Source organism: Panthera uncia (assembly GCF_023721935.1).
Source record: "Panthera uncia isolate 11264 chromosome B3 unlocalized genomic scaffold, Puncia_PCG_1.0 HiC_scaffold_1, whole genome shotgun sequence".
In the NCBI taxonomy this organism is placed as follows: domain Eukaryota; kingdom Metazoa; phylum Chordata; class Mammalia; order Carnivora; family Felidae; genus Panthera; species Panthera uncia.
The window spans coordinates 5,874,085-5,946,173 of NW_026057582.1; positions in this window are offsets into that span (position 1 = coordinate 5,874,085).

Here is a 72,089-nt window from a genome sequence, read left to right on the forward strand (position 1 = left end):
AGAGATTGTGAAGAGAAGAGTTTCTTGAGGCAGCCAGGATGTCTAAAATGGAGGTGGGATTTCTAAACCTTTTCACTGGATCACGATCTGGATTAGCCCGGAAGGGAATATGGCGGCATGATGGCTGGGGTGGAGGTCTGTAGAGTAAACCTTCCAAAGCTCATGTTAGCTGCAGAAGGCTGTCTGCCAGAACTTTCTCAGGGTAGAAAGCATTTCCTGTCCTTCTGCTGTCCTTCCTCCCCCACCTTCTCCCTCCCAAGCTGCCCCACTAAGGCCCAGGGATTGAGTCCATTCAGTCTTCATAAATACCAGTTTCATCATTTTAATCTCCAAGAGATTATGTTTTTTTGAGCAAAATCACTGAAGCAGAAATCTTGAAAACCTTAATTATGATGGACTCACACGGTTTGCAATGTTTAAGATGAGATCCCCAAGGCAGAGAATCTCTGTGACAATTTTCGAGGGTGTAGGCGGTGGGTGCTACCTCTTTTGTTGTCTCCTGGGTTCTCCGTGTCTACACTGGCCACAGCAAGCCCAAGGGCTCCATGGCAGTGGAGGCTGCCGCCCTGTCTGGCTATGCTATGGGAGTTGTTTAGGGGAGAATTGGCGGCTCACAAAGAGGCAGGATTCTGACACAGGTGGGGCTCAGAAACTGGCCAGCACCCCACCCACACCCCGGAATCTTTTGGAGTGATAGTTGACAAGTGCACTCAGTTATATGATACCATCCCACTAAAACTGACTTAGAGATGGTCTGCAAAGATTCTGTTGAGAAAGAGATCTCTTATATGAGGACCCCCAGGATAAATTTAGAGCCAGACAATCCTCTCCCAAAACACTTCCCTGTGTTCTCTCGCATAGTGATTCTCAATATAACCCTGACGTTGGCTCCTGGCAGCTGAGCACTCAGCCCCAGACCACTTTGGTAACCATTTCATCTAAGAGCCTCCATGGACTTAGCTTTCCCCTTTTCCAAATGACCCTTAGCATTCTTCTTTCAAGCATTATTTTAACAAATTAATTTGATGTGTGTCTAAAAGTCGTCAGCTGTTGCATGTAGGTTTAGAAATAACAAGATCAACTCTCAGGAAGCCAGGCTCCTCAGAGGCTCTTGAGAAAGCCTTCACTCCCTATCCTTATGTTTTTATCAATTCTTAAACCCCAGATACGGTGTTGTCCACATACACACCCCCTGGCACTGACCAATTCCTTGCAAGTGACCTCCAACCCCGGGTCTGTCATGGTATCTCTGTCCGTGACTGTGGCCTGAACCTTGGCTGACCACAGATTGTGGTTCTCTGGCCTGTCCTCCAATGGATTGTCCTTTTGTCAGCTCCAACGCTAGGTTCTGCCCAGAAATGCCTGCCTTGTCATGCCCACATCTGCCTCTTCTGCTGGACTTGGCCACACCTTGGACAGAAGCCTCACGACTCCTGGCTCTCGGTCCCTACAGTGAGGTTACTTGCATTTCACCTGCCACTCCATTGTTTTTCTGGGGATCACACAGATTACTGAGAATTGATATGAGCTATTCCTCAAACACGCCCGGCCCCTTTCACTAGAGGACTTTTTTTTTTTTTTCTGGAATTCTCTTTCCTTACATCTGTGCACAATGCCCCCTCACCTCATTCTGCACCTGCTCAATTATTACCTCTTCAGAGAAGTGCTCACTGACCCTGGGTCCCTGATGTCCCGAATTACCACTCCTGCCCTACCTCCTTATTGTGCTTCATTGTTCTCTAGAACTCTTATCACTATCTGAAGTCAGGCTATTTATTGATTTGTGTTCCTGCTTATTGTCTGTCTCCCTCTCCTCTGTTTGCTCATCGGTATATTTCCAGCCTCCTCAGATCTCTGTCCAGGACCAAGAAAGTGCTCGATACACATCTGTTAAGTGCATGGTCGAATGGATTAAGGGACATTGTAGACCAGAAGGGTCCAAAGTCAGCATGGAAAGTGAAGATTGCACAAGGCCAAACTCTTCTGAAATCCCTTTGGAGGTTGTCATGTGAATCATCCCCTCACCCCCAATTCTTCCTTTATTATGGAACATGCTGCTTCAGTAGAACATCAGAGGTGGGACCAGACCCAAGTTTTAGATCCATGTTGCATGAGAAATACCCATGTTAAAACACTCACACCCTCCATGGTGAGATATTCACACATTTGGAACTGGGACCTATTTAGTATAAGAATCCAGAAGTCACACTTCCCAAGTCATGCTCACATTGGGCCATATTTTCTTTGGGTAGCATAATAGAATTCTCCAGACTATTTAAGTGATTCATTTTCTCCTCTCTCTCCCCCCACTTACAACCCTGGGTGCTTAGAATGATTTTGCATATGATGTCACTCCACCATATGGGCTCTTTGCAATTCACCTCCATCCGGTCCCTTAGTTTTGGTGGATGGTACAATCTGGTGATGATGCTCTTGGAAGATGGCCCTGGCTCCTCCAATGACTCACCTCTATACCTCTGAAAACTCTCATCTGCGAGATGGGGAAGGGCATCCTTCATCAGCACAGGAGTCTCATGCTTGGGTTTTCACTACACATCCAAAGTGAGTCATCCATCGTCACTGACTTATTTAGAGCTATTTTTCTGTATTTTTTTTCCTCCTTCAAATTGCGACCTCTGCTGAAAAGACCCCCAGGCACACAGACAATAACATCATTCATTAAAATATTTAAATCAGCCGCAGAAGCAGTAATGACCAAGATGAAATCTTGGAGCACAAATTGCCTGTAGCAGAGGCACCTATTTTGCCAAAGGGGCTTGGAACGATCTGGATTTGGGGTGCTAGTAATGGCTAAACTCTTGTCAATAGAAAGCAACTTAGATTAGCACGAAGTCCTACATTTGCAATCTGGGGTCATCAAACTTAAATGTGTCCCAAAGACCACCAATCCTGAGATCTCATAAGACCTCTGCTTCTGGTGCTAGAAACATAATTCTCATAGTAAAGATAACATCTATTACTTGAAATAGAAACTATTTTCACTCAATTATCTGACTCGCGGTATCACAAATAATAATTGTTATTAATTTTTTGCAAAAAGGATACGATTTTTCCATACTTCTGGAAGCAAGTAGTTGCCAATAGATAGATTCTGGGATTTAGAACAAAGACCCTGGAAAGCTTGCTAGAAATAAACCCAATTTGGAAAACGGGACTATGTGGAAGCACTTTGAAAATTGAATAATGAGCAACATGTTCATTGAGGGCTCAGCTTTGCAAGGCAGTTTGGTTATTAATGGTTAAGGGTAAAGTCTCTGGGGAAAGAGAGACCCTGCTCACATCTTGCCTGCTACTTTACCCGGGGCAAGCAGCTGAGGGCTCTGAGTATAAGTGTCTACATCTCATGGAGGGGGCAGTGCTAGAAGCTGCCTCCCAGGCTCTTATGAGGAATGGATTCACTCAGGGTTTGAGTTTCCCTAACCCAGTTGTACTCCAGCTTCTGGGTTCTTATAGCACCAATTCCTTTCTCTGTGGTGGTGGTGGCTGTCAGCTGTTACCAAACCTTTGGTTCTCATTATTACCTCCCTTTAAAAAAATATTTATTTATTTTGAGAAGGGGGTGCAGAGAAAGAGACAGAGAGGGAAAGAGAGAATCCCAAGTAGGCTCCATGATCAGTGCTGAGCCCGATGCAGGGTTCCATCTCACCAAATGTGAGATCATGACCTGAGCCTCAACCGAATGAGCTACCAAGGAGCCCCTCACTATTCTCTCCTTTGATCCTCAGTTCTTGTAACGAGCCATACGATCAGTTCCCACTGTTGGACTCCATCTAGTTGAAGTACATGGTGCAAGTTTTATTTCCCCTATTGGATCCTTTCTCCCAACCCTCTTCCTTTTCGTGTCCCGATTTTAATTCATTTTGGACCCTAATCAGTACGTGGACCTTTTAGTTATATTTCAAGACCCAGGTAGAATCTTATTTCCTAACTGGAACTTTCTTTGACATCTCCAGCAGAAACCATTCCCTCCATCATTTTCTGCCCTGTCCTCTAGTCAATATATCTCTGTTTTCTTATAAACCACATGGATCACAATGCTTCTGTTTTGTTTTTCTTCGTCTTCCAACTTCTTCTCCAGACTGTGTGTTGTTCATCTTTGCATCCTTAACTCCTAAAGCAGAGTAGAAATTAGCTTATTTTCATTGAATTAATTCAACGAACGTTACACAAATGATCACAGCAGGCATTGCATTAAGCACTGAGCATGCCAGGATGTTTCTGGTCTCATGACAACCCCTGCAGCACCTTGAGTGTTCAGATTCTCGGTCAGAGAGCTCTGGCGAAGCTGTCTCAGACATCTCTCCATGCCACACAAGCTATGCCTCTATCTGCTGGTTTGGATTCTCTTGTTTTCTATGTGGAACAGGATCAGGAGTCAGAGAGGCTCCATCCCAGGGCGTATCTGGCTGGGTCGCAGACTTGCTATCTAACCTGCTCCTTCCTGGTCCAGCTTCATTGTCACATCCCCAAAATCAGGCATTGCCTAGGACTCCTCTCCGGATACTACCAGCAGGACCCATTATCTGGGTCCAAGGACCTTTAGGTGTTCTCAGAGGCTTTCGTAGCCTGTGCACATTGGAAATGAGAACCATGGGTGTGGACACACATGCTCCATTTCCTGAGGACCCATAGATGTCTTTACATTCTTAAAACATCCCATTTCAAATCTGCTACTTGACCAGTCCAGGAGTTTCTGACTGCTTCTGTGGAAGCTGAGGGTGGCCACGTGTGGCCCATGAAGTGGCTGGAGGGGCTCCTCCTTGATAGAAATTCCTTATTCGGTTCTAATGAAACCAACAGAAGCAGTTCAGGATGCTATGGTTTCCGCCCCCCACCCCATCTTAAAAAGCACTGTATAATTCATAAACTATCTGCCTAAATAAATGTTTATCTGAACGCTGGGCAAGGAGCCTGCAGTGTCTCCATGGAAAACGAATCATTTTCTAACCTTTGATGAATTATTATTTATGGGAGTCAAACAAACTGATAAATCTATCCTCCTTTCCCATCCCCCTCTCACCCCTTTCCCCTGGAGAAAAAATTAAAAAAAAACAAACCCATATCTCCCACTGTCCATCCAAGCCAGATTCTAAGAAACACGTGTTTAGGTTGTGGCAGCTTCAGCATCAATACATAAATCCCCGTGGAGATAGGGACTCAGGCCAAACTGAAGAAAACCGGTAAGGTCTGTGCCTTTTCCTCTCACACTCCTTGTTGTCAGTGTACCTCACAGTGTCCAGCCTGTGGGGTGTTTTGGAAGGGAGCTGTCTGTACCCATCATTCAGTTTGTCCCTAACACTAGTCAAATAGCAAATGCCTTGATTTCTTTTTACCCCAACCTTTTCTTATTTGGAGGAAATAATTAACGTCCAAAAATGTTTCTGATCACTAAGCATAAATAACTCAGATGCTTGAGAAGAGAGGAAGGAGTGGTATAATGTAAAATGCCAGAGAACTCTTCAGTTTGAGTTTCCTAAGGTGTAGACACGAAGTCTCCAGGTCACTGTGATGTGGAGATCCTTAGGGAACCGTGTTTCCCATACAGGTTTAAGCAGGCCTGGAACAGCTGGTCTGGTTGTTGTATCATGGCATCAGACCCGGTGGAGAGGCGGGTAGAGTTGTGACAGCAAGACTTGGCTTGAGCAGTGGTCTGGAGGAAGCCCACAGAGAGATGCATTTTTCAGGGGTGGGTGTAGATGGTGGCCCTGGGAGCCCAAGATCTGTGCAGGCAGGAAGCGTTGGGTTTCTCATCAGCCTCAGGAAGAAGTGGGAGAAGACTATCAAGCCATTGGTCAGGTAAGAGGTGAAGAGGGACATACGGCAGGTGGGAAGGCAGATTGCAACAGGTTGTATGTTGGCCTTGCTGAAGGCTGTTCCACTTTGGGGATGGAGGCCTGGTTGAGGAACATTGTCAATTCCAGGCAGTGGGTCACTGTGACTCTGACCTTTGTGACAGCACACGCTTCCATGTGTGGAATGATGTGGATGAATATTATCCTCTTTATATATCCATTTTATCCTCTTCTGTCTACACACACACACACACACACACACACACTACTGCTGTAATGAGATATGAGCAAGAACAGCCACTGAAGTCTCAAGGAGATTATCTGGATCCAGAGAAGTATCCTCTATGATCTTTGCAATCAGAGAACCAGGAAGGACGGGACCTCTCCTCAAATGCTGTAGGCGGCGACCCCTGAACTTTGGCCGGGTGGGGCGGGGCCGGGGGGCGGGGCAGGAGAGGCACCAGGTCCGTTTGCATCACATGATTTTCCAACAAAAGCCCATCTCTCCAGTTCTTGAGGCCTCTTCTCCTTCTCCACTTCCTCTTGAGTCAAATTGTTATGGGAACCACCCTACCCATATGGTAAAAAAAATGTTTGCTGGGTTTTTAATTGGAGAGTATTATCACAATTTCACTGCTAGCAAACTAATTCCTTTTTTTTTTTTTTAAAGAAGATAATATTTTATGGAGCATAGTTATGGAGTGTAGTGAGTCAACAATGTCTCCCTTCAGTGTAAACTTGCTCTGTCTGATTCATCTCATGCTTCTGGCTGCATTCAAGTATTCACCTTAACATTGGCTTTGCGGAGACCTCATTCTTTTTGCCCTGGCGAGGAAAGGCAATTATATTCTGTAAACATTGCGTTTGCTATCAGTGCATAGAATATATCCCAGTTAACCCTGCATCCTTAAAAGCACCTTAATTTGAAGTAGTTCATAGATGAGAGGATTGTATTGGGGTCCACTCTCTCGGGGTTCATGCTGACGGCTGTCAGAGCTGATTCATTCCTGCTCTCTGCTTTCCCACACGTTTCCTCATAAGCAGTAATTAAGGGGTCAGGGAAGGATTCCTGGGAGTAGCAGTGACTTGTTTTAGTTCTTGTGGATGGAAGGGATGTGGACAGGTGCTCGGAAAGGAGTACACCATTTAAGTGCACATCCCTAGTGTAGACACAACTGGTAATCCACAGTCACCTCTGTTAGCAAACAAGTGGCTTAACTAGATCTAGCACTGTCTTGTCCTCTCTCCCCTGCCCCCTAGAGTAATCGCTTCAGGTAATCCAGGCTGATGTTGGCCAGAATCTGTAGGTGATCGTCAGGACCACACCAGAAGAGCGGCAAGAGGGTCGATTAGTGTGGCAGTTGCTACTCTGTCCAGGACCCTGGGAAGATGGTGATGGGTGGGGTGTGACCAAGCACAGAGTCTTAGATTGGGAGGCAGGATATCTGGGTTTTGGTGCTGGTTCTCCTGCCAACTTGTCGTGTGGGGGATCGTGGCTGGACACTTGGCCTCAGTTCTTCTCCTTGGTAGAAGTGACTACCAACTTGGGGATCCCGTGCTAAATAGTGTGACCAGTCGTCTGGCTACGGCAGTTTTGTCCCACCGACCCCTAGCTCAGTCTCAACCCCCTTATGGCACAGGGCTCCAACATGCTGATTGAATCAAAGTTGAGTCCAGTGGGATTGAGTGCTGACTCACTTGCCTATCACTGGAGGGAGGCATCCTGGCCCGACCCCTTCTGAGTCCAGAAACCTCTGGGAAGCTGGCACGTACCACTGGGTGAGTGGGGGTGGGCGTGAGGGGGTGATCCTAAAATCTCAGAGTGGAAACCCCACCCCTGCTTCCTGCTCTCCCTGACACCATTGCCAGCCTCACCCTTGCTGTCCTGAATCCCAAGACCCAGACTGTCATGCAAACGAATAAAATCTTCCTCTTGACCTGATTCCTCCCTCTAGAACACTGCGGAAATGCAAATTCACCAGCATCCTTCCCCATATGTGATGCAAACAATGGTTTTTTTTTTTTTTTTTCCCCATCTGGAAATTATTCCTTTCTGATTGAGAGGTTCCGGTCCCTTCTGCTTGTAATAATATTATTATTTATAATTTATGTTCTTAATTTTTATAAATAGTGCTCAGTCACCATGGCAACTGAATCTTCACAAATCATTAAATTAAATAATGAGTAGTCATGATGCTTTGCACTTATGTTCATTTTCTTATTAAAAAAACAGATCTCTAAGTTCTTTATAAAATACTAATTAATTGGGTCTTTCGCTCCACCAGTATTTTTAAAGGTGGGTGATGAGGTGAATGCTTTTTATCTTTCTGCTGCCTCTCTCTGGAGGTCAGGAAGGTGATGGGGCAGAAGGACCTCAAGGGTCATGTGGTGTGATGTTTTGCAGAATGGGGGCCGCAAATTCTTACTTAGGATTACCAGGGATGTGTAACAAGCCCACCCCAGGCCCCCTGAAATAACATTGCTGGGACCCAAGGGCGTGTACTTTTAACCAGTTTACCTGATGATTCTTGGACATGGAAAACTCTACTGCCTTGTCTTTAATCCCAAGGCATTGTCTGGCCTGGAGGTAAATACCCCTGAGGTCCTTTTTTCATCCCTTTACTATTGAAGTTTTGGGCCAGAGGATTCTGTGATGTGGGACTGCTCTGTGCACAGTGGGCATCTGCTCACCATCCTGGCTTCTCCCCACTAGATGCCAGTAGCAACCCCTCCCTGCCCCCCCGGGGGAAGTTGCCTCACATCCCTTGGGTGGCAAAATCACTCCTGGCTGCCAACCATTGCCCTAGACTGGGAGAAATCATTCTAGACCGGGGAAGCACAGCCTTCTTGTTTTATTTTATTACTTTATCAATTTCATTTATTTTTTGACAGTTCCGAGAGGAAGTGTCAGTCCCCCCCCCCCCCCCCCCCATGTTGAACTAAAACCTGATTCCCCATAGCTCCTGTGGATAAGTCCTATTGTCATCCCTGGAACACAGGGTCACATCCACTCCCTTTGTCCTACTGATCTGAAACCAGTGATCTTGGGCCCTTTGAATCACTTCTTCCTTAGGCAAAACTCTGGTGGTTCTTTGAACTGTCCCTCCTCTGTCTTGAGTAGGAATTCTCTTTCTTATGGTCTTGATAACACAGGTTTGGATTTCCATCAGATTTGGACCAGAGTTTAGATCACCGATTTAGACCAGATCCATTTTTTTAAAAAACTCTTAATAGTCAGTGCCCAGATAGGGACACAACAATTCTCTGACGACATCTTTTTAGCACTTTCTGTTTCCAAGACCTCCTATGCCCGCTGCTGGGAGGGTGGAGGTGGACCCCTGCCAGAAAGAACTCAGAGCTCTAAGTCGAAATCTATGACACCTTTCGGATGGAAGCAGGGACACGAGGCAGATGATTTCAATGCCATATGTGGAGAGAGTGATGCGAAGTAACATTTTCGCAAAGACGAAAACTGAAGGGAGTGTGAGCTCTGCCTGCGGGTGCAGGGGGCGGGCACCACTAAGGAGGGGAAGGTGGCATTTAGCTGGCTCTGGAAGGTGAGCTCAGACGAGTTCCCAAGTGAGTACGCACCTGTGGGAGACGGCTTGGGTTCCGGGCATGTAGCTGGTCCCTGGACTTCGGAGTCCTGACAGAAACAGGAGTTGTTGAAGTGATACCAGCCTCTTTGCCAGTCAGAAAACATGACTGATGCCGTCCCCAAACAGCGCCTCTGACTTTCACAGGGGCTACCTGCAGCCAGAACAGCGACCCTCAGTCACGTGAGACTCTGAAGTCTCTTCATCTCCAGAATGAGGTCTACCTTGCCTCTCTTGTTTCTTGAGAAGTCTCTTGTGGAAAAGGATCCTGATCCCTGGAACAGTTAGAGATGCTTGGTTTAGAACGGCTGTCTTGGAAACTAGCCCTGCCACCTGCCACATGGCTTCTCTGAGGCTCCTTTCTTACCTGAGGAACAGAAGAAATAATGTCCACTGTTGTGGGTCAGATTAATGTACCCCCAAATCCGTATGTTGAAGCCTAACCTCCAGTCCCTCAGTAGGCGACCTTATTTGGAAATTGGGTCCCGGCAGATGTAATTAGTTAAGACGTGGTCATGCTGGGCTAGAGCGGGTTTCTAATCCAATATGACAAAGGGGACATTTGGGCACAGACATGCGCACAGGGAGAACTCCATGCGAAGAGAAAGGCAGAGATCGGGGTGATGCTTCTATAGCCAAGGATGCCAGAGGTGGCCAGCAGACCCTCAGCAGCTTGGGGAGGAAGCCTGGAGCGGGTTCTCCCTCCCAGCCTCTGAAGGAAGTGGTCTACTGCTGACACCTTGATCTTGGATTTCCAGCCGCCATGACGGTGGGACCATACATTTCTGTTGTTGAAGTCACTCAGTTTGTGGTTGGTTATTACAGCGGTCCCAGGAAATGAACACGACCACTCTCTAGAACTGTGTGGGAATAAGAAGGAGCCGTATGAAGGCTGGGAGATAAATCACGCAGCACAGGGCCTGCCATAAGAGACTGAGTTATCAGACGCACAGACGGAGGTTCTGGGAGCCCGACAGTCACGGCAGCCCCGAGGGAAGGGGGGAGAGGTTGTGGGCTGTGGTGAACAAGGCATCCTGAGTCCGAGCAAGAAGCTGACCCCAAAATGCAAAAGACCCTGATCAAAGGCAGTCTCTGCAACGGAGTGGAGCTTTTGCCCGTGTCTCCATGAAGTGAGCACCAGACCCGGAGTCAGATCAAGGACAGCTCCCATCCTTAAGCACCTACTAGGTGCGGGGGCCAGGGGGGCACTGTGTTTCATGCTAACGGGTGCCATCTCTCAATCTGATCCGTCTTTCAAGGTTGCTAGTGCATCCACCATCACACAGAGAGGTTGCAAAAGTCCTCTGAGATGTCAGGTGTGCAAGCCCGTCCGAGGCAGCGAGGGAGTCTGTGTGTTCGTCTTGCTTGGGTCATCAGCACCTGGCACGGCGCCTGGGACTAGACAGACATTTGTTGAATGTTGGGTGAGATTTAAAAAGTGGAGGAATTTGGTTGCAAACCTAGGGTCGTCCACTGTGGAGCCCACCGTTTTATTTATTCCCTCTCTACCACCCCATGGAACAGACGGCTTATGTAGTGGGACAGTCAGGGCTATGAGCCAGCCGCCGACTGTCTAGACCCTCAGCTGCCCCGTTTGTAAATTAGGAGTAATAAAATGCATTCCAATGACTCTTTCGTTAGGACTAAATGAGTTATTTTCAGTGAATGGGCTCTGCAAACTGTAAATTGCCGAATAAACACGAGGAAATGAAATGACAAGGAAAACTGTCCACCAAGACTTTGGCTGTACCCAAGCACTCTTCTGTTGAACACAACCTTCCGCGGCTAATGCATCAATTTACTCCCGGAAAATCCATGCTGCGTCCCTGAGCAGCCTCACCCAGAGCCACTCAATTAATAAGTCCCCATTACCCTGCAAAAAAACCCCAAACAAACAAAAAAGCCATTTTCTAGTACCTAAACAACAGGATTTTAGACTTAAAACACAATGCCAGCCTAATTAACTAATTAGACAACAAAATAAATAATTATCCAGTGTATCAGCAAGAGAAAGAGAGATGCGTTAAAAGGTTACTCAGATGCATTGTTTCCTCCGGAATGGATCGAGCCGGCTTGACTAGGAACTGGAGAGTTTTATTTGTGGGTTTCAGTCAGAGACCTCTCCTGAGCTGTGTGATAATTACACACATCTATGTGCAATGGCAGAGCCTGTGCGTGTGCACTTCCTGAGTGATGAACAGCCTGGTCGCTCTCCCTGCACTCCCAGCCCTTTGCATTAAGCAACCCTTCTTTTCTAGTTCTCCTCCTGAGCAAACTTATCAGAGCCATGACCTCTATAGAGTGGAACAGGATAATGCTCTTAAAAAAATTTTTTTTTACATTTATTTATTTTTGAGAGACAGAGAGAGACAAAGCACAAGTTGGGGAGAGACAGAGAGAGAGGGAGACACAGAATCTGAAGCAGGCTCCAGGCTCTGGGCTGTCAGCACAGAGCCCAACATGGGGCTCGAACTCACAGACTGTGAGATCATGACCTGAGCCGAAGTCGGACCCTAACTGAGCCACCCGGGTGCCCCGAGGATGATGCTCTTTATCATAGGAGCCACAAACGTGGGAACTGTGTTTTGGCCCCTCCTCTGTGATCCTCAAGCAAATTGCTTTTACATCAACACAACTCTGAGTTCCCAGGACTCAGAGATTGGGATTTGGAATAAAGGTTGAGAAGCCTTTGATTCCCTATTTCTTTTTTGTAAGTTTATTTATTTATTTGGGGGGGGGGGAGAGAGAGAGAAGAGAGAGTTTGAGAATCCCAAGTAGGATCTAAGCTGTCAGTGTGGAGCCCGACTCGGGGTTTGAGCTCACAAACCATGAGATCATGACCTGAGCCGAAATCAAGAGTGGGACGCTTAACCCACTGAGCCACCCAGATGCCCTGATTCCATATTTCTGTAAGACTAAACTCTTCTTGTATAAACTATCTGAATTAGTTAATTAATTTTAAGAAGGTGTGGCAATAAGGAGCATGCACCAGTCTGCAAGGGGAGGTGATACCCCATAGCTGCCTAGTGGTTCTTTCTGACACCCCTGAGGGATGTGCACTGGGCAGAGTGGACGTGTTGCACCGGACAGACTCTTCATCTTCAGGAGTGAGTAGATTTCATGATGCCAGCAAAACACACACACACACATACACACACACACACACACAATCCAAAAAAACAAAACCAGAATCCTCAGATGAAGGAACCAGTATTACCTTCCAAAGATGAAGATTCCAAATCTCAAAAGGTTTGAGACTGGCCAAAAGGAAAATGATCCTGGAGGGGGCTGCAGGTATGATGAGGACGTAATACTCAGAAGAGCAAGATTGACCTTGGGTGAATCAATGAATTTCAAGCAAAGCAATTCGCTTGGCCATCAATGGACTTGATGTCTTTCTGGTTCTCTGAGAAAGGAATCCTTCCTTCTTTACCCTCTCTCTTTCTTCTCTTTGCACGAAGAGCTACGGAGTGGTTGCACTAGGCAGATGCTGCATCGTCGCTATGGGTCCAAGAGTAACAGCTCTGTCCTCTTTCTTGTGAAACTTACATTTTTGCCGGGGAGGCAGACATTATCTCAGTTATGCAATCAGTTATTTAGGAAAAATGGTTACAGACGCTATGAAGAACAAACCAAGGAACTTTTGTAGTATGTAAGAAACGGGTCCTGGCTAGTGAGGGTGGAGGAGGTGCCCATTGAACTGGAATCTTAGTGAGTCAGGAGAGGCAGGCAAGGGTCAGCTCATGCAAATAATAGGAAGCTGAGAGTTTTATATGAAGGCCAGGAGGGGTCTGTTGAAGTACTTCAAGCAGAGCAGTGTTGTGACCAAACTTCAGGGATCACACTGGCTGCAGGAAGAAAAACATGTTGGAAGGAGTCAAGATCTGATGAGCAGAGACAAGACTCTGAGCTTCCAGGTGAGAGAGATGTGAGCTTGGGCTGTAGGGTGGACGAGGCAATGGAGACAAGCAGGTGGATCTTGGAGATGTTTGGGCATAAACCCAAAGGTTTGGTGATTGATTAGATCGGGGGTAAGGGGGTGGGGAGGGACAGAGTGTTGTGCAAATGTGACTCCCAGGGTTTAGCTTTGGCCGCTGGATGAACAATGGTTAATTCACCAAGACAGGTGGTGCAGAAATTCATACAACTGCTTAGACAGCCGACCTCAGTCTGCTCATCTCTGAAAGGCAATTCAAGGACTCTGCCATTTGTCCCCCCAGTGGAGACATAGCACATAGGCATAGGGGACCCTCATGCCACCAAGAGCAGGGCTAACGCAAGTCATCAATGCTGGGACAGAAAGTTCAAGGCTGAGAACAATGACAGGCCTTGAAGTTGGAGACCAGAAGTGCACACAGCCCAGGTGGGCTTCAGGAGAACGTGGAGCCCAGGCAGGTGCAGTGGGAGCTGGTTGCAAGCAGCACCACTATGTGTGGAGACAGGCAGTGTGGCCAGGTACAGGCATGCACTCTGAAGAGAGATAAGGCTGCATTTGAATCCTGGATCTACCTTGACCAGGTAAGTGGCCCTGGGCATGCCTGTGAGTCTTCTGAGCCTCTAGTCTATAGAATGAAGGTAATGATAGCATCTATCTCAAGAGTGAAGGCTGAATGAGACCACGGGGTAGACAACTGGACACGACAACTCACACATGACAGGTGTTTCCACCAGGAGAGCAAATATTAAACTCAATACCCAAGTGGGGCAAAAGGCCTGGGGAGCATTCAGGGGATGGGGCAATGTCAAATGGTAACAGGAGGAAGAACAAGCAAGTGGGTGGTGGCAGGAGGCTGGGGCTTAGTTCAGATTTCTGAGCTGGATGGTAAAAACCCAATCTGCAGAGTTATGGAAAGTCAAGGAGCAGCTATGGCTACACTGTCTCCTGGTTCTGAATCTCAAGTAATAGTATAACCTTGGCCACAGCCACAGCCAGTAGTCCTTGTCATGTCTGGCTTGCAGATGTGTTTTGTTTGACCTCCACACAGTTTCTTCCTTCCCCTCTTCCTTCCTTCCTTCGTTCCTTCCTTCCTTCCTTCCTTCTTTTCTCTTTCTTTCTCTTTCTTTCTTTCTTTCTTTCTTTCTTTCTTTCTTTCTTTCCAATGAGCAATAAACATTTAAAACTTGAATTTGCCACACTTAAATCGGAATTTCCATGTTCTACTGAGAGAGCTGAAGATCTAATAAAGCTTGGGTTCCAACCAGTAGCCAGGATCCAAGAATGGACATTTCCTTTAAGAAAAACACCTGTTGTCCAGAATCCTGGGGTGACTCTTCCTGCTTCTCTGACCCATTGAGCCTTGTAGACTTTAGAATCTTTGGGCTCCTTATCTGAAACAGTGGTTTACTATGTTCTAACTGGGAATGCTGTTTTTCTTTAAACTGGAAAGGTGGTTCGCCATTAATATTGGTCGTTGACAGTATTTTCCAAATTCCCACAGCTGTGTACGAGGGCGCACATGTCCTTGCACTGAACAGAGCTAATGGTTGGAAGCTTTCTTGACTTTTTCTCCAAAATTGTTCTCAAAAGTCTTAAGCTTGTCTATACTAGAATCTGGCATCAGTGTCAGATGTAGCTTGCATTTCTATCTTTGGTTTTTAACATCGAAGGCATCTTGTAGGTCACAGATCTCTTCCAGGTGTTTTGCCACCTGAACACTTCTGAGACATGCTTGGCCAAAAGTTCTTGTTCAAAAGAATAAAAGCTCTTCTAGACCCTGAGGGAAATGTCTTTCGATAATCCCTCCTTCCAGTCTCTCCTTGGTGAACCCATAAGACACGTACGGAGAACCTGCTTCTCCGATTAAAACAGAACAAAACAAAAGGACATGAAATAGGAGAGAAAGAAGGTATTTGCCCCCAGTAGCAAGATCAACTACTTGCAGATTTCATTTACCTGAGGACAGCGTGTTTTCTCAAATATTCCGTAGTGATTATCTGGCAAAATCTCAAAACATTTTTTAACACAAGTTGTCTTTGGTCAATAAATACCAGAACTGAAATGTCCTGGGGGGTGGAGATTTATGATCCTAGCACAACAAACACACCCATAAATCAGGCCGAGAAAGCTCTCAGGTAGCCGACGCGGCATTTTGCAGCCCTCAGCAGAGGCCACGAGTGAGTGTGTGGGGTCCTGGCAGGCTGAGCTCTACTCACTGTGTGGGGAGAAGGACTGGCTTTCAAAGACCCCTTTATTCGGCCACAAAGGAATGAACACTTTTGACTTTGCATAGCTGAATTTTTCTTGCTCCATTCTATATTCACTGGGAGTTTACTTTTTTCCTTTGCTTTTAAGTCTTTCCAGAGACAGGCATCATGGTGAGGAAGCTGAGAGCCAGATTTGAATCCCTGCTTGACTGCTTGGCTGTGTGAGCTTCGACATCTCTCTTTCTTTCTTTCTTTCTTTCTCTCTTTCTTTTTTGGTCAAAATGTTTTAATGTTTATTTATTTTGAGAGAGAGAGAGAGAGAGAGAGAGAGGGAGGGAGAATTCCAAGCATGTTCCAGGCTCTGAGATGTCAGCACGGAGCCAGACACAGGGCTCAAACCCATGAACTGTGAGATCATGACCTGAGCCGAAGTCGGATGCTCAGCTGCCTGAGCCACTCAAGTGTCCCAAGCTTGGATATCTCTTAAATGCTCTGACATTTCACATCCTTGTCTGAAAATTGCACATACTATTTCCTACCCTCTAGGGCTGCTGTTTGGACTAAATGAGATGACCTATGTGCAATTAGCTTGGTGCCTTGCCAATGGAAAGCACTTGATACAGTTTTATTTTTATGGTTAGTAAGTAGAAGGTTCATGGCACCACATAGGTCGTCTATGAATTACTCTTCGTGCTTTCAAAGGTGCTGATTTAAGAGACCACGTAGGTGATGCTCCAAAATAAATACTAGCTTCCTCCAGATGCAAGGCCTGACTGAACAGTGTGTGCCGTGTATTTTGATATGCGTTCCAATTCTGATAATTGGGTTTCTCTTGGCCCTAGGATCCAGCGTCACCTTAACTTCCATTTGTTTTTTTTTATCTGTTCCCATCCACCACTCGGCACCAGCCTCTCTCAAGTCTGCCCCTCCAACTCAGACCACATTTTCGGTGCTGGAATTTCTCTACCTTGATCCTCTGCCCTCTTCTCCCCTCCCTGTCCCCTTCCGCTCCCCTTCCCTTCCCCTCCCTCTTCTCTTTGCATTTCCTCCCTTCCTGACTTTCTGTCAGTCTACACTCCCTCATGATCTTAAACCCCCTGGTTTTGGTTACTAGGTACATGTGACTATGGTGCCAAATGGTGTGGCTGTCTCAGCTCTCTCTTCTGGATTGTAGGTACCCATATCTAGAGAGATTCTCCACCTGACGTTTCCACTGAAGTGTCTCAGACTCAACATTTCGCAAACACGTATCTTCATCCTTCTTCACTGTTTAAGTGATTCCTTCCAGCTTCTAACACGTATCGGGTCGTGTGAGGAGGCAGCAGGGGGAGTCGGACAAAATCCCAAGCTTGTGGAGCTCACACCTGGCTGGCCTTCAGACTCCCTCATTCTGGTAAGTGTCACCAACAATGTACTGGTCACCCTGGTCCAGTATCCGCTAGTCCACTTGGATACCTTCCTCCCCTGCAGGCAAACCTCCATCTGGCCCTGTGGATTCACTTCCTAACCTTTCTTACCTGCTGCCCTCTCTTTTGACAGCCTCTACCCTCTTTAAAAGCATTCTCATCTGTCACCCAGATGCCACGGCTGACAATGCTTCACTGGAACCCTGTGTTTCCCCCCACCATCTCCCACAGGGCAGCAGGAGTGGCTGTAAGTACACAAATTCTGTCATGTGATTGTCCCACTTCAAACAGTTCCACGCCTCCCCTGCGTTTTAGCACACAGCCCAGCGTCTCTTTTTAAAATTTATTTATTTAAATTTAAGTTAGTTCACACACAGTGTAGTATTGATTTCAGGAGTAGAAGCCAGTGATTCATCACTTACCGATAACACCAGTGCTCATCCCAACAAGTGCCCACCCATTTAGCTCATTCCCCCACCCACCTTCCCTCTAGCACCTGCCCACCAGTTTGTTCTCTGAATTTAAGAGCCTTGGGGTGCCTGGGTGGCTCAGTTAAGCATCTGACTTTGGCTCAGGTCATGAACTCCCGGTTCGTGGGTTTGAGCCCCGCCTCAGGCATTGTGCTGACAGTGCAGAGCCTACTTCGGATTCTCTCTCTCTCTCTCTCTCTCTCTCTTTGTGTCTCCCCCCCCACCTCTCAAAATAAATAAACTTTTTTTTTAAAGAGTCTCTTATGGTTTGCCTCCTTCTCTGTTTTTATCTTATTTATCCTTCCATCATCTTTTGTGGCTTGAAAGGTCCTACTTGCTCAGTCTCTTGCCTACACTCCCACTACGTTTCCAGCTTCTCTCTTCCTCCCTTTCTGGGCTGGATATCTTGACATTCCTTGCTGTTCTCCACTGTGCTGTGATCTTGCTGGATGCCCAGCCATTCACTCTGACCTGGTCCCTATTCCCCTGCTCAGGCTCAGGTCTCAGCTGAAACATGACCTTGACCACCTACCCTTGGTCTACACTCCAGCACCATCCTGGGTTCTTCTTTATAAGCTCGCGTGCACTTGTGATGATTTAATCAGTTCCAGAATGCAGTGGAGCCCTGGGCCAATGCTTCCTCGTGCATGGCTTGGATCACCTGGGGAGGAAGCATGCAAAAAATGCAAATTTTCTGGTGTCCTCACAATCAGAATTCTGGGAAGTAGGTTCTATAAATTTATATTTTCAAGGAGCTTCACCAGTGATTCATAAGCACAGCAGAGATGGAGTGCTGTTGCCCACAGAATAGAGAATCCTCACTCTTGACCCAGCCTGTGCAGAGAGATGGGACTGCCAGATGAGGCAATGTATAAATGAGGCATGGGCGCTCTGGATGCCCGAGGGAGCTTCTTCCTCCTCAGGCTCTCATGGCATGCTCAGATTTCCAGCTGTCTCATGATCACTTGACAAGCATATATTTCACAAAAAGTAGAGAATTTTCTAGAACTGTCAGCACGAGCAGACTTCCTATTTCCTATCCCGGGGGGGCTGCCACATAGATTACTCTGCTCAGGCAGTCGTCTGACACATGCATGAGCCTCGCTGACAATAAAAACCCCGTTATCCAAAGTTATGGGGTCGGAAGAGGCAAACGGAGAAGGCCAGCATTTGTCTCTGAAATCTGACTTCCTTTCAAGGATATTTCCTTCCACGATGTCCCATCTACTACCCTTTTGAACAGCTGCTTAAATCTTTGGTGTGGTACAAAGATCTGGGATCGCCCAACCGGGCATTGTTTGCCCATTCCATGACCCTGGATACATCTCTTCACTCCTCTGAGAGGTCGGATTTCTCTTCTGTAGAAGAACAACAACGAAAACAAAATACGTAGGATGATCACCTGGAGGGCAAGTGAAACGTGTGAAAGTCTGGACACAGGGCGGCCTCCTCAAGATGTTAGTGGCCCTCTGCAAAGTGCACATCATTCTCGGACATCCAGAGGGCCAGCTCTGCTCTGATGTGATATCACTCCTGCTGTTACATTCTAAATTCATGTCATTGTCGCTGTTGAACCAGGCGGTAGCACTCCTTGCTTTGGTGAAGAACTCTAACAGATTTTTATCTTGTGTCGTGCTTTTCCCAAAATTGACATGACACATAACTTCATTTTCCATGGAAGGAAATTTAGAGACTGAGAATTGTCAGGTTCTTTCCTATAATCAGCTGGTGATCTGTCTGGATTCAGATCTTGACTCTTCCACTTACTGGCTGTGTGATGTGGGAAAACACTCACACCACCGCTGAAGACACTGCTCACTCACCACCAGGCCCTAGTCCAAAGGTGTGGTCACCCCTTCCCTTCCTGTCACATTATGATCATGATCTTTATGTCACAGGTGAGGAGACTGAGGCAGAATGAACTAAGCCTGATGTCCCAGAGCCCACTGCTGAGAAATGGCCTGGGGATAGTAGAGTCAGGCCTGGACTCTCATCATGACCACCATGGTTGAGTTTGCTAAGCCACAGTTACTTATGTTGGCAGAAATAGGGGATAAAGTGGGACATCAAGCAAGGGGGTGCAGACAAATACCTTGTACAGCACCTGGCCTTGGAAATGTCGGGATGTGTTACATCTCGTGTTAAGGCAGTATTTGGGGCTTTGCTGGATGTCTCTCTTTGCCATCATAGCTGAATATAACTAGTGGCTTTGCCCCTGTTGTGTGGCCTGGCAGACACCTCTCTTATGTTCGAGCCTGGCCATTGGATCTGTCAGAAACACAGTCCTACTGGCGGTGATTCTGCTCCCGTTCCCACTGGTGACCATGGGCCTTGGCTATTGCTTCCATGCCTTGGTGAGAAAGGTGTGGAGGGCGGAAGCTTGGTGAGAGACTGGCCTTGGGAAGGCACCTTGGAAAGAACCGGGTGTACACGTTGCCCCTTCTCCTGCTGTTCATCCCTCCCTAGTTCCTATGTCTTGTAGAATCTTTGTAGAGCTGAGTCTTGATTTTTCTTCTCCATTTGGCCCAGGCCCTCACCATGCCTCACTGGGATAATTTGGCAACCTTCTGAGGGACTTTCTACATCCAGATTCTAGACCAGGAGTCAGCAAACTGCAGCCAGTGGCCACATCCATCCCTGGAACTACTTTTAGCCCAGAATGTTTTTATGTTTTTAAAGGCTTGTAAAAACCAACTGAACAAATAATAAAAATAAAGAAGAACATGCAGCAAACCCCACAAAGCCTACACTGTTTATGATCTGGCCCTTTTCAGATCTTACTTGCTGACCGTTGCTCTAGACCACTCTTCCCCTTGTAATGTAACCATCTTTCCACCCAGGTCTGTGGGCACCCCCCCAACATCATGTCGCCACACTGCAGAAAAATCTTTAAACCACCTCGAGTGTAAGAAAAGCACCCTGGAGGTGATCTGAGAAAACCTGGATCCAAATCCCAACTCCACTGTTGATGAGCCACATGCCCTTCTGAGCCTTAGTCTCCTCAGCTGTGCGGTGGAGACAGTCATGGTGCCAGCCTCTGGGTGACTTGGGGCCCAGTGACTGTGAAAGGCAAAAATACACACTGAGCTGCCAGGAGCTCTTCCAAGTATGATATTATTTCATAACTCTCTTGCTCATGGGGTGGCATCCACACCCCAGAGCCTGCTCTGCAGGCTGTCCCCGTTGGGCCCCATTTTCTTCCTAACCTCATTCCTTGGGATTTTCCACGTGATCTGCTTCCCTACACCGCTTTGCTCTCACCTACTGTGGCTGAAATGTTCTTCTCACATCCTCTTGCATCTGAGTCCTACTTGATCATCAAGGTTCACACTCCGATGGCGTGAAACACATGGTGAAATGGGCCTCAATTGTGCAGTTCCTAGGATCGGTGTGGAGACATAGGAAATGGAGACTGGGATGTAGCTTTCCCAGCTCAGCGACTGCTCTCCGAGTCCATGGAGGCATTATCCACTGCAATCTGTGAGCCAGTCTTAACTCTTCTCCTCCTTTTCTCATTCATTTCTTCCCAACACTCCAACATGAAACAGTACCTGCTGTGCAGTAAAAATATTTTGGCTGTCTCTCTCTTAAAAACTTTCCAAAAATACACAGAGGCATCTCACATGCACACATGGCTGGCTTTGATGATTGCTTTCCAGGTGATGGAAACACAACCCAAGTGCGCGCCCCTCCTGTGGGACCAGCGTGGGCAACTCCTGGCTCAGGATTTCCCAGAAGAAGCTAGCAAAGTGTCCGTGGTGTTGACACAGAACAAAAGTTCACCCTGTCTGCTGGCTACTCAGAATCCTGCAGAACTCTGATTTATTTGTAGAAATCGGAAAGAAGAACGTGACTTAAAGGAAAGTAGAATGTGACTCATCCCCTTCTTTTGTGTTTTAAGATCTGCTGAAAGAAGTAAGACGTTTTGAAATTTTTGCCTCTTTAAAGCACTAGGTTTCATGTCTGAACTTGGATAAACTTTTGTTTCATGGCATCCTGGAAGATCACCGGGCGGGGAGCCAGTGAGACAAGGTTCTAATTGCCACCTGCCACTCACCTTGGACAAGTCTCGGCTTGTCTCTGAACCTCAGCCTCTTTATGTAAACACGGAGATGCTTTAATTAAATGACTTATCAGACCTTCTCCAGCTGTAAAATTCCATCATTTATCAGCTAATATTTGAGACGTAAGGCAGGACTGGAAAACAAGACAGATTCTTTCACCACTCATGGTTACAACTTTGCAGGATGATGCATAGAGTTCTCATTTAATACCCTTTTCACCTTTGGGGAGGGTGCAGTGGCCACAGCAGAAGAAAATTTGTGCTCATTCCATGATCGCTGTGTGTCAGATGTGTATAGCATGTCTTGGCAGAGATCATCCCCATTATATAGAAGATAAAATTGAGGTTACATGAGATTGAAATTAACGTTCAAATTTCTATGTGTGATGTGAGCCCATTCTACTTAAAAGGGCCCCCATCTTATTAAGCATTCCCAAAGTAAATCTTCAACTTATGGGCCTTTCAGGTAATTCTGAGGTGTGAAACAATTTGTTATTTATAATACATTATTAAGTGAGGTAAGCTTATTTTGGATTGCAATATATCATTGCTTATGGCATTTTGGTACTTACAGTGAAGTTTCTTGCTTACTCTTTGCCTAACACTCATTCAGCCTCCTGTGATTCAGTGTTTTCTCAAAATCAAGACTCTTCAGCGAGTGCCCTGATTCACTCGTTCTTACACGTGTTAATCATTCTAGGAAAAAAGCTTTCATTATCAATGCATTTTGGAATACGAGACTAAATGAACTTAGGTCAGAGTCTACAGCAGGACTTTTCACAGCCTGCAATACATAGGTGGGAGTCTGGAATCTCCAAGAGGGTTCTACAATTTTCTGTGTTTTCTGAAGGATTTCACCCTAGAACCCCTCTATCATTGCATTGGCACCCACGGAAATCTATGCTCCTCTCAACTAATCTCAATCTCTGTCGTTGGCACTGAATCTGTGGGGTAATGTAAGAAAAACAAATCATGACTATTTGGTATATTTTAGACCCTTTGTGGTTTCCAGCGTGTTTCACTGGCTTGGTTTTAACAATGATCCTGAGAGATAAGATATGGTCTGGTTACTCCATTGTATTCACATAGCAAGGAGAATTTTAGCTCAAGACGGTGCACAGGATACATGCTGCAATCTTACTCCCCCTTCTCTGAACACATCGGGAAGGCAGAGAAAATATCAGCAAGGTGTACTAAACATATAGCCGTGCTCTTTTTCTTTTAATTTTATTTTTTTTTAATTTATATCCAAATTAGTTAGCATCTAGCGCAACAATGATTTCAGGAGTAGATTCCTTAGTGCCCCTTCTCCATTTAGCCCATCCCTCCTCCCAACACCCCTCCAGCAACCCTCAGTTTGTTCTTCATATTTATGAGTCTCTCTGTTTTGTCCCCCTCCTTGTTTTTATATTATTTTTGCTTCCCTTCCCTTATGTTCATCTGTTTTGTCTCTTAAAATCCTCATATGAGTGAAGTCACATGATATTTGTCTTTCTCTGACTAATTTCACTTAGCATAATGGCCTCCAGTTCCATCCACGTAGTTGCATATGGCAAGATTTCACTCTTTTTGATTGCCGAGTAATACTCCATTGTATATATATACCACATCTTCTTTATCCATTCATCCATCGATGGACATTTGGGATCTTCCCATCTTTGGCTATTGTTGATAGTGCTGCTATAAACATGGGGGTGCATGTGTCCCTTCGAAACAGCACACCTGTATCCCGTGGATAAATGTCTCCTAGTGCAATTGCTGGGTCGTAGGGTAGTTCTATTTTTAGTTTTTTGAGGAACCTCCATACTGTTTTCCACAGTGGCTGCACCAGTTTGCATTCCCACCAGCAGTGCAAAAGAGATCCTCTTTCTCTGCATCCTTACCAACATCTGTTGTTGCCTGAGTTGTTAATGTTAGCCATTTTGACAGGTGTGAGGTGGTATCTCATTGTGGTTTTGATTTGTCTTTCCCTGGTGATGAGTGATGTTGAGCAATCTTTCATGTGTCGGTTGGCCATCTGAATGTCTTCTTTGCGGAAGTGTCTATTCATGTCTTTTGCAAAAACATCTAGCCATGCTCTTAAACAGAAATGGGGAGTCTCCAAATACCAAGAAGAGCAATGTCTCCTAAGAAAAAGGCTCCTGTGATGCTTAGCAAGGTCTGAGTCCCTGAAGCTCTAGGGGGTGCTGGGAAGAGCCTGGCCCCAAGAATGAGGTTGGGTAAGGGTATTGAATCCTAGGAAGGGCTGGAGCTGCATCTGGGAGTCTGGGCATGGCTGAGGACTGTACTTAGGCTGTGGGTCTGCAGTGAGGTCTAGAAATCCACTCCCTGAGCCCCATTTCTGGAGTCTGCACTGCCCTGTGACTGTGTACTAGAGGTGTAGATTACGCCCTATTTCATGGACTTGAGGGGTCATTCTGCATATTTGTAAGACCTGGAGTCACCCAAGGGTGGGGCCTGTCTTCAGAGAAGCCTGACATGTGGGGGTGGGATCCAAACTGAGACATGTGCAGAACCTGTGATTAGGAGTCAAGACAATGCACCCTGGGACTTCCCAGAACACAAAGAGGAGAAATCCCCCAGGGTGATGTTGACCTCGTAACTAAGACTCACAGAACACTGAAGGACGATGAAGTCCATGTAGGACAAACAAAAATGCAGAGAGTGGAAGCCTATTCACACGATGAAAAGGAAAGATCACAAAGGGATCTAAAAAGAAATTTACAATATTTTAATATCCAGAAAGAAATAAAAGAGGGAAAATAGCCATGAGAGGGGGAAAGAAGGAGATTTTGAAATGTTGACAAAGAGTTAGGAAAAGCAATGATCATGTCCATATATAAAAATATATATATTTTTTAAAATAAAGTGCCTTCTATGATGGGGACTATGGAGTATATTTGTCATAATGAGCACTGGGTGATTAAAATAGAAACTTAAAGAAAAGGAAAAAGAAAGAAAAGAAAGTACCTTTAAAGATGGGCTTAACAGAGGAAACCCCAAGTCCTTAACAGTAGAAAGAGAGAACTATCTGGAAACACTGAGACATAGAAGATGATCCTATAATATATCAGAGGAAATTAAAAAAAAAGTCCTACAATAGAGCAAAAATCACATTGACATCAGTTTCTCATCAGTAGTGTCAGATACCAGAGAATAATTAGTAACTTATTGAAAGAGAAAATAGAGTTATGTCATGAATTTATTATTATTATTATCCCTAGTATTTTCCCCAAGTCGTTCTCAAGGGGGAGGAAAATGTAAAATAAAGAAATTTAAAGACATGTACATGCCAGGAAGTTGACCACAGCCTCCCCTGCAAGGAACAAGACATCCTAGAATGAGGTCCGCATACTACTGCCCATGGGCCAGATCCAGGCCATCACCTAGTTTTGTGTCATCTGTGGGGCCAAGAATGGATTTTACATTTTTAAATGGTTGAAGTCCAAAGAAGAATACAATTTTGTGACACATGAACATTATATGAAATTCAAATGTCAGTGTCGATAAAGTTTTATTGGCCCATAACCAAGCCCATTTGTTACATAGTGTCCATGTCTGATTTCAACACACAGAAGCAGAGCTGGGTAGTTGTGACAGACACCACGTGGTCCACAAAGTCTGAACTATTTACCATCTGGGCCTTTACAGAAAAAGTTTGCTAACTGAAAGGATGCACGTTAGTGAGAAGAAAATATGAACCATAATAAAAGGAATTGGATGCAAGAGAGGAAAGTAACAGATACAGTCAACAAATACTTTGAGGATTCTAAATAAATCTTAATAATTTTTAAAAATGTTTTTTAATGTTTATTTATTTTTGAGACACAGAGAGAGAGAGAGAGACAGACAGAGTGCGAGCGGGGGCGGAGCAGAGAGAGAAGGAGACCCAGAATCTGAAGCAGGCTCCAGGCTCCAGCTGTCAGCACAGAGCCTGATGTGGGGCTCGAACCCACGAACTGTGAGATCATGACCTGGGCCAAAGCCAGACACCTAACCTACGGAGCCAGCCAGGTGCCCCATGATATAATAATTATTATTATTAAATTAAAATGTGTGAGAAGAAACTGCAACTAAATTTCCAACAACAATGTCACAGAGTAGAGAGTTTTTGGAAGGAAGTAAACACTCTGTGCCTTGCTAAGGAGAATGGAGGTACTAATGATATTTATGTCTTTTAGAAAAAAACATATCTCAATATGCAGGTTAAATTTTTTTGCGAGACATTAAACAAATGGAGGGATTTATAATTCCTAAATCAGTAGACACTAAACAAAATGATTAAAGAAACTTTAATCATCTAACAGAAGGAGAGGAGGGTAAGAAATAAGAAATCAAGGAGAAGTGTAGTGAGTAGAAAACATGAAAGAAGGGGCAGCTGGGTGGCTCAGTTGGTTAAGCGTCTGGTGGCTCAGTTGGTTAAGCGTCTGATTTCGGCTCAGGTCATGATCTTGTGGTTCATGAGTTTGAGCCCCGCGTCAGGCTCTGTGCTGACAGCTCAGAGCCTGGAACCTACTTCAAATTCTGTGTCTCCCTCTCTCTCTGCCCCTCCCCAGCCCGTGCTCTGTCTCTCTGTCCCTCAAAAATGAGTAAATGTTAACAGATTAAAAAAAAAAATAACAGAAAGGAAACCGTGAAATAAGAAGGCAGAAATAAGTCCAAAATTGGAGTAGTTCTGGTATAAAACAAGGGAAACTCACCTAAAACAGACCTACTAAAATAGGACAAAATGCTGTCTGAGAGAAACACAGCAAAACAAATCACTACAAGGATTGAAAACGGGTGGAAAGACACCTCCAGGCAAACCCCTCACCTAGAGAAAGCCGGCGTGTCAACACTGGTATCAGGAACAGGGAGTTCATAGGGACGAAAGAGACAAAGAAGATGTTACGGGGTGATAAGAGGACCACGTGCAGGTTAGGAACCTGCACTCTCTGCTACAAGGATTGGACCATGTTGGCTTTGCAAGACTCACGGAAACGGTCTGGTGGTCTGGATGTGGCCACCTGCTCAAGGGTGCCTTGGGGTGGAAATGCGGTGGATGCTTTAGCCCTGGAATCTTCATTCTCTAGGAAGAGAGAAAAGCGGGAGCGAGTGAGAGGCAAGTGGGGGAGATGCTCAACCCTCTGAGCCCCGTCCTGACTCGGGTGTTCGGCTGGGAAGTCCCGACCTGAGGTCGGCTCACAAAACAGTGCGGGTGCTTCACCGTGATGCGTGGGGACACACGGAGGTCCTCTGAAATGCTACTTTCTGATAAAGGATAAAGATTCCCCCAAGCTGGAATGTTCAGGCACAGTCTTCTTTGGTCATTTGTGAATAAGAACAAACCCAAGATACAAGCCCAGAGGTGGTCAAGGATTCGAGCGTCAGTGGAAAGGGACGGTGTGAGGTGGTCAGTGCCGGCCGTCTTGAGGTCCCAGCCCTGCTCCAGCAGCGTCCTTTTCCTGCAGCCTCCGTATTTCCTCACCCTGAAGTCCTGTTTCCTTGCTTCTTGGTTATCCTTCTATTGCTGGTTTCTAATTGCACCGCGGCCATAGTTTGCATGATGCCTGTTTTGGGAGGAGGAGGGAGGCGGAGACTGAGCTCGTGTGCATCTAACATACATTCCCCGTCTGTTGGCTGTGCGCATCTCACGTACCTACCAGCTGTCCCACACATACCTGCGTGCCGCGGGCCAGAGTTTCAATAGTGTAATGCAACCTTGCAATCTTACTCTTTTATTTGTGTTACATATGTACTATCATCTTTTTTAAAAAAAAAAAAAAGTTTATTTATTTTAAGAGAGAGAGAGAGAGTGGGGGTGGAGCATAGAGAGGAGAAGAGAGAGAATCTCAAGCAAATCCCGCGCTGTCAGGGCAGAGCCCAATGTGGGGCTCGATCCTGCAAACTGTGAGATCACGACCTGAGCTGAAATCAAGAGTTGGATACTTAATAGAATGGGCCACCCCAGCGCCCCTGTTCTATCGTCTTTTGGCCTAGGTGTGTTAGGGACCCTCCTGTGGGTTGGGACTTCCTTCCTTCTTCCTTCCTTCCTTCCTTCCTTCCTTCCTTCCTTCTTCTCTTCCGCCTGTGTGCACTCTCTTGGAAAGGGGGCTGTCACTGAGCAGGCTGGAGTGCCTCCCCTCTGCTGGGCACCCAGAGGACATCCGCGCGTGCTCATTAGGCTCAGCAGTCCTGGCCCAGACCCTGATATGAGACCCCCATGGACCGCTGACTAAATCTGCCTTCACTCTGTCAGAACTCCTTCATCAGGCCCCAATTTCCTGACGCGATTTTATTGGAATGCGGCAGGAATGGCAGTACATTCTAGAATTAATTGCATTCAGCTTTAAGGCCCTGACTAGCCTTATGCACGGTGCGGAGCAGGAAGGTCAGCCTGGCAGGGCTGGGCGTCACGCCCCGGTGGCCACCTGCAGGCCTCCCCCTGCTTCTCCTGGACCTCTCCCCCACGTCACTCACAGGCACCCCCACGCTCCTGCCTTCTGCCCCTCCGTCAGGTGAGGGATCTTCAGCCCCACGGGTGGTGCCACACCGCACAGCAGGTTATGCACCTCCCAACTGACAGTGCTGAGACCCCACGTGACCCTGCCAGTCTTGGGGGTTTTTTGGTATTTCCTTTCTGGGTCTGCTCCCCTCATTTCAAGAAAACATCTACAACTCTTTTAGGATTCTGGTCTTCCCTGTCTCCCCCCCCCCCCCCCCCGCCCCACAAAAGGATTGCTTAGGAGCTTCTCCTTATCAGGTCAAGAAGGACTGAAGACTTGCATTGATTTTATAGGGGGAGCTCTGCCTTCTGCTCAGAACCTTCTATAACAGATACCCGTTGGGGGCGGCAGGTTCTTGGCATGCTCCCGCGGTCCACCCCGGTCCTCCCAAATCGCGCCTGTCCTCTACAACAGGGTCCAGAATCTACCGAGGAGCGAGCGGGTGGCTTTTGTTTGCAGGGTTTGGTGTCGTGCAAATAACAAAGCTCTCGTTCTTTCCTTCTCTTCCTTTTCCACCGCCTGGATGCGACTTCATCGTTACCTGAAATTCTCTGGCCATCTTCATAAATCATGATCTATGCATTTATTGCCCCCCCACCCACCCAAGAAAGATTCCAGTTGAAACACAGCGCTATTTACTGGGAATTGTGAGACAACATAAGACAAAGTCTCGGTTCTCCACCAACTCACAGTCTAGTAGAAAGTGTGATACATAAACAAAGAGTAATACTTAATGTTTATTACCGGCTAACGATTGTATGCATTATCATTTAATCCGTTACACACAGATATGTCGTTTAATCCTCAAAACAAAAATCAGCCCATTTTATGGAGGTGGAGGTTTCAGGTGAGAAAGGAGAAGGTACAGACGGGCTCCTTCTCTGGAGGATGGCAAAGGCCACACTCTTACAGCGGGTCACAAGTCGCTTGCACTAGGGTGTAATGATCGTTTTACACGGTGACATTTTAGGGCAGGCTGCATAGAGCTGAGTAGAAGCTGAACCGAATTCTGAATGCTGCATCAGTGTGCACCATAGAGAGGACAGAAGTAGCAAAGGCCCACAGGCACGGTGCAGCCCGGCATGCCCGTACGACTACTCGCAGTTAAGCAGGGCCAATATTTACAGCAAATCTGGGGAGACAGTCAGGAGCTCAGCGGGGTAAGCGAGTGGGGCCAGGTCATGGGGTCCTGCCAGCCTTTTAAGAGGCTTGGGGGTTTTCTTGGGGGAGATGGAAGGTGCGGGCACGTTTTGGGCAGGGCTGCTGGGATGGCTAACACACGTGAAGCTGTGTCGCAGGGTCAAGCACATAGTAGGCGCTCAGCCCATTCCTGAGATGAAGTGATCGGCTCTGGAGGCACCTCGGAGTTTTCAGCTTCACGTGCGCATTAGCACAAAGAACGGAACAGCAGTAAAAGCCAACAATGTGTCTGTTCCATGCCCGTGTCTGTTTTAGACCATTCACGGAATAATTATCAGGATGGCTAACAATGGATGATTTATTATAAATATCAGCTTTGCTGCTTGTTAATTCAGAACCAAAATATTTGCCCATTTCCATCCCAAAGGGAGAAATCTAGTTAGTTTGTTCCCCATGTTATAACTATGAAATTAAATTAAATGAACTGAATGAATTGCATGGGGGTAAATAAACTATTTAATTTAATTCACACGATGAAGAATAATACTGAATACATCGATAGTTGGCTAAAGAAACCAATTAACTATTTTCTCTTTAGACAGCACAAGCCAATAGTGTAGCCATGACGTAAAGGGGGGAGAAAGTATAAAAGAAGAAGAACCTGGGTTCAGGGTAATCCAGATGGGTCTTGGGCTACCACCCCTTGGCTTCTGGCTCCTTACCCACCTTGGATGATGCTGACGGTGACTGCAGCTGTGTCTCTTTCTTACCTTCCAGGTGTGTGTGTGTGTGTGTGTGTGTGTGTGTTTAATGGAGAGCAGTAAGTTCACGGGACTGAAGTTGATGGGGCTCTGTTTCTCTAGCACACATCTAGAAAATGACAAATTGTGGCAGCCTAACGGTCCTAAAGCTTTGTCCAACAAATTGTTGGTAGCCGATGTCCTAAAGCCAGTAGGATTTCAGGCCTCGGGGTCAGGTGAAGTTAGGTTTGGCTGATCTTAGGCAGGCTACACAACTCACACCTCCTCATGGCCACAGTGGGAACAATAACCGACGACCCCCCTGGGCTAGTGCTGAGAATTATATGAGGCCGTGGACATAAAGTGCAGCCTCGCGCTAGGCACATGAGCACAGCATGGTCGTGAATGCTTCCTGCCTGCGTCAGCGCTGATCTGCCTGGGATGATGGCTCATGCCATGTTCCCGAAGCCAAGAGAACTAAATTCTTTCAACCACTATTTCCTGAGCACCTACCGTTTTCCTGGCTTTCAAGGTGGAGGGGTGCAGATAGGCAGATGGATGAGACTCCCCGGGCTGCCCTATGGGATCCTATAGTCTAGCAGGAGAGTCGAGGATAGATCTACACACGTAACAGAAGGGGAACTTGACAAGAACGTGCTAGAATGGGAGCTCAATTTAGCCTGACTTTCATTAATGTCTTGGCCTCAAGAAGTCACTGGCAGCCAGAGCCTTGGGAAGCTGGGGATACATTCTCTGACTGCCATTTCAAGCCCAGTAAATCTGATTCCTGCCTCTATCTGAGGTCGCTTCTTAGGGTAATTGAAGCTGATTCGGAGCAAGCTGGGCGTTATGAGTGCTGTTTTCAGTTGGCCCAGAGGTCAGCATCAGCAGAGAAGACAGTGAGACAGAGACCTGAAGCTAGTGAGCCATCCTGGACCAGTGTTGGGACCCCGAGTCCAGCCCACATGTGGCATAAGAGCTTTGCCCACTGCCCTGGCCTCAGTTTCCACATCTGTGAAGCAGGGGTGGGAGAAGGGTCCCTCTGATGAGACCCCCACAGGGAGCAATTCTTGAGCTATGAGTAAAGCTCTGTTCTCCAGAGAAAGGGAATGAATTGTGTACCCATTGGACACATACTTTGTGAGCACTGATAGCCGGGTGAATCAGAGTGAGGGCTGGAGCAAAGAGAGACAGAAACCCAGGAGCAAATGGTCCAAGGGGCCGGGCAGAAACACAGCTAATACTTAGGAAAGATTTCACAGGTGCTGAGGTATACAGCAAGGGGCCAGGGAGCTGTAGCCATGGGGAAAATGGCATCCAACCCAGCCTGGAGGGATCAGCAAAGACTTTCTGGAGATGCTCAAACTTGCTCTAAGTCATCAAGGACATGGGGAAATCAAGCAGGTGGGAATTAGGAAATCACATGGTGTACAACCCAGGCTGGGAAAGGCTACTGAGTACTGGGCAGCCTCCTGAAGAGAAGAGGGTAAGCCACAGGTAGAGGGCTGAGGGACAGTGTTTAAGGTGGATGGGAGACTCGGATTTGGATATTGGGATGGCCTGGAGAGAGTGAGGAAAGAGAGGCACAGAGCTGATGGCATTTGGTGACAAGTAAGTCCTCTCTCATTCTGTCCATCCTCTGCCATCACCTGGTCACCCCCGTGCACCCCATGTCCTTCCAGCTTACAGGGATCAGAGTCTGCTCCCCTCACTCAGTTAAATCTCCATCTTCAAAAACAGGGAAGTCAGTGACAGGTGACAACGGTTTGATTGAAGCCTGGCCATACCCCACGTACACGTACATGTTGCTCTTCCTCAAGCTTCCCTACTTTTTTGGACATTGACAGTCCATCAGATGAGCTTCTCCAGAGGAACCTACCTCCAGGGATGCAAACACACAACCTTGCGCGGTGGGCTTTGCCCAGGGTCTGAGATCCCAGGGGCTCCACTGCCTGGTGAGGAATGGTCAGCCTGGGGCCACTCCAGGAGGGATCCAATGGCATTTAAAACATGGATGCCTGGTGCCCCTTCTCCCCAGTATATGTGCTTAGAAGGTGTTCATGATCTGTTTGTTTGCCCTGGAGAATGGGGTGATGTGATGGCTTCTTCCTCGGAAACCTCCCTGACATAAAGCTCCAACCTGCCCTTTGGGACCTCAGGGCTGCCACTTAGCTCTGCCTCCAATGCTAATCTGTCCTTTTAGCCTTTCGTCTTGATCTCCACCTGCGAGGAGCCTGTTGGCTTGGCCCCATGTGCTGGGGAGCTGGGGAGGCCAGAGGAGCTGGTGCTTCACCCCTCCCTGTCTCCCGGAGCCCCGTGTAGGGTTCACAGTGGCAGATGCTCCAGCAAGGTTTGCTGAGACAACACTGGTCTCCCCAGAGCGAACCTCCCTACCTTTGCTCGTACAGTGACCCCTACTAGGAAGCCCCCCCCCCACCTCTGCATTTCAAACATCTTTTCCTTCATCAAATTCCAAATCCAGAGTACCTTTCTGTTGAGGTGTCTCCCAGTGTCCCCCACAGTGGACCCTCTGACTGTTCCTCTGCAACAGACACTCCGTCTTCTGGTGAGAGGGCTCATGGTGTATTCCTCCTATTCTTAAAACAAGCCCTGCTATGCCCAGGACTCGTGTCGCTCTTGGGTGCACCCAGAAACATCTCTTTAGACATCAGATTCTCTCCCATGCTAGGCCTTATGAATACGCAAACCCTCCTAGAAACTCCAGATGATCACACAGCCTTGTAGTGGGTACCATCTTGTCTCAGGGCCACATTGACATGATCCCTTTCTCCAACCCCATGCAGGATTACATCTCCACTTCACAGCACCTCTGGCATTTTGTAGCTGCCACTTGAGCTGATGTAGCATCTTGGTTGAAACTATCAACTTACTGTTTCCACACCAAGATGCTGGTGCCCTACTTGTCTGTAAGGGACAGTCTGTCCCACTGCCCGGTGGCATGCAGAATATATACAATCAGGGCACATTGGATGGCTTTGAGCATCGCATCAGTCTGTATGTATTATGCTATGGCAGTGGTAGTGAGGTGAAATAGAAAAGGGACAGAATGTCAATGCTGACTTTGTTTAATAGCTTAGTGGCCTTGGTCGGATGTGGTGTGGACACTGCCCTTCAGGCATGGACTGGTCTTGGCAAGGTGAGATTGTTTAGCAGTTAGAGACCCTGCTAATCATCCAGGAAACCACCATTTCATGTGCTGTATTGCCTAGACTCAAGAGGCAGCTGTGTGCCCGGCCCCCAGTGGATCGTGGGGATATAAACAGAAGTTAACTATTCTCCTTATCTTGAGAGAGTGAAGTTTGCTGGAAGAAACATGGACAGGAAAATTCCAGCAGAGTGCACACGGACTGAATGGGTCAGCCCACTCTGTATTGCAAAAGACAGGATCAGTGATGCTTCTAATCTGGCAGTTGAAATTGCCTCTTGTGTTGGACTTCTGCAAGCAGAGTGGGAAGATAAGGGGGTGAGGCAGTGATAGGCCCATGACTTTGGCCTTTACTATGAAGCTGACCACAGGTACATCATTCTGCCTCTTTGAACCTGTGGTTCCTTCTGGGAAACTGGGCTTGACCTTCCAGTTTGTTTGGAGGATTGATGCTCATGTGCAGGAGGCACCTGGCCCAGGTGGACACTCAGGAGGCACACCCTGAAAGCTCTTTGGGACCCCAGTTCCGCTCAACCACAGCAAACAAGACAACTTTTGGAGTGACGACAGGCAGGCATGGTGCGCAGGGGACTTTGGCTGTGGCCTCTGAGTTCTTACTGCTGTAGGGCCAGAGAAATCAGGGAGCCCTTGTCCTGTCGCTTTTCTAACCTCCACTCTTTCTTCTGACATGATGTCCCCAGAGGCTGTCCTCATGATCTCCGAGAAACTCCACTTTCAGCTCTCACTCATCTCCGTTGGGTCCTGTGTCTCTTCTTGCTTGGGGGGAAACAAAGTGAGAGTAAGCAGCAGTGTGGTTGGGAATCTTCTGCCATCCCAGATGGCACTCTGACTGCTATTTCAGAGGATGGGGGCCTAGCCGTGAAGCTGCACATGCTTCTGGGCATACAGAAGGCAGTCTGCTCAGAGCACTTGGTGACCACCAGTGCCAGGGCTCAGTGCCAGGGGCCACATGGGGCCCATGTGTGCAGACCTGTCTCTGCATCCTTGGGTCCCGGGGGAGGCAGGGACCTACCCTTGATTGCCTACTTAGTCTAACACATCCAGGCATATGGTGGGGCAGCGGGGCGGGGGAGGAGTGGGGGGGGGAATCTCAGACTTGAGCCCACCTGGTACCTTAGCAGGACAACATACAGTTATTCCCTATTATTTGGTTTTCTAAAGGCACAACCCATGGCCACTGAACGGGATTATCAACAAGTCCTGGATAAACATCAGTCTAATCATTTTGGCTTTTTCAGCCATCAGTGCTCTAGGTCAGCACCCCCATTTCCTTCCATCTTTCATCAAAGCTTGATTAATATTCATTGGGTGACTCTTAGATACCTGGAGTTGTGACAAGGTACTTTACAAAATTAAAAAACATTAATTCTGTCCACCACTCTGCATGATGGATATTTTATCACCACGTTCCAGGGCTAAGAGAAAAAAGGACTCAAAGAATATGAATAATTTGACCAAGATCATGTGGTTCATACCTAGTGAATCCGACCTGTTGTTGATCTGACTCTAAAACTCTGTTGTTTCTATTCCACCACCTTAAGAGTCATGGAGTAACATGGAAAGTGGGGAATCTTAAAATCCACCTGACTCCCCCACTTTCCACCCAATTCAAAAGTCTCTTACCCAACGTTTTCATAGAAGCAGACTTTATTTATGTTGTTATCGCCTTGCCTTCCTCAGCGCTGTTTTTCTTATCATTGTCACCATCGTCATTGTCATCATCACCATCTTTGGCTTGTTCACCATTGTGTGGAGTTACAAAATCTCATCGTTTGTATGTCAGAGCTAAGGCATAAACCGGGACCAGTCTTGGTAACTGTGAGCGGCTGCCTTATACTGAGGCCGGGCAACTCGTTCCCTCACAAGATAACGCACTTACTTTTTGGCCAACTGTAATGGACAGAAGGTCTCCAGTTAATTGATGAAGGGAGCAGCCACTTGAATGGCCCTCATCTCACTCTGTGGATATAATTTTAATTTATTATGTATACCACAAACTTAGATATTTGAAGATAATGCTCAGGAGGGTTTATTTTTCACTTTGTAATTATTTCACTCTTACCTGAGTTATATCTCATCCCTTGTAGAACCCGCTAGCATAAAGTGCAGACTCTCCAAGATATGGAGTCTGATTTGGCAGCCCTTCCAGGCATGGACATAGCAGAAACTGGGTGGCATGGGGTATCTGAGCAGTGTTTGCAACAGCGAGTGATGGATTAGGTGTAGGGGAAGGGCTGGAAGGGTGGAGTCACACCAGGCAATGTAGAGCCATGGCCAAAGGCTGGGACAGACAGGCAGGACACAGGACACTCCCTTCCTCATAAAATGTGAATGTTTCTGAGTTAGGATAAAGCAATGTGGCGGCATGAACAATCAATCTACCCTTGGGGTGCTTGGCTCTATCCTCAACTCTGCCATGAACTTGGTGTGTGACCTTGGCTAATTCGCTTTCCTTCCCTGGTCTTCAGAGCGTCTAAAACAAGCGTTTGATGTAATAATCTTCACGTTACTTCCACTGTGAAACTTCTCTGAATCAAACAATTCAGAGTGAATGAATGAAGCTGTTGGCTTTAAGACAAACCAAACGCTGATACAGATCATGGCTTTGAGAGATAGAAGCCAACCATCCAAATGAGCCACACACGTGGAAAATAAGAAGAAAACCTCACACTTCAGACACAGGTGAAGGGCTTCAAACTTGCAAACATGAGTTCTAAGAAAAAGACAGAATAGCCTCTTGAAGGGGTAGAGCTCAGATGTGAATATATATATGTGAATATATATGTGAATATATATATATATATATATATATATATACATATATATTCAGACTTCTGACTTGGTTCAAGGTCACTGTGATATCAGAATTTCAAAGACAATTATATTGAGTTGGTAATAATGGGAAGCAATGGACTCGCTGTTTAGAAAAGAGAGAGAGAGAGAGAGAGAGAGAGAGCCTGGGTGGCTCAGTTGGTTGGGCATCCAAGTCTTGATTTTGGTTCAGGTCATGATCTCCTGGTTTGTGGGTTCAAGCCCCGCATCGGGCTCTAAACTTTCAGTGCAGAGCCTGCTTGGGATTTTCTCTCTCCTTCTCCCTCTCTCTATGCTCTTCCCCAACTCACGCTTTCTCCCTCTCTATCTCAAAAAAAAAAATCCTTTAGAAAAGAATGGGGGTAGTGAAGCTGGTAGCCTCTCCTCAGTCTCCTGTATGTTGAGAAGCAAGGCTGAGGTCATGATGTCCACTCTGCCAGGTCTAACCTTTTAAAGACTCTGGCAATATGTGAAGGCAGATTGTTAACATGTGGGGTTCATAGGAAGGTAAGTGCTTATTATATTAACTTAATCAATACCAAAATGATCACAGATAATTTATCAGATATTCTTTAAAAAAATTACACATCACATTTTGTTATTTACATAATGACCTGATCATGTTTAGCTTCAAAATGAATGAAATATGAAACCCTCTGGAATGGAGATGATATATTGGCCATCTAGATCTACGTATAACTGACACCACCTCTGCTACTTTGCAGAATAAATTGAGGTATACATAAAACCATAAAATAAATTTAACATTTTTTTCTCTCTGTCACCACATCAGATGAAAATGGCCAGACAGATTTCTGCACAGGAGCTTTGGGGTGGCCGGATGTAAAACTTGGCTCTATGGCATATGTAGCATTCACTGAGGGGACTCTGATGGCCTTTCCTGGAGAGGCAAGCAGCCCGAGTTGACCTTGAGATTTGAGGAGAGGTACATGTGATGTCTTATCAGGAAAGATAGACCTATAGTATGAAGGTGCTGGGGGCCAAGAAGATGAAGAGTAGTGGTTCCAAGGGTGAGCTCCGCGTTGCAAGTCACAAGGGCACATCTTTGAACTTCACTCAGGTCTTGCTTTGCAACAAGATCAAGCCTGCCTATTATGAGGCCAACCCTATGTTCAGGGGAGTAGTGACAGATCAGCATATTCAGTGATTGTTAATAATTCTAAGCAATACAAAGAGAGGTGTGTGTACATACGTGTGTTAATTCATGCATATGTAATATATTTGTCTACACGAAGCATGCCTGTTACTAATGTTTATGTGTAAGTTTAGACACACATAGAGATTTGTTTTTACATTCTTTTATTTCAGGAGAAAAAGGACAAAATCAACACAAATTTCAAGCATACTCCACTCTTTGTGGATACAGTAGCACAAAATATAAGCTGAGCGTAACAAAAATTATTGAAGTGCCTGATGCAGTGATCAGCTAACGGTCCTCCAAATCTCCACCAGCTGAAAAGTAGCCTGTAGTCAGACGACTCTGGTGTAAGGTCCAGCTGTGCCATCCACCCGCTGTGTGAGCTTGGGAAAGTCATTGGCCCTCTCTGGTTCTTGACCACCTCACTCCGAAATTAGCTGAAAGTCAAGCTCTAGCAGCACTGTGCTTAGGGTCACAGGAGCATGGGCAGGTGACTTGATGGGTGGGAGCTCCAACCGCCCAAGGCTCTGCCTAATGCAGAGCTCTTGGGCCCTCAGTTTCCCCATCTGTAAACTAGGAATGCCGACACTAAACATCATGGGTTTTTGGGAAGCTCTGTCAGCTAATTTGGGAGGGCGCCTTGCAGAGTGATGGGCACACAGGAGGGAGTGCTGGCTGCAGTCATTAACATACAATGCAGAACCGCGAGCCTCATCAGCTTCCTGGGGGTGTCAGTGGCCTTCAAATCCTTTCTCTGCATTGTAGAAAGAGGGCAGTGGCAGGCCAGAAGGGAGAGCAAAATTGCTCTTTCCCCCCCAGTGCCTTAACGGAGTTTTGCAGGCTCTGGAAAGTTCCTGCTATCTTTTTCCGCAGCTCTCTTGCCTTCTCACCTTGACAGGTGGACATCATTATCTCTATCAGGACAGTTAAATTACCGAAGGGACAAATCTCACCCTGAAGCCATCAATTTTACTTTTGATCCTTCTCCTCAGGTTGAAACTTCCTTCCAAAGTCACTTAGAAAAAAAAAAAAACCCTTCAAATGGAGGTTTTATGCAACAGACAATGTTCCCTATTTGAATTATTTCTTTTGAGCCTGGATAGCATTTCTGTTGCCCACTATCCAGTAAAACATTAATCACAGAAATACTGAGCTTTAGAGAGCACCTTCAAATCTCCAACGTGTCCACGCCAGGCACTTGGGGGAATGGATATATTATAAATCTGGAAAGGAACGTAGCCACAGAGTTCGCTGTTTCCAGTCTTCATGCTTCGGAAGCGCAGGGGTAAGGAGCTCATTTCTCCTTTAAGCCATATGCTCCTCAGAGCAGGAGGAAGGCACACAGAAGGGGGAATGGAGAGCTCCCGTCCTGATGCTCAGCATCACATGGGTTCTTACATGGTCCCCGCTTCCCTCCACGAGCTGGTGTCTCACAGACTTAGATCAAGATCCTGTTCTGCCGTCTGATGCCTGGAGGCATCTGATGCCTCCTGTTTCACCCCCAGGAGACTCTCGGTTCCATGGCAGGTCAGTATGGGCATTTAATGAGCTAAGGATGGTACGGCTTACACACACTGTTGACTGTATTTTGGAACTCACCTGATACTATGCTGCCTGCTTTACGCATCTCTCTTTCAATCGAGTTTATTATTATTATTATTATTCAATGTGGTGGACGTTATAACCATTCTCATCTAGGTGCCTTTGGAAGCAACCTTCAACCCACAGTGGATGGCAAGATGGAGGATAAATGCTCCAGATCCCTGGTCCCTGGTTTGGCAGCGGGTCATTTCCGGGTGCGGTGCGTGTTCTCTCCCAGAGTCCTCGGTGGGGGGGAGCTCAGATTTATTTATAGCTGCTGTGCGGTAACAACTAGAACACCCATTGCTCTCAGGGTGACTTAGCTTTACTGTCTTATTATTATTGTGATTATTATTATTATTTTGCCAGAAATAAAGAGCATAACAAAAATAACCCCCCTGCTCACTAACCCTCGTCTCAGGCATCCTCCTGCAGGAACTCAAACGCAGCCTGAGTTCCCGAGCCCTCTGGCGGGTCTGGTGGACCTCAGATGTCCTGGCAGGTGGCACGGGGCTGGGCAGGGCAGAGGCGCACAGGCAGCCTGATGGCAGGAGTGAGGGCACAGGCATCCGGGCTCCAGTCTCGGCGTGGACGCGTGCTAGCCGTGATTCTAGGTCACGTCCGTATCGACGTGGCGCCTCAGGTTACTCATAGGGATAAAACTCCTCACAGGAGTGTTTCTGGACTCCGACAAAACTCACAGACAGCACCTGGCACATAGCGGACAGTCCAGGCACCGTAGCTATGGCGATGCTTCTCGGAAGGCCCTAGAGCAGGCCCCCAGCTCGCCCGCCGAGCTGGCGACTCGAAGGCCCATCATGCACAGGGTGCACGGCAGTAGAATGAACTATTGATAACACCCTCAAAAGGGCAGTCTGAGCTTTTGTGCGGCTGCAGCTAGATGCCTCTGTTGAATGAGGCCTTGCTAGGAACTGCCTCCAACGGGCATCTCTGGCGAGGGGGGTGAAGGAGAGTGAGGGAAGGGGGGGGCACGGAAAAGAAAACCTCTGACTTCATTCTTTGAGAAAAAGCAATGAGCTGCTTTTGTCTCAAGTTTGAGAACGGCCTGTGGAGGTCAGCACATTTGTGCTCCAAAGTCAACGGCGTTAGACAAAAGGCGTTTGACTCAGAGGATAAACAGATGTAAATACGGCGGCCGCAGGCCTGGCTCTCCTCCCCGGACAAAGAAGGGCCCCTGGAAGTTGCACCGATGGGACAAATGCCGCACCTTCTTCTGTAATCTTTAACCGCACCCCCCTCCCCCCCAACACTCCACGGCCTCAATTAAGTGCATTAGACTTGCAAAGGCAATTTCAGAACCAGGTCTGATGCGGTGGGAAGGGCGGCTTTTGCAGACTTGAACTTGAGCGGGCGCATCTGCCCCAGCATTTCGGAGCCCGTGTTGTCTGCAGCTTTTCTTCGGAGAAGTGGAAGAAGAGACGACCGGTCCTAGCTTCCCCTGAAAATGACATCGGCCGGGCCTCCGCGGGCGCCCAGGTTGTTGTTTGTTACTATTGTTACTGAGTTTTGAGGAAGGGCAGGGGCCGTGTGAGCTGCGTCGGGCCAAGTTAGACTCTCAGGGTGTCCCGGTGTGCCTGGGCTGGGAGGTGTGGACAGGGACGCGGACCCAAATGACCCCTGTCGTTGGCTGTGTGTCGGCACAGAGAGAGTATCCGGGTTCGAACGGCATCCTCTGTCCTCTCCGAAATAGCCGTCAGCTGCGCGTACAGCAGGGGCATGAAGTGAGCTGCATGCATGCGGGGAGTCTCGGGTTTGGGAAAATACCAGAGTTTGTGGGGTTCTCCTGTGCTCCCAGCAGGTTACCTGAGTCTTACGCGGGGCTTTACATCCTCACAACTGGCTGTGAAGTCCTCCCTTCTGGACACAGCGGTGTAGCTGGGATTTGGGGCTCAGCCCTGCCTGGTTTCCAAGCCCTTTCTACCCTCACTGAGCCATACCTCCAAAATGTAAGATAAATTATGTTATTCCTTGCTTGTGAGGCTCCTGACCTCCGAGGAGAAGCAAAGACCTCGCTGAGGTGGTGTCGGAGGCCTTCAAGTCCCTCTGCTTGCTCTCCGAGAAAAACCGAAACCCTTTCCACTGACCCCTGCTCCCCCTGCTGTCTGTCCACGGCTGCGGCCCCTTGTTCTCCACACATGCCAGGCACAGCCCTACCCCTGGGCCTTTGCACCTGTTGTCGCCCTGCTTGCGGTGCCTGACCCACTGGCCTGTGGCTCACACCCTTCCTGGTCTCAGGGGTCCAGCGTTAGCTCCTTAAACACCTGCCGAGCTGGGGCTGCCTGAAGCGGAAACTCCTGAACCTCCCTAAAACTGTTCGACTTTTCTTCACTGCATTCTTTACTACCTGGCTTCAGAAACAACGATTTGACTTTGCTGATTGCTCGTCCCTTCTCTCTCTGTGAGGGCAAGGCCTTTCGCCACCTTGCCTGCGAAAGGGCCCCCACACTAGAACACAGCCAGCACATAGTAGGCCCCTCGGAGATGCTGGCTGAACGAATGAATATCTTACCCGAGAAAGCGTCCCAGTAACATGACAACTGTCACGTAAGGAGGGCTCCCCTGGGTGTGAAGCGGGTCCCCCGACTTACGGTTATAACAAACTTACATGTTTTCAGTCCTCCCATCAAATAGGTGCGTTCCAAAGACAGTACTTCCATGGGGCTTGGGAAGTGCTTTTTGTGCCGAGTTCAAATCCTGCTTTGATCACCAGGAGCTAAGTCTGCAAGGTAGAGGTTCCCGCACGAAGCGGGGACGGCCTGGGCGCCTGGTGCGCCCCACCCAGCTGGTGAGAGCGCCCACGTGGGGTGATGGTGAGTGTGCTCTGGGGATTGCAAGCTGGGCCAAAGATGCCAGGGACTGGGAGAGGTCCACTGTGCGGATGCAGTACAAGGAGTTGGGCCCTCCTGCTGTGGTGGAGGGAGGGGTGTGGCAAGGCCGGGGGGCCGCAGCATACGTGACAAATATCTCCAGGAGCCACTGTCCCTGTGGTGACGGGGGACGCAGGTGTAGCGATGCATGGACGAGGACACTGGCACTGCTTCCCAAGGACTCCCGGGAAGGCTGTGGGGTGGCGTGGACCCGAAGCCTCCTCTGGCGGGGTGCGCGGGAGTTTGCCCGCAGACAGGAGCGGCATTCCAAGACGAGGCATGGCCTGGGGTGTCACGCGAGGGGAGCTTGGCCCCCTGCCTCCCGTTTTCCCTCGGGCTTCCCTCCCTCACTTCTTCGACAGAAGGGACCGGGTGCCACTGTGTTTCAGGCACTGTGCTGGGCAGTAACGAACATCAGAGAGGCAGTAACGAACAAAGAGGAGCGCTCGTGTCCTCGTGGGGCTTGGAAGCCACGGGATGTCAGCATTAGAGGTAGGACTTAATTACTAGTTAGCTGGGCCAACCTCCGCGGGCCACAGTAGGAACTCAGACCGTTGGCGGCTGTGTGGGTGTGTGCCCTACAGGCTGCTGGAGATTGACGTTTTATTATCTTTCATATGAGTCTTCAAGGAAAAACTCGTCGTCGCAGCTGGGAGCTGAGACAGGTGGAAGCTAAGAGCCACCCACATGCCTAGGACAGAACACGTAAGGGGGGTGTCTGCGAGAGAGTGGCTCCCTGCGTGTCCCCAACCTGGTCTGGTAAAAAGCAGTGGATACAGACAGAGCCCTAGGAGGCTCCAGACACAACATCCGGTAATTTCCCTGTGTGATGCACCTTCTGTCCCCTGCAGAAGAGACACTGTCAACTGTGTTACTTGACTGGGGATGCTGAGGCTCAGGTGGCTACACTTTCCCCATCCCATTAGTGTGAAATGGCACCACTTAAAAAACATCCCACATTTAGAGCCCCCGGGTGGTTCAGTTGGTTAAGCGTCTGGCTCTTGATTTTGGCTCAGGTCATGGTCTTATGGTTTGGGGGTTCAAGCCCTGAGTCCAGTTCTGTGCTGACAGTGCGGAGCCTGTTTGGGATTCTCTCTCTCTCTCTCTCTCTCTCTCTCTCTGTCTCCCTCTCTCCCTGCCCCTCCCCAACTCATGCTCTCTCTCTCTCTCTCAAAATAAATGCATAAATAAACGAAAAAAAAGACACCCCACATTTGACTCTGAACTTCTGTGTCTCTGGACCTAATCAAATGCGATGATGGTCTCCTCTGTGGGTTGAAACCCTTGCAGTCCAGCCAGGCCTGGGTCCCCTTCATCACATGAGTCTCCTTTTATGTTTTGGTGGAAACAGACACAGCAGCAAACCTTCGTTGATGGGGAGAAGACCCGTGGTGGCTGGGTTCCCGTGAGAATGCTAAATACTCATTCTCAGGCTTGCGTCGGGGTTGCCAGGCCAGGTGCAGACGGGGACATTCGCGGGGCTGTCTGAACGCTCACAGATGCTCGGTCGTCGGACAGGATGTGCTGCCTCGCAGGCCGGGCTGGCCGGCCCTGAGCCGTCCTTGCTGTTGTGGGGTCTGCCCCGTGGACCCCTCTTCACTCCTTGCTTCGTTCCAGGGGCAAGGGATTTATGGACGACCGAACCAGCATCCCTGTCCTCAGAGAGTGAAAAAAACCTTATTTAAAAAAGAGAAAACTCGTTTATTAACGTGCTCGTTACCCATTCTTCCCTGTCCTAGAAGTGCTCTGCAGCCTGCTTCTTTTCTGCCAGGCTCTGTCCTGGGTTCTGGGGTGACAGCAGTAGGCAGGACCCCAGAGGTGACTTTGAAAAGCTCGGGGTAGAGGGTGCAGCTCGGACACAGAAGAAGACAGCGTCAGCGCAGTGTGGAAAGCATCATGATGGAATCCGGGCAGACTGCCCGGCAGACGGGAACCGACTCAACACCCGGAGGGGGTAAGCCGTGGAAGGCTTCGCAAAGATTCGAGACTCTCCTGGAGGAGGAGGGGAGGAAGAGGAGCAGCGTGAGCAGGGATCGTAACCTGTACAGAAAGGGTGGTACCCATATCCTCAGCTATGACTGGAGCATGGGGGGCAGGGATACGACTTGAGACACAGGCCCACCGACGGTGACCTGGCTGTCTGTCCTGTGTCTGTGGCTAAGGAGCTCAGTGACCCCAGCAAGGTATGGACCATGAAGGGCCATGTGAGCCAGTTCCTGTGGGCCCCGCCAGGGCGGGATTCTGGGGCCATGATGCTATGAACAGCTGGGTGCCAGGTGGCCCAGGACTCTGGCCTCTGCGTTCCTGGCTAAATTCAGAACAGCTGAGCATCCCTGGCCCTTTCCTCATGGCACGCTGTCCCCACAGGCTTCCCTTTGGCAGAAAAATTAACTCTAATTCTTGGGAGCTCCGGGGATTTGGGGCAGGCCACAAAGCCTTCCCCTTCCTCCCCTCCCATTCATTAATTATTGTCGTTGGAAACTTCTATTTATCAGGCACCGAGCACAGGTTTTGGGGAGAGATAGACCCATGCAGAATGTTAGTGATCTGATACGGCTGGACTCTTAGAAGAGTTACCAGACCACGGATGCTGGTTAATTAGGAATTCCGGGCCTGCCATTCAAAGATGGTTGATAAACAGCGCTAAGCATCATTATCTCCTCAACCAACTGAGCAGTTGGCCGCCTCCCTGCCAAGCCGTCCCCCCCTTGGGAGGAAGAGGGGCTTCCCTGCATTGTGAGCCCGTGATGCTCTGAGGCAAAGCTCTGCAAGTTGAGTTCCAGGCCAACCTGGATGGAGTTTGGTGCTGCTCGGATGCAAACCCTTTGCCTGTCTCCTGTTACCCACAGTCTCACTTTCTTCATCTGTGAAATGGGGCCGATGTTACTGGTGCAGGAATGAGGCCGTGGGATGACAGAGGGAGGCCAGCCATGGAATCGTATACAAAGCGATATTTCAACATCGCTGCAGAGGAGTTCAGAGAGGCCTTCCCTTGTTCTGTCCTTCTTCTTGGGATCATTGTGCCCTTCAGTTGCTTGGGGCTCCAAGGAAGGTCACGGACAAAACCTCAGTCTTGTCACTTGACAGAAAGTCTTCTAGGGCTCCCTAGCAGGATGCACCTGCCCAGGAAACTGGGATTTTTGTGGTTCAAAAGCCAATACACGTTGGATTAAAAACATCCAGGGGCACCTGGGTGACTCAGTCGATTAAGCGTCCGACTTCGGCTCAGGTCATGGTCTCACGGTTCGCAAGTTCGAGCCGTGCATCGGGCTCTGTGCTGACAGCTCAGAGCCTGGAGCCTGCTTTGGATTCTGTGTCTCGCTCTCTCTCTGCCCCTCCCCTGCTCGCGCTCTGTCTCTGTCTCTCTCTCAAAAAATGAGTAAGTGTTAAAGAAAAAAAAAAAAAAAATCAACCCGTTGCCCATCCGAACCCAAAACAGATTCAGGCTGTGTAATCTGCAGTCTCTTTTTCACAGACAGGCGTAGAGCAAAGGAAACTGAGGCGAGAAAAATAGACGGAGGGAGAAATTAAGGGGGGTCAGGGGCACTTCGGAGCCCCAAGAGACACCAGTGGCTGCAGAACCGAGGGAGCAAGGAGGATGAATTCATCTGATTCTGGTTCAGCAGAAAGTGCGAGCATTTCTTTCTCTCTGTCTTTCCAGAAACATTCCTAAGTTTGAATGCCAGCAGTTCCAGGGAAATGTGACAAAAATGGTGATGGATGTTTATTATTTTTTTGAATCCAGTTTTTGTTTTTTGCTTTACTCTGCTCTGTATTGTACCGAGCACGGATGAACGGCCGCGGTTTTCTCCACCCGGCAGGGATGCCACGGCGAGGCAGGACCCTGTCGCTTTGTCCCTGGGGCAAGATGCTTTTGGCTGAGGCTTGACAGAAGGTGCTGACTGGCCCTTGCAGGGGACAACCCCTCCTGCTCACAGCAAGGCTGGAAGCTGCTGTTCTGAAGCCTTTGCTCCCAGGTAATGGGCGAGGGGCCACGCAGGTGAAGGTTCACGAAGCCTTGCCACCGCCCCAGCAGCTGGCATTAATATTGTGGCCGTTTTAGAGCCCAGGAAACCCCGTGTTCAGAGGTAGCCGCTCTCCCAGTGTCCTGGAGCTAGTGAGCGATGGGGCCAGATTCAAAGCCGGGTCTGGTAAGTCTCCATGAGGTCAAACCCCTTGAGACTGGGGGTTCTATGCCCAGGACTGGCGTGCTTTTTAGAGGCACCGTGCTGAGTGAGAGAGCATGGCCCGACCTCTGTGGATTTCTGGCATCTCTTCCCCTCACCATTCAGGATCCCTCCAGATCTTGAGCACCTGTCCAGGCTTTTCTCTTCCTCCTACTTTGCAGACTCCAATCTCTCTGTGTTCCAGAGTTTTCAGCCACTCTGGAATTCAGATCGGGGGCATCCCTGCCCCTGTCCGGGCTCTGAGCAATCTCTCTGCCCACAGACTCGCTATACCATTTGTCATGTGGCCCCAGGAAAAATTTTTCTTTAATTTTATAAATTCTTTTTTTTTTAAGTTTATTTATTTATTTTGACAAAGGGGAGAGGCAGAGAGAAAGAGGGAGAGAGAGAATCCCAAGCAGGTTCCACACTGTCAGTGCAGAGCCTGATGCGGGGCTCGAACTCATGAACTGCCAGATTATGACCTGGGTGGAAATCATGAGTTGGATGCTCAAACGACTGAGCCACCGAGGCACCCTTATTTTCTTTTTTTTAATTTTTAATTTTAATTTACGGAAATCTGATTTCCCAAGTGTAATGTGGTATTTCCTTTCTCTCCTGACCTGCTGTTGAGATTGTAAACTCCTTGAGGGAGAGAATATACTTCCCCAGCGTAACTCCCTGGCTAGCCCCGGAACTCTGCCCTCCTGAGGACCCGCTCTGGAATTCCATTCCATTCCAGCCTGGAATGCTGCCTTACTTTCCCAGAAAGCTTGTCCTGCTCCTCCAAACCCCACACGAAGCCAAGCTGCCCGCCTTGGGGACGCTTCCCCTCAAGAGCCCCACCTGCCACCTGGAATGGGAAAGGTGCAGTCTGCATCCTGAAGGGCCCTTTTGCTGTTGCAACACCTTCCTGCCATCACGCACGCAGTTGTTTTCTGTTCCCCACCAGCTTCCGGCAGCTGGTTTGCTTCCTGGCACGCAGTAGGCCCTCAGGATGTCTTTGCCGAGTGAAGCGGCTAGGAATGCTTAGAACATGTTTGCTGAATAGAGGATACCAAATATTTTGCACATATACTCCGATGAGGTAGGAAACATGGGGACCTGGCATCTCTATTTAACAAAGGAAAAGATCAAAAAAAAAAAACCTGAGATCCAAAGAAGTTAAGCAGCTCGCCCAGGACCAACATGTCAGACTGTTGGGGACGCTGATGTGCAGAGGTGACGGACTGGCCGTGGGCTCTATGCTGAAGGTCACTGCACACTCAGCGCTAATCCGGGCTCACTGGGAGCCTCTTCTCCACACCTCCTTGGTAGGGACATGAATTTCAAGCTAACGTGTGGGCAGGACAACGGCTGGCCTCTCCGAAACTGCCCTGTCCCTGCCTGGTCCCCCCTTTCCCGGGCCCCCCATGTGAATGCACACCCAGGCTGGAGCGGGGAGAGGGCAGGATTTGGTTCTCACCCGCTCTTTTCCAGGGAGTTCTTGACGCCCAGGCCAGATGGGAGAGCCTCCCTACAGACAGGCTCGACTCATGAGGCCACACGGGGCGTTTCAGGCAGATGTCAGCCCCCCGACCGCCCAAGGCCGCCCTGCCAGGGCCCCTGTCATCTGGCCCAGCTGTGCCGGGGCTTTAGGACGAATCCACAAGAATGCCCCTTCAGCTCTGGCTGGCTGCCGGTGACATCATTGGAATTTGGAGAAGTGATTTTATTGCACATCCTGTTATATATGTCTTTGATTAATAAACATTGGGCAATAAAATTAATTATGTCATCACAAAGGCAGATCTGGTGGCAAAATATTTTGAAAATGTGAAATTCAGTCAAGTCGGACTTGATCTGAGTGGCAGTCCTCTCATCGTGGAAATGATGCCAGGAGCCAGCAGAAAGCGTTTTTGTCTAAGCTAATGGCCAAACTCAAGTTTCCCGACCCCACCCAGGGTCCTACCCTTTTACACTCCACCACCTGGAAGATGTTCTAAGCAGATAGTGAGATTTTTTTTGTTTCCTTTGTGTCTTGTATTAAACGGACTTCTTCATGGCACATCTGTGAGCTGGTACATACGTATGTGTGTATTTGCAGAAGGCAGACAGTCAGCAAAAAGCTTCCTAGTTATAATAAAGACACTATAGTAATTTTCTAAGGATGCAATAACAAAATACTGCAATTTCAGTGGCTGAAAAAATAGGAGTTTATTGTTTCAGAGATCTGGAGCCTAGAAGTCCAAGACCAAGGTATCGGCAGGTTTGCTGTCTTTTGAGGTCTGGGAAGGAGAATCTGTCCCGTGCTTCTCTCCTAGCTCGGTGGCCTGCTACCATTCTTCGCTGTTCCTTGGCTTATAGAATTATCACTTTAAATTCGACCTCTGTTTTCACACAGGATTCTTCCTGTGCTCCTGCCTGTGTCCATTTTTCCTCTTTTCCTGAGGACTTCAGTCATAAAGGATTAGGACCCACCTTAATAACTTTTATCGCAACTAACTACATTTATAACAACTCTATTTCCAAAGACGGCCACATTGGGAGGTATTAGCAGTTGAAGCTTCAACATACAAATTTTGAGGGGACACGAACCTGTAGCAGATGTCTTTAAAAGGATACCGCTTGACGTAATAAAAAGAGTATTGTGGAAAATACATTTGAGATCTTTCACTGGTACCCAGTCAATCCCTCCCTGAAAATGAGTATCTTCACCTTTAAGATGGATTTAATGATAATTAGATGAAGGGGACAAACATGTTTTGGTTGGTCCAACAAAATGGCAAATACAGGACCAGAGGAATCAGAAAATCCAAGACTTTTTGTAAGAGACACATCTAAAAATAAAATGATGAAGAATATTTGAAGGGTGCTTGGGCGGCTCAGTTGGTTGAGAGTCAGAGTTTGGCTCAGGTAATGATCTTGCAATTCGTGGGTTTGAGCCCCGAGTCGGGCTGCACTGATCTCACTCAGTGCAGATCCTGCTTTGGATCCTCTGTGCCCTCCTTTCTCTCTGCCCCTCCCCTGCTCATGCTCTCTTTGTCAAAAATTAAAAAAAATTTTTTTTAAATTGTGCAGGAAAAGGAATAGAAAAAGAATATGTCAGACGAATGCTAATAAAGATATAGATAGTCCAAATTTATATCAGAAAAGTAAGTATCAAGTCAAAATTGTCATCAGGGATTTGGAAGGTTGCTACTTATGATAAAAAGAATACTTCATCAAAATACACAATAATCATGAATCTTAATGCAACTAACAGTGTAACTACAATCTGTACAAAAGCAAAAGTTTACAGAGTGTTAAGGCGAATCCATAGTATTTTAAAAATTTTCTTTTGAACCTGTTTAAAACAGTAAAATTAAACCTTAGTAAGAACATAAGAGATTTGAATAACATACTGAAAAGCTTAAGCTATGCATAAAATCCTAAAAGACACAGGATACACATGCTTTAAGAATATCCAAGTATTTTTTTTCTTTTTTACATAATGATATTTCTTTTTTTTTAATTTTTTTAACGTTTTATTTATTTTTGAGACAGGGAGAGACAGAGCATGAACAGGGGAGGGTCAGAGAGAGGGAGACACAGAATCTGAAACAGGCTCCAGGCTCTGAGCTGTCAGCACAGAGCCCGACGCGGGGCTCGAACCCATAGACCGTGAGATCATGACCTGGGCCGAAAGATCATGACCTGGGCCGAAGTCGGCCGCTCAAGCGACTGAGCCACCCAAGCGCCCCTACATAATGATATTTCTTAAGCTGACCATATATTTTGATGCTAAACAAGAAGACAACTCAATAATTCATAGAACAAATAAGGCGTAATGTAAGTAACAAATTATTTAAAAGTAAATAATAGCAAAGCCATTAACTACTAAAATTTGTTAGGTGAAATTAAAGAGTCAGATGGGAATGTACACATTAAAAAATACTGAAGTTTAAAATTTGGTGAAGCAAACACTTAACAAATTAGATAAAGAACAATAGAAAAAACCCAAAGAAAATAGAAGCAAAGATAGAACAAAGATAAGAGCAAATATCAGAAAAAGTAGAAAGCATCAAAACTAAGCTAGCTCTTTTTTTTTTTAATTTTAATTTTGTTTTAGAAAGAGAGAGTGTGAGCAAGGGAGAGGGACAGAAGGAGAGAGAGAATCTTAAGCAGGCTCCATGCTTGGTGTGGAACCCGATGCAGGGCTCGATCTCGATCTTATGACCCTGGGATCATGACCTGAGCTGAAATCAAGAGTCGGCCGATTAACTGAACTAGCCACCTGGGGACTCCAAAGCTAGTTCTTAAAAAAAAAAAAAAAAAAAAATGACTGGAACAGAAAAATCTCTGGTAAGATTAATTGAAGGAAAATGGAGAAAAATGACAATCAAAATATGAGGAGCAAAAAAGATTCCTATCAGACGTAGTAGACATTTCATGAATCGCTTTGTTATAGTAAATGTGACAATTTATATGAAATGGATAATTATTGAAATAATGTGAGTGACTAGTATTTAAGTCAAAGAAATACAATATTTGGATAAACAAATTAGTATTAAAAAGTAAACTTTCTGATGCATAGATCCCATTGGTGTATCTCTTCTAGAAAGACTCTGGGTCTAGATTGTTTTGTGAGTGAATTTTACCAAATTATCAGGGGACAAATGAGCTAAATATGTCTTTAACAAATATTTCTAGTAAAGAAAAAGACAGAATGCTACACAATTTACTGTATAATGCTGGTATCAGCTTGATCCCCAAACTAGAAGACAGAGTGGGAAGAGAGAAAAAATTATAGATTACCTTTACTAATATGGAGGTAAAAAATCATGAGTTAAAATATAAGCAAAACAAATTCATTTGTTTTTAAAAATAATACATACTTGATTTACCATAGAAATTCAAGATTTTTTTAACTCAAAGTGTTTAAAAATAGACCATGTATTCAAAAAATTAAAAGGATATATATATGAATATATATATGAATATATATATATATAATCATCTCAATGGATACAGAAAAACAATTTGATAAAATTCAGCCCAATTTTATGATACACACTTTTGATAAACTAATAGGAAAAACTAAAAAAAGAAGAGTGTCTATTATCAATATAGACCATAAAAAGGTCTCTATAAATTTGAGAACTCAACTAATGCAATAAAATAATATAATTATGTAACCATACCAAAATTGAAGTTAAAATCAGTAATAGAAAATATTCAGAAAACTCTAAAACACTAGGAAATTAAACAACCTACTTCTAAATAACCAAAGAAGAAATTACATTGAAGACTAGAAAATACCACGAACTGAATGAAAATGAAAACACAATATATAAAAATGTGTGGGATGCAGCCAAAGGAGTTCTTACAGGAACATGTTTAGGATTAAATGCTTGTGATAGGAAAGAGAGTCAAATTTTCCAAAAAGAAATTTAAAACAGAAAAAGAGCAAAGTAAACTTAGAAAACTGAAAGAAATAATTAACAAATGACATAGAACACGGAAAAACCATAGGAAAAAAATTAGTGAAATCTGGTTCTTTGAAAAAATTAATGAAATTGATTAATCTCTAGACAAGCCTGTGAAAATAAAACAGAGTAAAGACACAAATTACCCTTGACAGGAATGAAAGAGGTGACATCTCAAATGACCAAAGAAGTGGTCAAAACACTAAAAGGCAATAATGAAATATTATAAACAACTTCATGGCCAAAAAAAGCAGCAACTTAGGTAAAGTGTATAGATAAAGACACCATGTATCAAACTAATTCAAGAAGACAACATGAAAACTCCCATATCTATTGCATAAAGCAAATGTTTGGTTTAAAACTTTCCCATGCACACACACATGTGTGTGCACGCACACACACGCACACACGCGCACACACACACACACACACACACACACAATCCAAACAAATCAAACACACAAACAACTCCTGGCCCATATATTCCACTGGTGAATTCCAACAAATATTTAAAGAATACTTCCGACTAATTCTACAGAAACTTGCAGAAATTATGAAACGAGAAAACACTTTTCAGCTCATTGTATGAGTCTCCCATCATCATAATAACACTGGACCTGATTCTCTGTATTTCAGTCAAAGAAAAGTACAGAGCAATATGCTTCAACAACATAGAGGTAAAAATTTTATGTTTTAGGGGCGCTGGGTGGCTCAGTCAGTTAAGCATCTGACTTCGGCTCAGGTCATGATCTTGTAGTTCATGAGTTCGAGCCCCGCGTCCGGCTCTGTGCTGACAGCTCAGAGCCTGGAGCCTGCTTCAGATTCTGTGTCTCCCTCTCTCTCTCTGCCCCTCCCCTGCTTGTGCTCTGTCTCTCTCTCTCAAAAATAAAATAAACATTAAAACAAACAAACAAATAAAAACTCTTTGCAAAAATAAAAATGGAAGGAACTTCCTCAACTTGATAAAAGGACTCTAGCAAAAACCTAGAGCCAACATTATATTTAATGGAAAGAGACTGAATGCTTTCCTCTAAAGATCAGAAATAAGGCACAGATGTCCACGCACACCGTTTGTATTTTATATTGTACTGGAGGTCCTAGCTTGTGCAATCGGGCAAGAAAAAAAAGATATAAAAGGCATCCAAATTTGGGAGGAAGAAGTGAAACTATATTTATTCACGGAAACATAATTGTCTACGTCGACAATTCTAAGAAAGATATAAAAGACATTCTGTAACTCCTAAGTGAGTTTAACAAAGTTCTAAGATATAGTCAGTATACAAAAAGTGAATGTATTTCTCACTAGCAATGAACAAGTAAAAGTTGAAATTTAACTAATACCACGCAAGGGCAAGTGGAACAGATATTTGCAAGATCAGTCCACCCAAACCCACAACAATGTGCTGAACTGAGTTAAAAAAAATCAATGAATGAAGGGATGAAACATGTTATAGATTGGGAGATTCCATATCACTTAGCTTAATATCCTTATATTCACCTATAGATTTCAACATATCCCAATCAAAATCACAGCGGGATTTTTGTTTTTTAATTGGCAAGCCGATTCTAAAATTCATATGGAAATTCAAAATACTTAAAAATTAGGTTCTTTGGGAATTGCAGTACCTGAATTGAAGCTTATAATAAAGCTATGGTAATCAAGCCATTGTGTTATTGGTGTAAAGACAGACATAATAGATCAATGGAAAAGAGTGGAAAGTGGAAAAATACATCCTCAATATATGGTCAATTGAATTTCAACAAAGCTGCCAAAGTAATTCAAAAGAGAAAGAATAGTCTTTGCAACAAATGGTGCTTGAATAATTGGACATCCAGATGGAAAACAATGAAGCCCAACCCTTACCTTACACTATATAAACAATGAATTAGAAATGAATCACACCCCTAAATATAACAGCGGTGAGAACTGTAAAATGTCTCAATAAAAATGCAGAAAAAAATAGTTGTGACCTTGAGGGAAGCAAAGATTTCTTAGATAGGACACAAAAACCACGAATCATAAAAAGAAAAAAGAAAGAAACTTTGTAAAAATTAAAAAAAAAATTGCTTTTCATAAGACCGTTAAGGAAATGACAAGGCAAGTCATGGACTGGGAGAAAATACACGCGTTTGTCTGGCCAAGGGGTTATATTCAGAATATATAAAGAACTTTTACAACTTGATAATAAAAAGAAAAATGACCTTATTTTAGAAATTCGGGGCATAAGAGTTGTACAAACATTTCACCAAAGAAGATACAGGGATGGCAAGTAAATACATTGAAAAGCACTGTAAATCATTTGCCTTTAGGGGAAAAAAAGTGGAAACTTCAAATAAAAGAAAGAAGTTTCCACCCACTGGTATGGCTAGATCCCCCGTGACTCACACTATCCGGTGTTGGCGAAAAGGTAGAGCATCCACAACTCTCGTTCAGGGCTCGTGGCCATGCAAAATGCATCCAACTGAAAAACACTGGTGGTTTCTTATCGAGTTATATAAATATTTACCTTATGACCATCCATCCCACTCCTAGATTACCTCAGATAAATACCCCCCCCCACACACACACACATGCAAAGATTTGGATTTGAATACTCATGGTAGCTTTATTTATAATTGCAAAATGCTGGAAATAACCCAAATATACATTAGCTGGTGCATGGCTAAACAAATTGTGGTGTGCTCATACCATGGACTATAGCTCAGCAATAAAAAGGAACATACTGCTGGTACATATAATAGCTTTGCATCTCAAAGGCATATGTTAAATGCAGCAATCCACACACCAAAGGCTATCTACCGTATGATTCCACTTATATGGAATTAAAAATATATATATATATTAAAAATATATATTATATATTTACATATATATAATATATATATTATAATATAATATATATATGGGCAGGAAGTAAACAATTGGGGTTGGAGAGAGGACAGAGTACACACAGGCATGATGGAACTGTCTGGGGTCATGGAAATATTCTCTTCCATGACTGTGACTATTTACATTTGCCAAAACTTGTCATATACTAAAACTGGGGTTTTATTACATAAAAACTATGTAAACTGGTGAGTTTCATCTTATGTGAATTATAACTCGGTGAAGGTGATTTTTTTTTAAAGCATAAACACTGTTGGAAGACAAGCCAAAGGCTGCGATAATATACTATCAACATACTTAGCTATTCAGGATTAGTACATTTAAATCGGAATATGCAGGGGCTCCCGGGTGGCTCAGTTGGTTAAGCATCCCACTCTTGATTTCGGCTCAGGTCACGATCTCATGGTCATGGGATTGAGCCCCACATCGGCTTCATGCTGGCATGGGGTTTGCTTGGAGTCCTCTCCATCTCTCTCTGCCCCTCCCCCCCCCCCCCCCCCCTCAAAAAAAAAAAAAAAAAAAAAAAACTAAAAAAAAAAATCAGAATATGCAGTTTTCTCCCTGCAACGTAACAAGAAAGAGACAGAAAATTAGGAGAAACGCAGGCAGAGAAATGAACAAGTCATAGAGGAGGAAACTCTAATGGGTAGTGAACACGTTTCTCATTATGGATCAGGGAAAGGCAAATTAAAACACCTTTAGATACCATTTCTAAAATTAAGACTAAAATTAAGGTGGTGGCCACACCGAGACCCAACGCCCTCTTTCAGTAGAAAAAAAAAAATATTACCCAAGGCTGCAGCTAGGGAGTAAATAGTCCTTCCTCTGGCTTCCTGGCAGGTATAGCATTGATAAGATCTGAGTTTGAACAATCACACGTTCCACCAAAGTTCTGCTGGGGACTTTGAGTCCTGAGCAAGTGTCACCAGTTACGTAGATACGCATCAGAGGCAGATGCAGATATCATATAGCTTGTTTATTATCTATCTCGCCTTCAGAGTGTAAGCCCCGAGAGAGCAAACACCTGGTCTCTATTCAGTGCTCTGTTCTCCGGGTGCAGAAACACCTGAGAAATGACAGGATACGCAGAGAGCCAGAATGAGGGGGAGAGCAACGGCAGTGAGTACCAGCCAGCACCAGTGACGATGGCGGGGCGGCAGCGAGGCATGCCCAGGGGCGACTCTCACACTTGAGGGACCATCCTGGTGACGTGCACAGTCCAGCGGTGCCAACAGGGTAACTGGCCACACTTCCTTTGATGAGATTGCAGCTGTGACGTCAGCTACCTGTTCTCTCCCCCAGCTGTCCCATTTCTTCCAGGCTTTTTGTCTGTTTCGTCTGTCGGTCTCTTGACATCCTTCTCCTGAAATCCTTCTCGGGTTAATTTAACGAGAGCCACTTTCTGTTCTTTGCAGCCAAGACCCTGATGATCATAGACGCACGGCTCTTAAAATGAATGCTCTGGATCTGTGTGTATCAACGTGGATAAAATCTTACTAATAATCTTGAGTGAATAACAGAATGTTACAGAAGGACATGCACGGCATGAGACCGCTTTTAAATACGCACCAAATAATACAGTTTACTGCTTATAAATAAAAAGATAGGTAGTACAAGGGTTAATGGGAAGGACACACAGCTCCAAAATGCTAATGGCCTCTAGGGAGAAAGAGGGAGGTGAGGACATTTCAAAGGGGAGGTCAGTGTTTGAAGAAGGCAGAAGCAGATATGGCGGTGTATAGGTTCATTTGCTATCTCGGGGTAAAACATGGGAATTTGTGAACCTCATATCTTTACTTCTATGAATACCTTATAATTATTAAAGGACTGCACACACTTTTGCTCCCTGCCTGCACTGCCCTCCTCACTCCCCACGGTGACCCCAGGTCACCACCCCAAGACCCAAGGATTTCCCAGAACTGGGTTTCAAAACTACTGCCCTAGGTTAAGAATTCTCCCCCACTTTGGAAAATGTGAATCCATTGCAGTTACAGCCACCGCTCACATCTTTGTCAAAATAACTCGGTGTTTCATAAGAACGTGAAATGCTGGTTAGTGTTAAGAAATTCACCCCCAAAGTGGGTTTAAACACGTGGTAAAATAAAATTGAATCTTTAATGTATAGCTTAAAAGTTGTTTCACTGAAGCAATATAAAGAGGTCTTTATAAATGTTATTAAATAATAGAATACAATGAATCTTTAATTTACTGTTTAACTTGTTGCTATATTCTTGAAATTTAAAAAAAGACAGTCTTTGTTATCTTATCACTTTTTAATGATTCCTTAGCAAAGACTACCTGACAATTAAGGTGTGTGTGTGTGTGTGTGTGTGTAGCGAGAGAAAGAGAAAGAGAGACAGAGAGAGAGAGAGAGAGACAGAGACAGAGACAGAGACAGAGATTCATTGTCACTGTGCATATATAAAAATCTTCTTGTCCTAACAAGAGCATTAAAGCTACAAAATACATCCTGTTGCTTCTCCAAAAGTCTGAAGGTAGTGGTGAGATTAGTGGACACAAAGCCCTGTGTAGTATGCATCCTTGTATTTTCAAAACATTCAACACTCTACATCCCCCCGCCCTTTTTAAAATTCAAAGAGCTTTCAATGACATACGGAGGCCACGAATTATGCCCAGTTTGTAAACGAAAGGATGCACGCTCAGTGAGAAATGCCCATCAATGGTCTCCTCCCACTGTTTTAGGGATGAGAAAGGACTAAGATTCAGTTTCCTTGGCTGTTTTTCTTTTGGACAATTGTTCACCTAAGCATATTGACTTAGCCAAGACCCCAGCCCTATGACCTATAGATTATTAAGATGACTTCACATTTTGTATATGAGGGACTCTGTGTTAGGCATTGGAAAACCAAAGACAGAAAGTACTATTCCTACGCTCAAAGCATAATGGATAAGACAAACATACACATGAGTTCAATTGAAATTTGAAAGCCTTGTGTGAGATGTAAACACAAGGAATTAAGGGCAATTCACCCAGGCTGAAAGGTCAGAAAAATTCTAATGGAAAAGGTGAAGCATGACCTAATGTCAGGGAATAAATAGGGGTTAACCAACATGAGAAGAGAACGCAGGGCATTAAAAACAGAGGAGGCAACATCAAGTGTGAAATTTCATACTATGTACTGACATGGACACACAACATTATTAGAGGCAAAAAGGCAGAAGGAAGATAGAAAGACTTTTATGTTTGATTGTGACCCAAATTCTGAAGGAACATCACTGCTGAGTCCCTTTCCTAAGAACACTCTGGAGGAATTAAGGGGGAGAAAAAGAGCAAGCTATAAGAAACACTCTGGAGAAATTTTAGTAAGCTATAATAAAGAATATATAAATAAATGGAGAAATGTACTATGTTCATAGATAGAGAACCTAAAATTGTAAAGATATTGATTTTACCTAAAGTAGAACTTTACATCCGATGCAGTTACAATGATAGAACTTGAAAAGTAATTTCTAAAGTATATACTAGAGAATAAAGGTTAAAACTGCAAGGTTAGGCAGGAGACTTCTGAAGGAGGGAAGCAGACAAAGATGATGTGAAGTATTAGCACCTATTATGAAACTAAGACATCACAGGAGTGTGGAAATGGAACAGAGAAAGACATGTTTATCAATGAGGTGTAAGGGGGGAATCCACTGCATGCATGGGGGATTTGGGTATTTACATATGAACAATAGTGAGATGACAGAGGAGAGAATGAAACTAAGAAAAAAAAAGACTGGAAAAATCATTATCCATATGTAAAAATAAAAGTTGGACCCCCTACCTCACACCGTGTACAAAAATTAATTGTAGATAAATTCAGGTCTCAAATATAAGACAGAACCCTAAAAATCTTTATAGCAAATAGATAGGAATATGCTTTAGATATTCAGAATTGAATAGACCTTTAAACAAGACACAAAAGTATTGACTATAAAATAAAAGATAAAAAATTTCACCTAATTAAAATTAACCAAATCACTTTTAAAAAAAAAAAAAAATAAGTTCTATGCCTAATATGGGGCTTGAACTCACAACCCGAACATTGAGAGTTGTATGGTTTACTGACGGAGCCAGCCGGGTGCCCCTAACCAAAACACTTTTAAATAAAGTAAAAAGAGAAGTTATAAATTAGTGGATATTTGTAATACACACACCTATGAAAGAATTGACATAAAAAGTCAAATAATCATTTTGAAAATGGACAAAATACAGATGAACAATAAAGCCAATAAACATATAAAGAAATGTCCAATATGCTTGGTGATAGTGATAGGGAAATTTAAAACAAGACCACAAATTTATTTTTACATAGTTTCAACTGACAATATTTAAAAAAAAATTTTTAATGTTTATTTATTTTTGAAAGAGAGAGTGAGACAGAGCTGAGTAGGGGAGGGCCAGAGAGAGGGAGACACAGAATCAGAAGCAGGTTCTAGGCTCCGAGCTCTCAGCACAGAGCCCAACGCAGGGCTCGAACCACGAACCGTGAGATCATGACCTAAGCTGAAGTCGGGCACTCAACTGACTGAGCCACCCAGGTGCCCCGTCAACTGACAATATTTTTAATTCTGGAAATTCCAGTGGTGGGTTTTCTAGAATCCACAGGATCTTCTATATGTTATTGGTGAGAGGGAAAATGGATGCAAATACTTTGAAAGTCAGTTTGCCATTACCTCCCAAATTTGAGTTTTCATAAGGTCAATAGCCCTAGTAGCTCTGTTTCTAGGAATATTCTTGAAAGAAATACTTACACATATACAGTGGGAGACATATACCAGGATGCCATAGCTGTAACGCTCACACTTGCAAAAATTTAGGAACAACATCGTTGCCTATCAGTGGGAGAGTCAAAGAACAGAGTATGATATAGTCACAGAGTGGAATACAAGACACCGGTCAAAATTTATTAACTATAATGATTCAGAGATAAAGGCTGTGTATTAACAATATGATATTACATGGAAAAATTCCAAACTGTATTCTTTAGGAATACACATAGATGCTATACATCCATGAGAAAAAAAAAAAAGAAAGTAAGTTAATGATGAGCTGAAGAATCAGACATTGTTCACAGTGAGTGAGAGGCGGGAAGGCCTGGGGTGGTGTTTGGGAGCCTATGGTTAGGACCAGCTCTTGTCAGAGACCTAGCTTTCATTTTGAAGTGTGGGTTAATGGTTGCACGTTATTAAAAATATCCATAGACGAAACCAAATAAATGAAAGTGTGTCATGCACGAAAATTACAATTATTCCAGTTATGTGTGCCTGAGGCCAATAAAAAGCAAGGATGGAGGGAAGACAGGGAGGAAAGGAGGGAGGGAGAAAAGGAGGAAGGGAATAAAGCAATGAAGGGAGCCAGGGAAAAGACTAATCCCAGAACAGACTTCTGAGACAGGTAACTGGCAGGTCATGAAAGTTGTGTTTTTCATGCAGTTAAAAAAAAATTTCCTTCTGGTTGTTATCATACGACAATATCATAGGAATTAACGAACACACAATATGCTCAGGCGGTATGCCAAATGGCTTACCTCCTCTGTCTCTGTGAATTTTCCCTGTGAAACAACTCCCTGTAGAAAACCTCCCTGTGAGGGGACTTGATCCCCATCTTTCAGCTGGGGGAACTCAGGCTCAGAGAGGCTATGGCTTGTCTCGGGGCACCCTCAGATGCACAGAGCAGTCCCTATAATGTGCATGATTTTTGTATTATTTCGTCTTCTCTTCTTGGCTTCTGGGCCACCACACTCTCCGATTCCCAAGCTTCCTTGGAGCTTCTTCTTGCTCCTTCTCAGTCTCCTGTTTTGGCCACTTCCTGTCTTCTCTACATGGAAACGTGACCCTGACCCTCATCCTTGCTTCTGCACTGATACCCTAGATCATTCATCTGATCTCATGACTTTCAATATGGCACCTACCTGGATGTCGGGCAAACGTTCCTGAGCACATACCTCGAACTACCTTCTCTACCCGCCTGGGCTGCCCAAGGTGTCTCCCAAACTCAACAAGTTCAGACCCAAGCTCTTCACTTCCCTCTCAGACAGACCTGCTTCTAGCCATCTTAGGTGCTCACTGATGGTGTCTCCATTCACCCCAAAGCTCAGACCCCAAACCTGGACCTTATCTTCTCGGCCATCTTTTCCTGACAGGCATGTGCCCAACCCATGAGCAAATCCCATCAATGCTTTCCCAACTGCATTGAAATCAACGGCTTCTCAGGCCCCTTCTGGACCTCTGCGCAGAGCAAACTGTGACCATTGCTTATCTGAATTACTGCAGTAGACTCCTAAATGCTCCTCCTATGCATACCCTGTACTTCTGTGACCTGTTCTTTGCACAGGAGCCAAGGGGGTATCTTAAAAACACACAGAAGAAGTCACCTTACCAAGATTAAAATATTTCTAGGAGGTTAATTTTGAGTTAAAATACATCCCAAGCTGTTGGGATATATACTCCCTCTCTCTCACAGGCTGCCATGCTCTTCGTTACTCACTGTGTGTGGGCAGTAGCTTCCTTCCTATTTAAGTAAACTCACTAAACTCTCCCTCTCTTCTGATCCCTTCCTGTGGCCTCAGAGACACTCTGTTCTCAGTTCACACTTGGAGACACTTTCATTAACCCGCTTATCTAAAATATGCGCACAGCCCCGCTGTCCTCTATTCCCCTATGCTGCTGTATTTTTCTTTAAAATAATTTTTGTAATGTTTATTTGTTTTTCAGATGGAGAGAGACAGAGCATGAACGGGGGAGGGTCAGAGAGAGGGAGACACAGAATCTGAAGCGGGCTCCAGGGTCCGAACTATCAGCACACAGCCCGACATGGGGCTTGAACTCACGGGCTGTGAGATCATGACCTGAGCCGAAGTCGGACGCTTAACCGACTGAGCCACCTGGACGCCCCTGCTGTATTTTTCTTTATGTTTTTTTCCAGCACTTCCTACTATGGTGTTCATTACTTTCTGGCTAACTGTATTTCTTTCCAAATGGGATCTAAGTTCGATGAAGGCAGGAAACGAATCTGTCACATTCACTCTTCTACATCTAGTGACTGGCACAGTGTCCAGGACATTTTCGTTCCAGATTATGAATAAACGAATGAAGGGTCTCACAAAACCGGACTGGAGGGCTTTTCTTAGTGCCTTCATTTTACAAGTGAAAACACCAAGACAGAGGTGTTCAGTTTGTGAAAGTAGCTTGGCCACTAAAATGTGGAGGAAAGACTTAGACGCAAGCAGATTGACCTCTGAGTTCATGGACTTCATTACTATATTTCTTCTTGAACTGGCTAAGAAAGTGCCATTTCTGGAGGCTTGCATGGGGGACCCATTTTAATGGATAGAGAAGAACCATATATGATGAAAATATTACTTCATGCTTTAGAATTGACTGCCAGGACTTGAAGAAAATGTTTTAAGTATGTCTCCTCGTTAATTCTTACTTACATTATTAATGTGCTTAGTAAACCCTTAAAAAGAGGAGCAGTAATGTGAATAGCTATCTGACTTCGTTCAGATTTTTCACACGTGGCTTTCAATGAATCAGGTCTTAGATACGTGCCATTTCAGGAGCACCACAAATATCATTCGGTAAAATGGTGGGACTATAAGTGGACAATGCGTAGCAGGTGGAATCGTAATTTAGGGATTACGTGGACCCCAATTTTAAGAGGCAGCTAGGATAGCTTCTGATCATTATATTCTTTGATAAAAATGAATATCACTTTATCTCTTCTGTTTATAATACATGTTAATTTTTGAAACATTGGGAAAAAACACAAAAAAGTATACAGGCGTTAATTGTAGTTTGGAGGGACATAGTGGCAACTGAGCAGATATATATACACCTTATCACACTGAAATCAATATAAATAGTTTGGTGTCCTACTTTCCTCACTTTATATCAATCATAGTCATTTCCTCTATGAGCAAATATTCCTTAAATGTGTGATTTTTTTTAGTGGCTGCTTAATTTCCCACAATACAACTTCCCTGTGTTTATTTACCCATTTTGACAATGTAGGAAGCTGCCCTTTTGTGTGTGTGCGTGAAGATCATTGCCAGGGAACAAACTTGTATACATCTTTTTTTGCATCTCTGATTATTTCCTGTTACTGAAAAGGTGATTTCAAGTGCCTAAAAGGAGGCTTACAGAAATGAAATCAGAGCTATTTAAAACCATGGATCATTGGTGTGAATGCTATTTCTACTTTTCACCTCACAGGGAAAAGGTGTTGAATGTTCTATGAGTGTTTGCCTTTAACTATATATTTTCTAACTTGTCAACAAATTGCCCACTAGCAGGGGGAAATCTAATGGCTGTTTCAGAGTAAAACTATGAATCTGTGGATTGACCCACATTTATCCCTCCACTGGGCATTTGTCTAATGGCCTATAAATGCAGTCTATGTGCCAAGACCTTTTATGGAAGAGTTTTCACTGGTCTGATGACAGAACAAAAATGAAGTTCATGTGGTACATTCTCCAACGAGCTGAATGTACGTTCCTCTCTGAGAATGAAGATGATGGGGGTGGGGGTGGGGGTAGGTTGTGTGTTTAATGCCTGACTTTGCAAAATACAAAAGTGGTTCCTCCTATACGGTCGCCCCAAAAACTTTTCACAGAATTTTACAGGCCTGTGACATGCCCAGATCTGGGAACAATCGAGCCACACAGAATGAGCAGGAGGTGATTCACTTACGCCCTTTGCTACTGTCACCGCCCCGGGGGATATCTGATGATGTCCCATCGTCTTACAGTGAGCATGTCCTCAGCCTGGACCCCACGCAGAAAGTGACTCTTACTCTGAAAGGGACTTTCAATGCCCACTTTATCACCACAGCAACCGGAGTATGTTGATGACAACAGAGGCTATAGGCAGAGCAGCACCTACAGGTTATGGGGAAATCTGCCAGATCAGGCTTCAGATAAAAGCCACTTCTAAGTTTAAGAGTTAAATCGGCAGCCAGTATTTTGCCAAGCATATTGGAAGGAAGCAGAACAAGCTAAATTTAAATTTAGCTGTGAGCACTTGCAGATGTAACGACTAAGAACCCAGAAGCACGGGTCATGCAATGAGAAAGCAGTGCCAATGTTCTAACACTGCGAGGTGAGAATGGTGTGGGGGACACAGAGCGCACAACTGAACTGGAACTTGAACCTGAACTCAGCAAAGAAAGCACAATCAGCGATGTGTCAGATGAGGGTTCCCCGCAGCTATTGAGGGGGGAGGATGGGGAAGTTCGGTGCAAAGCTCGGCTCCGCATATAATAATTGTTTATTTTTATGCCTAAGCCGATTGAGTGGGCAAGTGAGGAGGGACCCATCTCGAGGGTCAGATTGCTCATTCTTTATGATTGTGTTTAATATATTAGGCCTATGACAATGTACTGGAGAGCCACAAGCCCTTATCAACCCTACCAAAATCTGAAAAGTTCTGAAAGGCACTTTTGCAGAAAAGTTGGGGACCAACTTATTTGGCAGGAGATCAAGCGAGATTATTTACAATAATTACCATAGCCCTCTTCTTGTGAATATTCATCTCTTTGCAGCAGAAATATTCATGTGTTTAATTACAGATTTGCCACCCCAGATCCTGCTGGGGCTGGGAAGCCATATACAGTACCTGGATCATATTACTTTTCTGAAATCTAAAAAACTTGAGAATTAGGAAGACATTTGCCCCAAAGGTTTCAGCCGTGGGATATGGATGTATTACTAGGCATATCCTATGAGTATGCTCTATACTCTACCAAATTCTAACAGAGTTTAAGACATGAAATATTAGAGAAATACTTTGTCTCATATATCATTCTACTATCCCAATATTCTCCTTTCCTACTCAAAACCCCCATTTTGAATATTGGTATCTATTATTTCCATACAAGTTGTTATGCTAATGTGATATATATTAATGTACATCTTCACAGATATTCTATTATTAATATATATATAAGCATATATTTGTAGTATGAATGTATTTGTAGAAATTTATATGCTGCTCTAACTCCATTAATATAATTTATATATGGCATTTTTGACATGTTTTTCAGTATTATGAATAGAATCATTCTGCGATTGTTTTTGCTTTTTATGACGACTGTTGATGTTAAGTTGCTTTTCATGTGCTTATATATCCATGCATATATCTTCTTTGGTGAAATACCTGTTTAAATGTTTTGCATATTTTTTTTTGTTCATTTGTCTCCTTGTTATTGAGTGATAAGCCGTCGTTATACCATCTCTGTTAAGTTGTAAGGTATATGATTTGCAAATACCTTCTCCCAGTCTGTGACATGGCTTCTCATTTTCTTTTTAAAAAATGTTTACTTATTTATTTTGAGAGAGGTGGGGGGAGAGAGAGAATCCCAAGCAGTCCCCATGTTGTGAGCACAGAGCCCAATGCAGGGCTCAATCGTAAGAACCGTGAGATCATGACCTGAGCCGAAATCAAGAGTCGGACACCTAACTGACTGAGCCACCCAGACGCCCCATCATTTTCTTAACAGTGTCTTTCAGAGATCAAAGATTTTTAATTTTGATTTGGACATCCTTAATTTTCCTGTTCATAGGCTATGCTTTTGCTCTCCTTTTGCTCAGAAATCATGGTCCAGCCCATTTGTCATGAACATGGGGATTCTCTTAAATACTTAACAGCTTCAGCCTTTCTATTTATTTTTTTTTAATTTTTTTTTACATTTATTTATTTTTGAGAGACAGAGAGAGACAGAGTATGAACAGGGGAGGGGCAGAGAGAGAGGGAGACACAGAATCTGAAGCAGGTTCCAGGCTCTGAACTGTCAGCGCAGAGCCCGATGCGGGGCTTGAACCCACGAACCGTGAGATCATGACCTGAGCTGAAGTTGGACGCTTAACCGACCGAGCCACGCAGGCGCCCCTAATAATTTTTTTTTAACATTTATCTATTTTTGAGACAGAGAGAGATGGAGTGTGAGCAGGGGAGGAGCAGAGAGAGAGAGAAGGAGACACAGAATCCGAAGCAGGCTCCAGGTTCTGAGCTGTCAGCACATGAGCCCGATGCAGGGCTCGAACTTGTGAACCGTGAGATCATGACCTGAGCTGAAGTCGGCTGCTTAATCGACTGAGCCACCCAGGCGCCCCAGCCTTCATATTTAATACCTCATATCCAAATCAGGTTAGTTTTTCTATGGTGTGAGTTGAGTGTCAATGTTGACGTGTTTTTCTTTTACAGATCAGCTAGTCATTCCTATTGTTGAAAGACTATCATTCTTTGTTGGATAATCTTAACATTTTTGGCAAAAATTAATTAACCATGGAGGTGTGGATCTATTTTTGAATAATACACTCTGTTTAATTCACTTCTAGACTCTTATACCAATATCACACTGTCTTTATTACTGTAGTATGGTATGTGTTGAAATCAGGAAGCAAAAATACTTACACATGATCTTCTTTTTTACAATTATTTTGAATGTTCTAGGTCCTCTGCTTTTTTATTTAAATTTTAGAATTGGCTTGGAAATTTTTTCTTCTTCCCTCCCTTCTTTCTTTCTGTGTCTCTTTTGCTTTCCCTCTCTCTCTTTCTTATAAATTTGTAGAAATTTATTTTGTATTCTGGATATTTTTCACACTATATGCTTGGTAAACATTTTTTTTCTCAGTCTGGCCTTACTTTTTCTTGTAGTTAACGTTTTCTTTTGCTATGCATAAATGATCACATATAATAGAGTTGAATTTTCCAATCAGTTCCATTGGATTTGATTTCTTATTAGGTCAGGTTTCTTGTTTAAAAAATTCTTCAGTACCCTTATAGCATAAATATATCTTCTTACATGTTCTTTAAAAGCTTTAGAGTTTCCCTTTTTATACTGAAGCATTTATTATGTCTGGAATTTCTGCTTTGAGGATATGATGAGGTAGGCTGCTGATATTTCATTTTCCACATGGATGAACAATTGTCTCTGAAACTTTAATGTGTGATCCATTTTTCCCATGCTACTTTTGAATGCCTCCCCTGTACAAGCCAGGTTTCTGTATTAACATATGTCAGTTAAGGGACTTTATATCTTAATTTTTTTTATTCCGTTTTCTATCCCCTGTAGTGACCACATGATTTTAATTACCATATATTTATAATACATCTTGATACCTGGTAGGACAGGTACCCAGTCTTATTTTCTTTCAAACTGTCTCCACTTGGATTGATTCTTTGTTCTTTCATGTTAACTTTATAACTTCAAGGCAAGTTCCCTGACAAAGTAAACATTTTGGACCATAACTGCATTGAAATAACAGAATAACTTCTAGGAAATTGGCGTCTTCGTTGATATTAATTCTTCTAAGAATATGACTGTATATTTTAAAAGTTTATATATTTATTTTGAAAGGGAGAGAGAGAGAGAGAGAGAGAGAGAGAGAGAGAGAGAGAGAACAAGCTGGGGATGGGCAGCGCAGAGCCAGACTCGAGGCTTGATCCCTTGAACCTTGAGATCATGACCTGAGTGGAAATCAAGAGTTGGATGCTTAACTGACTGAGCCACCCAGGTGCCCTGAACCTGACCATAAAATTTTATTTGGGTCTTCTTCTAACCTTAAATAACAACTTGGCAATTATATCCAATTATAATTGGATATTATTGGTAAATAAGAATGCAGTTTAACGTTGGTCTTCTATCCAACAAGTTTGCTTAATTCCCTTATTAATTTTAATAAGTTTCTTACAGATTTTTAATTATCTTAATTTATTTAAAATTGTTATTGTTTTAAATAAATTCAGCTAGACCTTTGTCTCTAAATATTGGTTTGGTTTCATCACATAGATTTTGATATGCAACACATTTGTTTCTAACTCATTCTAAATATACATAGATTTTAAATAATTTTAACTCTGATTCCCTTTTTAGCCCATCGTATTTTCAAGCATGTTAGGGGAAAGTGGCATTAACTCCACTGTTGTTGATTTTTTAAATTTAATTGCATTGCAGTCAGAGAATTTGGGCTGCGTAATATAGATTCTTTTAAATATATTAGTATATATTCTTATGTATGTGCATTGACATATATGTGCTTTACATGTAGACTAATCTATGTGAATGTGTGTGTGTATATATGTATATATGTATATATGTATATATATATATATATGCCTACATATATATATACACATACACATTTATTACTATGTATGTGTTTTGTAGCCTTAATAGATATGAAAATCCCATATAATTTAGAAGAGAATGGATGTTCTCTAGTTCTACATATAGGCATAGGGTTATTTATTTGTATATACATTTATACATGTGTGCACATTTATGTGTGTGTATGTGTGCATACAAATGTGTACATACTCATGTTTATATCCACATAAAAACAGTCTTGTAAGCATATTACATTTTGTTCTAATCATCTTATTCTTCACTATTTTTGTCTTTTTGGTTTATCATTTTCTGATAGAGGCACGTAAAACATTCTCTAATTTTGCTTTTATGCTTCCTCCTTAGAATCCTGTCACTGGAATCCATTCTTGAAGATATTTATGGGAAAGCGTGCTCTTTGCGATTTTCTGGGTTCTCCTCTCCCCATTGGATGAATGTGGTGTCGATTCCGTTTGCTCCTAAATCATATTTTACAGCACCTGATTCGGCTGTGCACTCCTCGAAGGCAGGGTTGGCTGACTCAGGGTTGGCTGATTTATCTCTAGCCCTCAGTGCCCAGCTCCCGGGCGGTGGTTGGAGCACAGGAAGCAGTCCTGGTGATGAGTCACTGTGGCTCTGAATAGGCTGGTGAGCGGATCAAAACTAGCAGGGATGAGACGTCATAGCATCCGTTAGCACGTTTCCTCTGTGCGTTCTGTACTTTTCACCCATCGTCTCATAAACATCTTTATCAGGTGTTGGCCGATAGTAAGGATCTCAGTCTTTGGTATCTGTGCCACAAACACTGGATTCCACCCTTGCAGGAGTGAGGGGTCACGAACGAATGAGCATGGCTACATTCCAATAAAACTTTATGTATAAGGAAACAAATGGCAGGTGAATTTTCTGCTCCCTGCTCTACGTCATTGGATCTTCTTCACAAACGTCAGCATTCGAGGCTGCGAAGAGAATGTATGTAATGGTTCCCTATTGTGCAATTTAGACAGCTTTTCTTTTCTGTTATTGTAAATAACATGGTAATACGAATTCCTACGTACAAATGTGCCTGCCAGTTTAATTTTCTCGTCAGTGGTAACGTACCTGGTACATGGTAAATGCTCAATAAATATTTATTGAATAAATTAACACATTTCCGTCGGAGCAAAATCACTTCGCTGACTACTGTGGATGTAGATTGAAAGGAAGGTCAAATCTAGCGCAGAAATCACACTCCAGAGAAGCAGAACAGGTGTGTTACTCTCCAGCTGCGTGATCTCAGTCAATAACCAGTTTGCGCCTCAGTTTCCACAATTTAAAAAGGGAACATAAATAATGAATCCCTAGGAAATGTGCCGCGGAGGTTGGATGATATCAGGTGTGACCTTTTGGAAAGAATATGTTTGAGGACTCAGCATCACCTGGCTGACTCTGTAACTCTGGACACGGTTTCCTTTTTGATTCAGAATTTTGCTTGCCCACAGCAGGAACGCATGGAGGCCAGGGCCTGTGGGCCTTTGCACATTTCCATAAATTTGCGTGATTTTGCATAGGTCGGTTAATACCCGTAGTATCATTATTATTAAGTTACTTAGATCTCAGCTTTCATGGTATGCATCAAAAACACAGTTTCCAATGTCCAGCTCGCCTCCCAGGGCATAGCCCAGAAATGTCAGGTTAGGGATTCGCACATTCGGGACAAAGAAATAAATGCCAGTTTAATCTTGGAATTGTGTGTTCCAAATAAGAAAACAAAACACATTCACGAATGAACACCCTAGTGTGTGGGTTTGACATGCCCGATGCCACTTCTGACGAAGAAGATGGGATAATTTGTGCAGATTGAAAGAAAAAAATTGTGTAGTTTGATAATTAGGCTCAAGTTGCTTTTCTATTCTTTTCACATACAAATGACTTTAGAAAAATGTATTATTTTAGTTTTATAAGAAACAAGTGAAACAGGCATCAATAATTTTAGAAAATGATATATGTTATACCACAGCTGGGATTAAAATAAAAACTTTGGAAAAACTCCTGTAGATCAGTCATTAAGATGACTCATTAAGATGACTACATTGAAGGGTCTCTGTCTGGTTTGGGAATCAAGGTAATGCCGGCTTCATAGAATGAGTCCAGAAGCTTTCCTTCTGTTTCTATTTTTTGGAACAGCTTGAGGAGGATAGGTATGAACTCTGCTTTAAATGTCTGGTAGAATTCCCCTGGGAAGCCATCTGGCCCAGGACTCTTTTTTTGTTGGGAGATTTTTGATAACCGATTCAAATTTCTTCACTAGTTAGGGGTCTGTTCAAATTTTCTATTTCTTCCCGTTTGAGATTTGGTAGCGTGTGGGTGTCTAGGAATTTGTCCATCTCTTCCAGGTTGTCCAGTTTGTCGGCATATCATTTTTCATAGTATTCTCTGATAATTGTTCGTATTTCTGAGGGATTGGTTGTGATAAATCCATTTTCATTTGTGATTTTATCTATTTGGGTCATCTGTCTTTTCTTTTAGAGAGGTCTGGCTAGGGGTTTATCAATTTTTTTTTTTTTTTTTTTTTTTTTTTGCAAAAATCAGCTCTTAGTTTCATTGATCTGTTCTATCGTGTTTTTGCTGTTGTTGTTTTGGATTCTGTATTGTTTATTTCTTCTCTAATCTTTATTATTTCTCTTCCTCTGTTGGCTTTGGGGTATCTTTGCTGTTCTGCTTCTAGCTCCTTTAGGTGTGCTGTTAGATTTTGTATTTGGGATTTTCCAGTGGTTATAAATCCATTATCTCAAATTTCACAGAAACACTACGATGCCGCCTTCTCATTTATTGCTTCACATAATCCAGAAGAGCTGATCTGCACCTTCTCTCTGTCTGTGATCTGGGATGGTCATTTCCCACAACACTCTGGGCGTGGCACGGGACTTGCCTTGGCCAGTAGGACTACTGAGTAGGAAATGTGACAGGAACAGTGACTTTAAAGCACGCCGGAGCTGACTTCTCTCGTGCTGCCCCTGGATCCCTGAGAGCACCACCTGGATGAGTCTGAGCTGGCCTGCTGGATGAGGGGAGGCCACACCGAGGAGATCCATGACGTCCCAGCTGACCGTCAGCCGAGGCCCCGGCCAACGGGCTGCCAATTGTCAGGCATGTGAAAAATGCCACCCCAGGTCATCCAACCTGGGTGTAAGAATATGGCATCTAATACAGGAAACATACAAAACACATGTCAATCGATTGTTTATGTTATCAAGAAGGATTCCGGTCAACAGTAGGCTCTTAGTGGCTAAATTTCTGGGAGCCAAAAGTTCTACATGAATTTTCGACTGTCTGGGGGTCGATGCCCAACCCCATGCTGTTCAAGAGACAACTGTAAATGTAACTGGCTTATAATGATCTCAAATATAATTGTTGGCTGTGACCGCATTATTTCTTACCTTATTGTATTTGTATGTCACCTTTTGAAAGTTTTTCATAGTGATTTGTCCCCTTCACTTGGGGCACATAGCAGCAGTCAATTATAGAAACTGATAGAGATGTGGTTTTTTTAAAATTATTATTCCCTCTTTTTACTATTTTTTAGAGTTAAATTCCAGGTAGTTAAAGTACAGTGTAATATTAGTTTCAGGTGCATAATTTAGTGAATCAACACTTCCATACTTCACCTGGTGCTCACCACCACGAGTGCAACCCTTAATCTCCATCGCCTGTCTCTCCCATCTACTACCCCAACTGGCCCAGTGCTAGGTATGAAGGAGACAGGGCTATGTAAGGCATGTCTCCTACCTTTAAGGGTGTTCCAGGGTAGGAATAGATATAGGCATATAAGATTTTTTTAAGTTTAGATAAAAGCTATGTTCCAGAGCCTATTGTAAGCATTTTTAAAATATGAAAATAGTAACTAATTTAATCTCCATAATAACCCAGCAAGACTGACCCTATTGTTTCCATTTCCACGGGCACCACGGAAATGAGAGCAAAGAGCCGTTCTGTAACATACAGACCTCTCCCGCCTAGCATGTGATGAGCTAGACTTGGAACCTGTGTAGTCTGGCTCCCGGGCAGGCGACATGGGCCATGCTACAAATAACCATTACAAGAATAACCTTGAAACCTGACAGCATTACACACGATTTGGAAACCAAATGCTGAATGACTGACACAAACAGTCAGATGTGGCCAATCATTTCTCCTGTGAAATGGAGAATTCTCAGATCACACGCCACATCTAAGCTGATCTGTGAAGACTGAATGGGGTTTTTCAGGCGTACTTGTGGGCAGATACAGTTTTCCAGTTGGAGGTTAAAGTGTTTGAGAAGGCATAGTGGTGGGAACATAGCACAGAGCATTTCTAATAGTCATATATGTAGGGTATTGGAAGGATGAGAAGATTCGGTTTGGCCTAACATTCTTTCTCTGGTGTTGCAACTTCCAGACTTCCTCTCTGTATTTGACAGTGTAAACAGACCCTGAAAAGCCATACAATTATGTCGTTCCAGAAATTCCCGTGTGCATTCAAGAACCAGCACATCTGGGTTATGCTATTCTTGATGCAAGATATAAATACCCTGCAATACGTGAGTGTGAGATTGTGAGGAGGTGAGACCCTGGATGTTGATTTTATTTTTCCTACTTAATGGTGCCATAAGGAAGACAAATTTGATCAGGAAATGGGTCAGCCCATCGGTGATTGGGATACAGATGTTTCCCAGTCGGAGAGATGAACATAAAAGAATAACAGATAATTGATTCAAGTGTACCAGCGTTGGGAGTGATAGCGGGAGCGTGGCACCTGAACATAATTTTCCATATTTTAAGGACGATTGTATTATTTCTACATTTGCAAGCGGCCCTAGGAAAACTGTGCATGAAAAATCAATGAGGACCTAATGCATCAAGTGGGAGAGCTTATGATAATATGGGGAGGTCATCTCACGCAGGGTAGAATTGTCATTCTGAGAGAGCCTTTGTAGTTTTATGTTTATTTCTATCTATTCTTTATCTATCTATCATCTA